This window comes from Haliotis cracherodii, unplaced genomic scaffold (genome assembly GCF_022045235.1).
Source record: "Haliotis cracherodii isolate W230 unplaced genomic scaffold, xgHalCrac1.p SCAF_1, whole genome shotgun sequence".
In the NCBI taxonomy this organism is placed as follows: domain Eukaryota; kingdom Metazoa; phylum Mollusca; class Gastropoda; order Lepetellida; family Haliotidae; genus Haliotis; species Haliotis cracherodii.
This window is the reverse complement of record NW_027266264.1, coordinates 27,460,916-27,521,950: the sequence shown is the minus strand read 5'-3', so window position 1 is coordinate 27,521,950 and position 61,035 is coordinate 27,460,916. Positions and strand designations below refer to the sequence as shown.

Here is a 61,035-nt window from a genome sequence, read left to right as displayed (position 1 = left end):
TATGACTGCGGTCTGTAAATAATCGAGTCTGGACCAGACAAACCAGTGATTGACATCATGAGCATCGATCCACGCAATAGGGATCGATGACATGCATCAACCAAGTCAGCGAGTCTGACCACACGACCCCGTTAGTCGCCTTTTACGACTAGCATAGTCGCCTTTTACGGCAAGCATTGGTTGCTGAAGACCTATTCTACCCCGGATTTTCACGGGTCCCCAGGGTAAGCTTCAGTTGGCTCACACGCGGACCATTGACATCATACACAACTAATCATCACGTTTCTCACATCTCGGCTTTCTCAAAAGTTCCAGGCGCCAAGCCGAGCATGCAAGGGTTGTACATGACATTGTCACGTCTTCTCGCTTGGGCATTAGCTACTACATGGAGGACTACAAAGATAGGTTCTATGTCAGCCGCCCAATTCCCCTTAAACTTACCCACCCGCTAGTTTCTAAAAAGATACATGTACCCCCAAATATCGATCCGACCACTTAACAATTATAGATTTATTATCAATTAAATATTGACCTATTCCTATACAGCGTTGTTTGTCTTTTCTTGACTAGAGTTAAGTGGTAATGAGTATAGCGTCCTACCACAAAACCACTGAAGACAATCGGTAAACCCGTACATGAAGCTATACATCATGAACGGCATTCCGTGAACACTGCAGCATGGAGAGTGAGTGAGTGAGCATGGTTTTACGCCGCATTTAGCAATATTCCAGCAATATAACGGCGGGGGACACCAGAAATGGGCTTCACACATTGAACCCATGTCGGGATTCGAACCCGGGTCTTCGGCGTGACGAGCAAACGCTTTAACCATGAGGCTACCCGCCCGCCCGCAGCATGGAGAGGACAACATTACATTTATATATGTCACAATTTGGTGTTGCGCAGAAACTATTATAAGACGGTGTAAATACAAATCTGTACCAGCCTGGTGAAAACATGCATGCGCCAAGCAGCCCGCGTGCAGATATATAACACCAAGCTTACACTTTGAACGGACGATTACATCACTTGACCCCGAGTGTTAAACTGCGTCAGCCTGTTGAGAAGCGTCCGAGTTAACATGGCGTGGAAAGGAAAGCCAATACATCTACCATGTGTTTCACTGGGGACATTCATGACGGAAAGGTTCGATCAACATGGAGATCGGGTTGCCATGGTGAGTACATTCGACTTTTACTGCAGTCCCCGCACGAGTAATGCGTTGTACTACTTGTGGGACACCTTGGCCCAGATCTGCAGGTCAGCAATGTGTGTTGACCCATTTGGAGTTTGTCGCTAACCTGTTAATGTCAATGTCAGCTTATCTTATGGGTCTTGGTCCATCGGGCTGTCCGACGGTTAGCATTGAAATTGAAATTATATATAGTCTGCATCCTAACCATGCTTTTGTGTGCACAGCCTCTATTATCTCGTGTACTCTATTATGAAAAATACACTAAGGCCATAACTTGACCTCGTTTCGAAAGTGGCTCTTTGTAGCGTGGTGTCAAACGAAACCGGTTCCTATCAAATGAGTTATGGTATCGAATGCATTGGTGCAGGGCATTTGTTATAATTTTGAGTCTTGGTGTCAGGGATGAATTGTACATGTAGGAAGGGTCATTAACTATGTGAAGCTTGTTAAAGTATTGATCATGTAAATAAATTGCTTTTCTTGGCGTGACGTTTTGCTGAGATAACAGAAAGTAATTACACACATATGCAACCGCGATTAAAACTGGGGTAGGGGGTAGTGGGTAGGGGGTAGTGGGTAGGGGGTTGTGGATTTCAGAGTCCAGTTGGTTAGCGATTTTGGTGGTTATGTTACTCATATTTATTAGTGTCTTGTTGTCCTAGAGACAGGCTCGATTCCTAATGCTCCTACGTCACAACTGGCACTACTACGATAATTACAACAATACATATTACATCAGCCACTACAACCTACTACTACTACTACTACTACTACTACTACCACTACTACTACTACTACCACTACTACTACTACCTCTACTACCTACTACTACTTCTACTACTAGTTCTACTACAACTACTACTTCTTCTACTACTACTACCACCACTACCACTACTACTACTACTACTTCTACTACTACTACTACTTCTTCTACTACTGCTACCACCACTACCACTACTACTACAACTACTACTACTACTACTACTTCTACTACTACTACTAGTTCTACTACTACTACTACTTCTACTACTGCACAAGGAACTAATTATCAACATTACTACGGCAACTACTACAACTACCGCTACTACTACTACTACTACTACTACTAGTTCTACTACTACTACTACTTCTTCTACTACTACTACCACCACTACCACCACTACCACTACTACTACTACTACTTCTACTACTACTACTACTTCTACTACTACTACTACTACCACTACTACTACTACCATTACTACTACTACTACTGCTACTACTACCACTACCGCTACTACTACTACTACTACTACCACTACTACTACTACCACTACCACTACCGCTACTACTACTACTACTACTGCTACTACTACTACTACTTCTACTACTACCACTACTACTACTACTACTACTACTACTTCTACTTCTACACAAGGAACTAATTATCAACACTACTACGACAACTACTACTACTACTACTACTACTTCTTCTACTACCACTACTCCTACTACTTCTTCTACTACTACCACTACTACAACAACAACTACTACTTCCACTACTACTACCACTACCACTACTTCTACAACTACTAATACTAATACTACTTCTAATACTTCTTCTACTACTACTAATCCCTCTTCTACTACTACTACTACTACTACTACTACTACTACCACTACAACTACTACTACTTCTACTTCTACTACCACTACCACTACTACTACAACTACAACAACTACTACTACTATTACTACTAATAATACTACTTCTACTACCACTACCACTACAACTACTTCTACTACTACTTCTACTACTACTACTACTTCTTCTACTACTACTACTACTTCTTCTACTACTGCTACTACAACTACTACTACTACAACTAAACTACTACTACTTCTACTACTACTACTACCACTACAACTGCTACTACTACTACTACTACTACTACTACTACTACTACTACTACTACTACTTCTTCTACTAAGTCCAAGTCAAAGTCAAAGACGTTTATTATATCAAAGACCATCGGTCCATATAAAAGTTCAGATAAATACAGTGGGTGAGAATTTACTACTACTACCACTACCACTACTACTACAACTACAACAACTACTACTACCGGTACCACTACTACTACTACACAAGGAACTTATAATCAACATCCAACCAAAACTACTATCACAACTACACAAATTGCTACTAGTTATCGGCTACTACTGCTACTACAGCTACAACTTCTATAACTACCAATACTACCACTGTATATAGGGAGCCAACCTGTCTCCTCATGCACACTATAAAGGACAGCCAGTATACGTATATTCAGAAAGTCTCTGGTCATATTCAAATATAACCTTACTGGAAGGACCGTGCGAACATTTCGATCTCACACAAGTATCAGCACAGACGTACAGTAAGGTGGGATACAAGACTACGATATCTGAAAACATGTAAACAGTGTGTGTTCGAATAAATAAAAGCGATGAAACCCTTTCCATACTGATATGAAATCTCTGCCAAAAGCAGGGTTGATTGTACAATTCCGACCATATCATGGGCATGCTTCCATGAATCACCATCATTCGAAACCAATTTTCAATAGTCAAGGTTTCACGTTTTTCCACTGTTCTGAATCTTTAGAATGGTGTTAGCATGAGTCAAGTTGTAGACATGCTACATTTCAAAGTGTGAAATTTCACAAGAACATTGATAGGTTCTCCTTTGTCAACACAAGTAAAGCTGGTGTCATCGCCTGGCGTGGGGCACGAATTAACTACAAAACACATCAGCTCGGAGTACCTTCTTCATTTCAAAAGGTAGCGTTTTAATGATTAAAAAACGATTTATATCTGACAGTCATGTCTTTTCATTTACACGTGAAATGGTTTGTCATATCTGAATAGCTCCTCAGTTTCCTTGTATGCCTATAACTCACCTAACAGTATGAACGCACATCGAAATACCTGAGGGAGCGGTCGGGTGGTTGTCATACACGTTATTGAGACCCTTGTCATTCTCATGACTTTATGAAATGACACTACTGGTTTTGAAGGCGATATCTGGGTTACCTTGTTCGCAGATGTAACCGCCCGACATCCACACGTTATGGCTATTGGATGTATCCTATTAAAAGCATCATTTTCTGTCGATTGTATTTTGTCATTTTGTGTCCCATACCAAAACCTTGGTGTTCCCATACCTGCTTGAATTAGATATATAGCCCTAAATGAAACCAGTCCAGCAGGTTCTGGATCTCCCATCTCACTAGAGGCTCCTTTTCAATTTCGCCTGACCTTTGACGTCATACTGGACACGTGTCCCTTGTTGTCCCGTTTGCAATGGGGGGCGGTCGGGTAGCCTAGTGGTTAAAGCGTTAGCTCGTCACGCCAAAGACCCGGGTTCGATTCCCGACATGGGTACAATGTGTGAGGCTCATTTCTGGTGCCCCTCCCCACCCCCCCACCCCCCCCCCCCCCCCCCCCCCCACCCCCACCCCCCCGTGACATTTGCTGGAATATTGCTAAAAGCGGCGTAAAACCATACTCACTCACTCACTCACGTTTGCAATGACATCACTCCTCCAGTGTTTAGATGTACATTAGACAGTGTGTTGCGTACCACAGCAGAAGAAAGGTTGATGGCTCGTTTAGTTAGGGTAGAGATGATGCCAGTCTTAGTTCTAAGGGAATGCAATAACCTGTTTAATTGGCTTCATGTCCCATTGGCCTCCACCTATGTGTTCTCTGTCCATCATGTTGTGACAGCATTATCCTTCCGTTGTCATTTCTTACTCATGTTATCCCACTCATGTATGCAACTGTTGTTACTGTTAATCCTCCACCTACTCCATATATTCTGTACACTGTTCCTCATTCAGTATTGCTTGACAACGTTATAAGGATCTATACCGAAACGTCGCAGTTACAGTATTAAAGAAGTTGTTATCCATAAAGTGTGTCTACTTTGTCATCCGTCAACTTCTAAGTAATGCCTATCAAACAAATTTTACAATGTTCTGAAATGTATGTCAATGCCCCGACACACTGGGAAAGATAACTTCTAAGTAATGCCTATCAACCAAGTTTTACAATGTTCTGAAATGTCACTGTCCCTGCATACTGGGAAAGACACAGATGCTCAAGTGCAACCATCAAAATATTAACACTCTTTGCAGGTTAACTCGAACACCGGCAATGTCATGTCGTACAGCCAACTCTCGTCCACAATCCGACGTCTGGCTCGTGGGCTTAGTAACCTCGGATTCAAGAGAGGCGACGTTCTCTGCATCTTCTCCCCGAATGTCATCGAGTATCCAATAGTGTTCTACGCAGTTGCCTCCCTTGGTGGAGTACTACAAGCGACCAACCCACTCTACAATGGAGGTAAGTCGGTCGGTACCACCCGCAAACACAGAAGAGTTCAACTCATAACGCCTACTGCAGCCGAGGTCAGTTAATGAAGAATGTGGAGTTGGTTGGTATATGCGCGGAGATCATGTTACCAACTCACCACGTGACAACGTCGATATGTCCCTCATACACAAGAATCGAAACAAAATATCATAATATTTCAACTGATCATCGATGGTATTAAATGCCTTGGTTCTTGTGAGTTCGGCAAGTTACACATAAAGCTATCATTTAACCAATGAACTTCGCTACCCCTGAAACGTAAACGACTATTCCAATCATGTATATCCGTCGGGGACAACAGTCAGAGGTCAAGGTTCTTTTCTGCGTTCTCCAGTAGTTTAGGATCACTGACACAGGCTTACCAAAGAAATCAACAGAGAGCTACCACACTATGGAATATGAACACACTTAAAATAGAAATAGCCCCACAAATTACAAAGACAAACTCCTTGCATCGTAATGCTGAGATCCGGCACATCTTCAATGGAAACTGAATCATGCAGATGGCTTGCTGTTTGGTATCCCCTCCAGGATCATTGCAAAACGCTAAACGCTCATTCACTATTTAAACTGGTAGACAGCATGTGTTAAATATTCAGGTTGTTAACAGGATGCTCCCTTTGACACGCCAGAAACCTATGATTGTGGGTTCGAATCCCGGTTCGCCCCAGTTATGTTTCTAGGTTTGTCAGCACCATACCCGTGCTCGTGGGTTTCACCGAAGTGGTAAACGTCTGAGACTTTGCTTCCACATTAAGCTGACACGCCACGATATAACTGGAATAATGTTAAAAGCGGCGTTAAATCCAACTCACTCACTCACTCTTAACAGGTCGCATTACTCCATATTGCCTAAGATGCAGCAATTGTGCAAAGTTGCGTCCCTTTGGCTTGCCGGGATCGAGAGATCGTGTGAACATCCTAGTAAGCCCTTATAGTGGTCGTTGGTTTATCAACACATGTGTTCGTCTTGATTATCGGGTCTACGACTTGCACCTCTTTCCTCCCACTTTAAACTGACACGCAGATATTGTTTGGAGCGGCGGCGTTCAATCCAACTCACTCACTCACTCACTCGCATGTGTGTTTCCAGATGAACTCAAACACACCATTGACATCTGTAAAACCAAGTTCCTCCTGACACTGCCGGATATGCTTCCAGTCGTCAAGCAGGCCCAGGCCCAAACCCATGGCGTCCAGGTACGAGTTGGTAGGAGGTCAAATGTTGCTTGACGAGCACACATTAATCTGCAGCACCATGTAACGTGACACTGCATATGGTATGTTTTGATAAGTACACTTCAGGGTTGATGGGGGATGGGGGTGGCCATTTCACTTTGTTAATGTTCATAACAATGCTTCTTGAGAGAGTCAACCGTTACTCAAAAAGTTACCCGACCATAACTTCAGCCATTTACAGAAAAAAACCGCTACGTTTTTAAAGTGTGTTACTACAGGTTCAGGCTCTGCGCATTGATTGATGAGGTGGCGTTAAACAGTAATCACTCACTCACTCGAGGTTTACAACTAGAGCTGTCTTTAACTTGCACATTTCAGAAGCTTATCGTGCTGGGTGAGGCTGAGGGCTGTATCAGCTTCTCCTCCCTCATCACGACGGATATTTCTGATGCACCAATAAGCGACCAAGGCATCGACCCAAAGAACGACGTCACCGCAATACTGTTCTCCAGTGGAACGACCGGAAAACCAAAAGCAGTACAGATATCTCATTATGCGATAACGTCCAACGTACTGCAGATGTTGTAAGTATAGACATATAATGTGTATGTATGTATGTGTGTTTGATTTGTGTGTATTTGTTTCTTTGTAACTCTCTTTCTCCTTCTTTTATTCTCTTTCTCCCTCTTTTATTATCTTTCTCCCTCTTTTATTCTCTCTCTCCCTCTTTTATTATCTTTCTCCCTCTTTTATTCTCTCTCTCTCTCTCTCTCTCTCTCTCTCTCTCTCTCTCTCTCTCTCTCTCTCTCTCTCTCTCTCTCTCTCTGTAGGGGCGGTCGGGTAGCCTAGTGGTTAAAGCGTTCGCTCGACACGCCGAAAACCCGGGTTCGATTCCCGACATGGGTACAATGTGTGAAGCCCATTTATGGTGTCCCCCGCCGTGATATTGCTGGAATATTGCTAAAAGCGGCGTAAAACCATACTCACTCACTCTCTCTCTCTCTCTGTATCTATCTATCTATCTATCTATCTATCTATAGGGAACCGGGATTCCTGACGGAGAAGGACTCCTACGTGTCGTTTCTACCCTTCTTCCATATCTACGGGCTAGGCCCTATCATCTCCGCCGGACTATACAGTGGGGCCAAGAATGTTGTCATGTCCAGATTCGACGCCCATGAGTACTTGCGCAACATACAGGAACACAAGGTCAGACTACTACTTCTACTACTACTACTACTACTACAAATTATTATAATTATAATGTTTTTACCATCACCACCAAGGTAATGGTGCAAGTACAGCAAGAAACGCAAGGGGTATGATAAGTGTACTCAAATTTGCCGTGGTCCTTTCCGTGGTCGTTGCACGGAATCAGACATATGCAGTCTGACTTTACTACCCACAAACGCAAGTGTGAGAGGCGTGACAGCGATAGACGTTCAATGTCAACATCATTGGAACAAGAACCATCATCTGCCAAGAAAACTAAGAGGGTTTTGCATGGAGACCAGATATTATTTTAATTTACTATAAGCCAAAATATTTTTGTCTTAAACATTCATTCCCACTATGTTATTTGTGTGGCAAACAATTTCTTTATTTTCCGTCAGTGTGAAGGATAATATTTTTGAGAGAATTTTCAGGTACAATCCCAAACCCCAAAATGTCAATGGTCGCCCCACAGGCAGTAAGATCATACGCCTCTCTTACTAAAACTAAACCAGGCCTTCTCTCTCTTTAGAAGACTCAAGAATAAGTTTCAGACACCTAGATGTAACATCAAGGAGTGCCGCACGCATGGGATGGACTCCATCGTCTCTCACCCGAACTTGACGGCGAAATATCAACCCGAAGAGAACGCGTCACTCCATCGTTGGAGATCTTGGGTTGGCTCATTTGGACACCATGATTCAGCGTACGTTCCCGTTGATCTCTACGATCTTATCAATGCCTGAAGCCATTGCGATGTTGGTGGCCAATGAGAAGAAGACAGAAGAGGCTCACATCCGGAGAGCTAGCGTGCTGATACATGAAAGGCTTCCGACTGTGATGGACCAGCTCTCCCATTATGTCGGTTACATAAGAGCTCTACGCAGGACGGGCGTCGTACAATCCTATTAAAGGGTGGAACTATTTAAAACTCAGCTTTACCATCTACCTTGGTCGTCCGCATTCCTCTTGGCCAAGGGATTCGGGCTATAGCCAAGGAATTCACGAAAGATACTCAACTCGATCTCCTTAAACAAGAGAGGTAACAACTGCAAGACAATCAGCACCTTAGACAGAAGAGGGCGGTGGGGTAGCCTAGTGGTTAAAGCGTTCGCTAGTCACGCTGAAGACCTGGGTTCGATTCCCCACATGGGCACATGTGTGAAGCCCATGTCTGGTGTCTCCCGCCGTGATATTGCTGGAATATTGCTAAAAGCGTCGTAAAACCATACTCACTCACTTAGACGGAAGACTCAGTACACTTCAGCTCACTCCGACTTGATAAGACTGATCATGTGATATTCCAGGGGTTGGGGGCTGGGATTTTATTAAAAAAATATATTGTCCCCGAAAATCCTTGTAAATAATAATTATGCTTCAGACTTTTACATTGTTGCAAGGTGTTCTTCTTAAACCAATTCAGACTGAAAAATATATAATCTTAATACAAAATCCCAGGCCCCCCTCAGAATATCAAATGGCCGGTCCCTTACGAGAGGCGTTTCAGTACAGACAGGTAAACATTCGTGTTAGGATGCATCGGGGACAGGGCACCAGAAGTTCTAAATCCACCATCACTAGGACTGTTACCTTCATCGCAGGGAAGGACAAGGGAGTGTCCGACTCCTACACCAAGTGACTCAGTAACAGGACTGTACAACTGAGGCCCTCCGGTCCCAGTCGTACCCCTATATCATACACTTGTAGGCGGAAGTCGTGGACTTTTGCAGCCAACTGGATGACTTTGGGAGACCTTAACGCCGCAGCACTTCTTACCGAAGGCTACAGACTTCCATCAACAGCAACGTCTCCAGGTACAACAACTCCACTGTAACGGGACCTCGCTTCCAGTCAAGTTCCGACCTACAAGACACATTGGGGTGCTATTGGACAAGCATGCACCAGAGATGTCTCATACCGGAGGACAGCGGCAAGCATGATTTTCAATGTGAAGACCTTCAAAGCGGAACAGCACCTCGCATCCACATGGTATCGGTCGCTCTGCTTCTTACGATCATTCGTTCGGGGGATTATATGCTCAACCTCGATCTGCAAGATGCGTACCTTCACGAATTCATCGTGAGCATTATGGAAGGTGTTCCCGTTTGTCATTTCTAAACATATCTAAACTAAACATGTCTGTAAGAATATTTAGCATTTTATTATAGGCCCCCCCCTCCCCAAACCCATTTAAGCATCAGCCCATTTGGCGTTTCTTCTCTAGTAGGATGCACGTCACATATTAACCTCACGAAATATTATCGCATGAGGTTCTCCTTTGTGTCTATACACCTCGATATAAGGTGACTGTACTGATCCATTCCACAGGCCACCGTGCTGCACCTGGTGCCACCCATCATGGTTCTGTTGACCACCCTGCCCAGTGTCCGGCAGTATGACCTGAGCAGTGTTCACCGAGTCATTTGTGGAGCTGCGCCTCTGAGCAAAGACATCGAAGCGAAGATTCTTAAGATATTCAACATCAAGCATGTTTCACAAGGTACTATTTAGCATCACAAACTTATTTTAGTAACAGAAGCAAGTACTAATTATGTTGGGTTGCTTTCCAGGGACGTAAGTCATAATATACCATAAAATTCATCCTGTTTGGGGTTTTGGCTGTTGAAAGAAAGGGTTTGAATGTGTGTGAATTATACACATAAAAACTCTTATTAATCTTTCCATCTTTTTATCTTTAGTTATGTTACTGTGTACAACTCATAATCTGGAAATAACGAATTTAAAGTTAATCAATCATAAAATCAAATACATATCAAATCCATGGCGCTCTGTACACACTAATGGCTTGTCTATTGATTATTAAAGGTACTTGATATTTTAAGTTAGTAGTTATTAAAGTAATATGTCCTTTACAATAGCCAAGTATAACTGTCACCACTGGGTGTTACTTCCAGGCTTCGGGATGACGGAATGCCAAGTAACACACTTGTCACTTGATGTGATGCACAGGTTCGGCTCGGTCGGGACTGTCGTTGCGGGAGCCGAGTGTAAGGTAGGGCAGGCATCTTCAAAACAATACACTCCCTCAAAACTAATAGTGAGTTGGTGAATTTGACTCTGGGGTGGGAAGGTGGGGTGGGGATAGTTATTTAATCAGGTGTTATTAATACAGTGAATTGCGGTTATAACGAACTCAAAGGGACCACTGATTGTAGTTCGATATAACTGTAGTTGATTAGAAGCATATTGGGCGTCAATCTAGTTACAGCATAGTGCGTCATCGCAATGTTGGCGGTAGCCAGAAGGGCGTATATTGTGGCGTCTACCTCCTTCAGGGATCTCCAGGGAACGGGTATGGTTCTTACTGACCAGGGGCGGTCGGGTAGCCTAGTGGTTACAGCGTTCGCTCGTCATGCCGAAGACCCGGGTTCGATTCCCGACATGGGTACAATGCGTGAAGCCCATTTCTGGTGTCCCCCGCCGTGATATTGCTGGAATATTGCTAAAAGCGGCGTAAAACCATACTCACTCACACACTCACTCTTACTGACCAAGGAATATAATCCGGGCGTTTGAGGGATTCGAACCAACGATCATCAGATCCTCTCAGCAAAGGTAGGAAACCCTGCACATTGCAATCACTCGAATCAGGAACCGACTATTTGATACTCTGGGGAAGGAAGGGCTGGGATTTTGTATCTAGGTTAGATATTTTTCAGCTACTGCTACAAAACCAGATATATTTTTTATTTAAATCTATAAGCCTGATTTTTTTTTTTTAAAAACACTATTCAACAATGTAATTTTTTGGCAGACCATTTCATTTTTTTCAACAGTCTAAAGCAAAGTTGTTTTTTCAGGTTTTCGATAAATTTATCAAATGGTCGTTCCCTTACTTGACCACCTGGAACTCTCTGGGTAGCTGCAAATTGATTTTTTCCAAACTGGCTGCGTTCCTGTTAATGATCATTGCGTAGTTTCATGGGGATTATCATACTGTAATGGTTCTTCGCGTGATCAGACGCGTGACTAAGGACGACTGTCGTCACGGATCCCCTCGGATATATAAGGTCCCCATATCCTGTGTTTGTAATAAGAGCCGACGTATGAGGATCGGTGTGTAGCAACGTCTGGCCTGGCTGACTGTGTGTCATCGTTCCCCGACGACGTGGATCGTTGCTCATGCTGTCAATCACTGGTTTATCTCGCCGAGAGTCTTTTATTTCCAGACTGTCGGTATAAAGCTGTCATATTGCTGACTATGGCGCGAAACGCCTTTCATCAACATAATATTTCACAGATAGTCGACCTAGAGACCGGAAAGTCCCTCCCCGCAAACAAAGATGGTGAGCTCTATGTGAGAGGGCCAAGCTTGATGAAAGGGTACCTGTCAAACCCTGGTGCCACGAGCGCCATGTATACCGAGGATGGATGGATGAAGACAGGTGCGGATTGATATTAATAATAATAATTCTTGGCGTGAAATGAAATAATATACTATTGCTCTCGCCACTTGAAATAGAACCACGTCATATTAATATGATTATTACGATGATTAGTAATGAAGAATGTGCATGTGTGCTTATACTTGTGAAGTGTGAATAAGCCATTCCGTCGATAAGGAGTATTAGCCACAGTAATGACAAATATTGGAAAGTGTGATTTTCATGATCCTACTCAGCTATATATAGCAGCATGCATATGTGTAGCGTACACTTATTACCGACTCAGCTATATATAGCAGCATGTGTAGCGTACACTTATTACCGACTCGGTTATATATAGCAGCATGTGTAGCGTACACTTATCACCGACTCAGCTATGTATAGCAGCATGCATATGTGTAGCGTACACTTATTACCGACTCAGCTATGTATAGCAGCATGTGTAGCGTACACTTATCACCGACTCAGCTATATATAGCAGCATGTGTAGCGTACACTTATCACCGACTCAGCTATATATAGCAGCATGTGTAGCGTACACTTATTACCGACTCAGCTATGTATAGCAGCATGTGTAGCGTACACTTATTACCGACTCAGCTATATATAGCAGCATGTGTAGCGTACACTTATTACCGACTCAGCTATATATAGCAGCATGTGTAGCGTACACTTATTACCGACTCAGCTATATATAGCAGCATGTGTAGCGTACATTTATTACCGACTCAGCTATATATAGCAGCATGTGTAGCGTACATTTATTACCGACTCAGCTATATATAGCAGCATGTGTAGCGTACACTTATTACCGACTCAGCTATATATAGCAGCATGTGTAGCGTACACTTATTACCGACTCAGCTATATATAGCAGCATGTGTAGCGTACACTTATTACCGACTCAGCTATATATAGCAGCATGTGTAGCGTACACTTATTACCGACTTAGCTATATATAGCAGCATGTGTAGCGTACATTTATTACCGACTCAGCTATGTATAGCAGCATGTGTAGCGTACACTTATTACCAGGGCCCACTTGCTTGCACAAAACGATCTTAGCGCCGAGATGGTCGTAACTCCCATACTTTACATAGCCTTACGATAGTTGTAGCGCTAAGATCGCTTTGTGCATGCGGGCCCTGAACTAAAAGAAACAAGTGGACAAGGTCATCGGTATCACCCTCAATGGCGAATACTTACCATAGATAAATATATGAAACTTGTTGCCATGGAAACTTGAAAAAGTAATTTATCAAAAATCCCAAACTGTCATAACGTACCTGTTGACCACTGTACATATTTAAGTCCTTGCCACGGAAACGAGACACGTGTTTGTTTAAAACTCAAAAACTATCAAAAGTCACCAGTTCACCACTATCTATGTGTTACGCTGTTTTACGATTCTGACGATCTGCTGTAGATACGAGCACAACCCCCATTTTCAGTCAGAGCAGTTGCTATGGAAACTCGAATTATTTATTTTTAAAACACCCCAAACTATCAAAGGGCGCCACTTTACTACTGCACCTGTCTGTGTGCCAAGTTTGGTGAAAATAAATTGTACAGTTTGGTTGATGCATGTCATCGTATTCCAATTGCGTGGGTCGATGCTCATGATATCACTCATTGGATTGTCTGGTCCAGACTCAATTATTTACAGACTCGCTGCATATAGCTGGAATTTGCTAGGCGCGGCGTTAAACAACAAACAAATATATACTTATTCGAAATCCAACTGCCTTTCTCCACAGGTGATATTGGCCATGTTGACGACGAGGGGTTTCTCTTCATTGTTGATCGGCTGAAGGAGCTCATCAAATACAAGGCATTCCAGGTAAACACAGGCTTGGCGGCAGGGTGGTCAAGCTGACCTAGTCAAGCTAGTGTCCAGCAGACCAATATAGAAGAATTGACGTTCACTTTAAATTGTCTTTACATCCGATTGGGAAACATGATCTTCAGGAAGCGTTCGCTAAATCACAAACCCCATCATCAACAATTTGTATTGACGGTGATGTGCATGTTCTTTGAGGAAGGCAAAACAGTATAAATCGTGCACGTGTTTATAATCTAAAGAATTTTTTTCACAGATCAGTACCTGACTCCTCATCACATGGACAATCTAGATATGATGTAAATTTATTACATGTAGGTACGAAGAGTTATACTCATAGATAGTACCGGGAATGTCCTGAGCCTTGGCTGAGCCTGGAGAAAAGACACTTAACCTGCTGGTAAGCCAGGATTAGTTGAGTTGTGACCTGACAACACCCCGTATGACTCTGTATCCAGTCCGCCCACTGTCGCGTACCATTATGAAGAAAGGGGTAGCGGTTGGTCCGCGACAAGTAGTACGATGAATATGGGAGTGCCCTGTCTCGGCCAACAATGGGTTATAGTGGCGAATTTAAAAGCATATTTTAGTACGTACTGATGTGAGGTACCTGATGATTGTGAAAATTGTCACAGCCCATTTCCATGGCTAAACAGTTGAGAAGTATTGAGGGAATTCATTTGCTGTTAAAATCGAATAATATTTTTTACTCCAGAGCCATAATGACAAGTGTCATGGCATTCCCGCTCTACCTTTAACAAACCAAATATGTTTTCCCAAATTGTCACCGCCTACTTAACTCAAAAGTGGTTTGTAAGTTACTTCAACTTGTCCTAGATTACCAGTAGGACAAGTTGTCATTTTCATCTTTCGGTATCCATTTCACTTACCATGAATTCTTTATGTGTCATATGGACACTCAACTTGTCTTTGTTCGTTTGCTTGTTTGTTGTTTAACGCCGCACTCAGCGATATTCCAGCTAATTGACGGCGGTCTGCAAATAATCTTGTCTGGACCAGACAATCCAATTGGGATACGATGACTTGCATCAACCAAGTAAGGGAGCCTGACCACCCGATCCCATCAATCGCCTCTCTATTATTTGCAGACCGCTGTCAATTAGCTGGAATTTGGCGTTAAACAACAAACAACAAATAACAACAACAATATCCTAGTCATGTACTTCCTCGCCAGGTGGCGCCAGCTGAGCTGGAGGATGTTCTGTTGAGTCACCCCGGCGTGGCAGATGTCGGTGTCATCGGTATTCCGGATGTGGAGGCAGGAGAGTTGCCCAAAGCGTTTGTTGTCAGGAAACCAGGGTCAAGGACAACAGAACAAGAATTGCAAGATTTTGTGAAAAGTAGGAAACACTATTTTACACGTATATCATGGGACGGGCGTATTACTATGTTATTGTTGCTTATTGTCTTAACTCCGCACTCAGCAATATTCCGTTATATGACGGTGGCCTGTAAATAATCGAGTCTGGACAAACCAGTGATTGATGCCAAGAGCAAGTCCTATGCCATACGGTTGCGATGACATGCAGTCAACCATGATCTTTTCTTGGGATAAGGTTCGGGATATTTCAATACGCAAACATTCGGCCTCGAAAAGCGGGAAAAATACATTTCCTTAAGCTCTGACAAGATTAAATGTCGTGACTATTGTAAAATCAGGGAATATGTATAAATCCTTAATTATTTTGGGAATATATGCAAGGTCTGATTCACACAGGGTATATTCATAATCCTTAAAATTACCACGTTTTTTAGGCATCTTCTCCGAAACTGCTTCATTCATGGTTGTTAGAAGAATTATTCTCTCAAGTATCAATATAACATTGTTATAGAGTTTATTAAAATGAAAAGGTTTGCATAAACATTATTCACATAACATATGGAATCTGTAATACACCTGGTAATTTAAGGATTATGTATATTCTCTGCGTAAATCAGACATTACGTATATTTCAGGGAGTTGTCATAGTCACTGATTTTTCATATTCCCTGTAACCTATATACAGGTTAACTATATATTCCCTGTAACCTATATACAGGTTAACTATATATTCCCTGTAACCTAGTATATACAGGTTAACTATATATTCCCTGTAACCTATATACAGGTTAACTATATATTCCCTGTAACCTATATACAGGTTAACTATATATTCCCTGTAACCTATATACAGGTTAACTATATATTCCCTGTAACCTATATACAGGTTAACTATATATTCCCTGTGATCTATATACAGGTTAACTATATATTCCCTGTGATCTATATACAGGTTAACTATATATTCCCTGTAACCTATATACAGGTTAACTATATATTCCCTGTAACCTATATACAGGTTAACTATATATTCCCTGTAACCTATATACAGGTTAACTATATATTCCCTGTAACCTATATACAGGTTAACTATATATTCCCTGTAACCTATATACAGGTTAACTATATATTCCCTGTAACCTATATACAGGTTAACTATATATTCCCTGTAACCTATATACAGGTGAACTATATATTCCCTGTAACTTATATACAGGTGAACTATATATTCCCTGTAACCTATATACAGGTTAACTATATATTCCCTGTAACCTATATACAGGTTAACTATATATTCCCTGTAACCTATATACAGGTTAACTATATATTCCCTGTAACCTATATACAGGTTAACTATATATTCCCTGTAACCTATAAACAGGTTAACTATATATTCCCTGTAACCTATATACAGGTTAACTATATATTCCCTGTAACCTATATACAGGTTAACTATATATTCCCTGTAACCTATAAACAGGTTAACTATATATTCCCTGTGACCTATAAACAGGTTAACTATATATTCCCTGTGACCTATATACAGGTTAACTATATATTCCATGTAATCTATATACAGGTTAACTATATATTCCCTGCAACCTATATACAGGTTAACTATATATTCCCTGAAACCTATATACAGGTGAACTATATATTCCCTGTAACCTATATACAGGTTAACTATATATTCCCTGTAACCTATATACAGGTTAACTATATATTCCCTGTAACCTATATACAGGTTAACTATATATTCCCTGTAACCTATATACAGGTGAACTATATATTCCCTGTAACCTATATACAGGTTAACTATATATTCCCTGTAACCTATATACAGGTTAACCATATATTCCCTGTAACCTATATACAGGTTAACTATATATTCCCTGTAACCTATATACAGGTTAACTATATATTCCCTGTAACCTATATACAGGTTAACTTTATATTCCCTGTAACCTATATACAGGTTAACTATATATTCCCTGTAACCTATATACAGGTTAACTATATATTCCCTGTAACATATATACAGGTTAACTATATATTCCCTGTAACCTATATACAGGTTAACTTTATATTCCCTGTAACCTATATACAGGTTAACTACTGCCATAAACTTAATTACCTTCGCTTTGCTGTTACACCAAATAAAGAAACAACAATAAACAAATGTGGAAAATTTAAACCCTTGACATACGTGGCTTTGGCTGATCAATGTGAAAATGAGAATACAGCGTTTCAGTCATGAATCAATGTAACACCAAACCCGAGAGTGTCTCATTCAGTGCCTTCCCTCCTTGCAGGTAAAGTATCGGGAACCAAGAGACTCCGGGGAGGAGTGACCTTTCTTAAAGAGATTCCAAAGAGCGCCAGCGGCAAGATCCTCAGAAGAATGCTGCGGGACATGGAGAAAAACACTGGGTCAAAGTTGTAGGAGGAGCCTTAGGGCACAGAGAAAATGGGAAGTTAAACAAGAAAACTATAAACAATAACATTAATATACAGATATACTTAACGTATCTATTGTTAATGTATATATTTATTAATTCTTTAAGAATCATTCCCACAGAACGACAGATATTAACACTGGGATCACAAAATTAATATTTCATGGACATATTTGAAATTGTTTAAGTAAATAGTGTACGGCTTAGCGTGGTCATGTTGCCTTGTCTTGTCCATTCTGTCAATCAGCGCTTCTACAATAAGGATAATAATAATAATTGTTAAAATTTATTTTTAAGAATATATGCGTAATACCACAGGGCGACCGACGCTGGAGCTGAGTATGAAAATCGAGTGCACACTGATCCATTATTTTGTGTGGCAATTTATACACAATAAAAGATCCTTAAAAAATCACTTAAATATGTTTGTTTTACTATGTTTACAAGAAGCCAGCTTTGAATGTCATTCGTGACCAATCGTGTTATTCCGAGACAAGCCGAATAGCGACTCGTGCCCCTCTCGTGGCCATATTTGCAACCGGGTTCCGTCTTAGCGCAAACGGGCATACCTAAAACAATTGTCAACTCGTTGCCCAATGGTTCAAATATATTTCTCCATATATCATTTATATTTCAGATGCTATTAAAAGCACATCAGGACATACGAAATTATACAGTATGATTGAACACATTTAACTGTGTCTTGGCTATATTTTTAGATGCAAGACATATGTAAAAACAGAAATTATTTCTGAGGGATTCTTTGACGAAGAACTTGAAATCATACGCGCATTCTGATTGGTTTGTCGTATTTTCGCACATAACATTCATCAATAGGGGGACGAGTCTCCTTGCAGGTTACGAAAAGGGGCGAGTGGTGACGAATGCTTTAAATGTGTCATATGTTTTATGGACCGCCTCCATGGTCTTGTGGAAGAGTGTTTTTCCGGAGAGCGGAAGGTCGGGGGTTTGATCCCCGCCCGCGACGTAACAGTGAAAAGTTTCTACTCGTTATTACCCTGCCTTGCGCTCGGCATTAAAGGGCTAAAACAAGAACTGGTGCATGAACGCATCTATATAAGTACATCAATCTTGAACGTGACGTTGAACCCCATTTCACCTACATGTGGGGCACGCACCAGTCGTACATGGCGCAGAAATTGGCTTCACAGAGTTGCGTCCCTCAGGATCCTATGACCGTAGGTTCGAATCCCTGATTATTGTTCATAGTATTTCAGCGCCATACTCGCTATCGCGAATGTCACCAAAGAGACTTGTATCTCAGGGATAAATATTTCATTACTTTTGAATACTGACTTCGAAGAAATGACTTGAACACAATATTCCTTTGTATTTTGTCTCAATGTTTTCATTGTTGTAGGACATTCCGTTTGGGTTGGATGGTTTGTTGTTTAACGCCGCACTTTGCAATATTCCAGCTAATTGACGCCGGTCTGTAAATAATCGAGTCTGGACCAGACAATCCAGTGATTGACACCATGAGCATCGATCCACGCAGTTGGGATACGTTTAATAATGTGAATATAGCTATGAAATGTTCACACGATGGCACTGTATACATGTAGAAAACAAATTTCATGGCCAACTTCGTTGATAAATTTTGTATTTCTGGGTAAGGAATCCTAATTACGTCCTTCATAAACTGCGCACGTTAGTAGATGTTGATCAGTTAACTGTTTGTTGCTTAACACTGAACTCATCACTATACCAAATATATGAAGGAGGTCTGTAAATAATCGAGTCAATACCAGACAATCCAGCGAATGACACGAGCATCGACGGACATGTAATCAACAAAGTCACCGAGCCTGACCACTTGATCTTTTAGTCTTCTCTTCTTTGCAATCTTATATTTATATATTACTGATTTAGAAGGATTGGTGGGGTGGTGCATTTGTATGGAATATGTCTTGTGTAGGATTACTCGCACACTACATAAACTGTCTTTACAAGGAAAGTGGCATTGAGGGGTAATCTACTAATCCTTCATACAAAGCGAGTCCTTGATCTGAAAAGGAATATACGACAATCATGAAATTATTTCTACAATCCAGTGATTGATATCATGAACATCGATCCACGCAATTGGGATACGATGACATGCATCAACCAAGTCAGCGAGCCTGACCACCCGATCCCATTTGTCGCCTCTTACGGCAAGTATGGGTTGCTGAAGACCTATTCTACCCCATATCTACACGGATCGAAAACAATTGGTAAACCCGTACATCAAGTTACATGACAAACGAAACCACCAAATAAGTTATGGTAACGGATCGATTGGCTGAAAACACGTGCGGTATTATGGCCATTTAAAGCATGTAATGATGAAAACAATGCATTCCACAGTTTTCTAAAACCAAGGATGTGGGACATAATCTCAATGTCGGTGTTGATTTTGTTGATGGTTCTGTACTGCTGCACGGTACAGAAATGAGAGTCAACCAAGCGAAGTGCCATATCAAATCGGCCCAGACTCAGTGTTTCAAGGAGAGGCTTTCTGAACGACCACTGCATCGAGTTTATGCGCAGTGTGTTGAGAAAATCAGCAATCCTGCAGAGTCCTTCACATGGATGAAGTCAGCTGGCCTGAAAAGTGAAACAGAAGGCTTTCTGTTTGCTGATCAGGACCAGTCACTTCCAACTCGATGTATGATTTTGCATCAAAATGTGAATATGAAATTTAGATTATGTCATGAATTTCATGAGACTGTCCAACACATTGTGAGTGGATACCCAGCTTTGGCACAGACAGAGTATCTACAGCGACATGATGGTGTAGCTCGATCATTTTATTACCGTCTTCGCCATGCTTACGGTTTTGACACCCATGGTACGACCCGGAATATGTAGAGGGCGTCATGGAAAATGATAAATAGAAATTCGTAGGCATAGGCCCGTTTTCAGTCTCAGACGTATCCAGGTCAATAACCCTGATCTTGTCCTTTTTTCATAAATCCAATGAAATCATTTATATCATTGAAGTTTCTGTCCCTTTTGACACTAATATGATTGACACGATTCAGGAAAAACATTGCAAATATGCGGACCTAGCTTTCGAAATGTCACGCTTGTATCCCAAGTACCAAGTTGTCCGACTCCCCATTGTTCTCGGTGCCTTAGGTTTGGTACCTCAAAATCTGTAGACTGACATTGGGTTTGCTACCAGGAATACAGCCCTTATGACAATCTGGGTAATGCAGAAGGCTGCAGTGTTGGGGAGTCTTCATAGTCTCCGAAATGTGTGCGCTGCGTGTAGAGGGGGAAAGGGCCCTGAGTTGATGATGAGCCTAACCAGGCTGACTGTTCCTGGATCACCCAAATCCTCTTTGCTGCATTTTTTATTTTAATCTGTACATTATAATAAAACCTCATCCTAACGGGTGACTATTCACTGGTTGGTGAACAGAGGCACATTTCGAACAAAGTCACTTGCCCAGGGAGACACCACATGGGGATCGAGTGGTCAAGTTGTGATTCATTGGTGTGCTTGGTCCAGACTCAATTATCTACATATCTCCGCTATACAACTGGAATATTGATAAGTGTGTCGCCCTTTTAATGCCCAATGAAGTTTTATTATAGGTTATATTTACTTATATAGTATAGTGGTATTCCAATTGCATAGATCATGATGTCAAGCACTGCATTGTCTGGTCAACATTATCTACACGCGACCGTCATATACCTGGAATAGTGCTGCGTTAAACAACAAAGAACGATAGAAAGAAAGTATAAACTATAGAAAACATGTGGGGTCCCTCCTGTATCCAATTAAACATTAGCACATTTTGAGTTGAACACAGTTGCTTCTGCCTTTGGTCATATCATTAAATATGTCGCACGAGGTTCTCCTTTGCGTCTATACACCTCGATATAAGGCGACTGTATTGATCCATTCCACAGGCCACCGTGCATCACCTGGTGCCACCCGTCATGGTTCTGTTGACCACCCTGCCCACTGTCCGGCAGTATGACCTGAGCAGTGTTCACCGAGACATTGAAGCGAAGATTCTAAAGATATTCAACATCAAGTATGTCACACAAGGTACTACTAGTATTTAGCATAAAAAACATTTTGAAGCAAGTACTGATGAGGGCAGATTTGGACTTTGTATGCATGAACTATACACACAAAACAGCATGTTGTGTCAGTGTTCCCTGTTATTTGTGTTTGTACCGGTTATGCGTAGGATCAAACACGTCAGAGTTTTTTTTCGAGATATAAAACCCGAATCCAAGGGATTAAACCGAGGATAAGTGTTTTATTTAATATATAAACTGAAAAAGAAAGTTAGCGTAAAACAACATGGATCAATATTTTTATGTTTCAAACATATTTTCCATGAACCTAAGGAAACGGGTGTAAAATATCTGTTGCTGGCGTACAGTACTTGAAAAAGACATTCTGAAAAGTGTGGTGATTTATCAACGCGTACGCCTCTGGAGCCTTGTGCTACAATCACTGGGCTACAGATACATAGGTTGCGTGTTCCATCATCGGGTTTTTAAAAAAATATTAGTCATTTCAATTTACATTGCATTACATTCTGCTCCAAAAAGAAAATATATTTCTTGCGAAAAATATATTTCAATATAAACGGAAGTTGTATTTAAAAAGTCCACGGGCATATTATACTCTTCAAAAAAAGAAACGCAATACGGATATTTTTGGCCATAAAAGCAAAAGTAGCGGACCAAAAAGTGCAAAATGAAATGCAGCAGCACTGTGAACCGGTATTAAAGTGCAGGGTTTTTGATTGCCTGGCATCTGCATCAATCGAACAGTGACAGTTCAACAACATGCCAAGATTAACAGAAGTGTAAAGAAACAACGTCATAGGCCGCTTGCAGGCAGGAGAATCCCGATCAGCTGTTGCCAGGGGTTTCAATGAAGCACCCAGCACCATCAAAAGGCCATGGGATCGGTTTCAACAGCATGGGTCAACACGTGATCGGCCAAGAGTAACCACCCCCGCCCAAGATCGCTTCATCCGACTGCTCCATCTACGCCACCTCAACCACACCCCAAATAACCCGACTGCGCAGAATCTCCGACCAGACCGTACGAAACCGTCCTGTTCGACGCGTCATATTGAGTCGGCAACATTGTCAACTACGACTTCATTGGTGTCGTCAACACAAGGTATGGCCTCAACTGCGATGGAGAGATGTCTGGTTCAGCGACGGATCAAGATTTCTCCCCCGTCGAGGTGGAAGAGCACTGGTCTACAGATGTCGGGGAGAACGTTACGCCGGTAACTGCCTACAGGAAGTTGACAGGTTTGGCAGGGGTAGCGTTATGATGGCTAACTCTCATCATGGCAGGACAGGTTTGGTCCATATCCCAGGGCAATCTTACGGCTCACGATACATCAACGAAATTCTCCTACCACACGTCCTCCCAATTGGAGCCAACGGCAACGGTGCATTCCAGCAGGACAACGCTCGACCGCATACAACGCGGATCACAAGAGCCCGTCTACACAACAATGTTGATGTTCTCCCCTGGCCCTCCAGATCCCCGGATTTGAACCCCGATAAAGCACCTGTGGGATAAATTGAAAAGACGGCTACGACGAGGTCAACCACAACCCCAGACGTTGCAGCAGTTGGCTTTTGCGTTGCAGGCGGTGTTGGCTACCATTCCCCAGGATGTGATTCGCATACTCGTCCCTTTCATGGACAGGAGATGTCAGGCCACTATCGCTTCCAACGGGGGACACACGCGTTATTGATGGTAGCTGCCCTTCAGCTTGGACTTTTCCTATGTACCGATAACTGAGATGACTACAATCACCAAGTGTTCTCTCCACACACATCACTTGATGAGATGCACAGACTCGACGCAGACATCTTCAACACAATACACGTACATTCAAAACTACCAGTGAGTTGGTGAATTTGACTCCGTGCGGGTGGGCAGTACGGGAGCCTTTTAGGGTCATTTGTTTTTTGGTGTGTTTTTTCTTGAAATGTCAAGTTACTGACTTAAAATTTCAAGATTCTAGGTTGAAATTTCACGATACATACTATTTTGAAAGTTGTAATTTCATGTTAATATCTTGAAATTTCAACTTATCATTTAGAAATTTCAAGATCATTATCTTGAAATTTCAATTTAGCATCTTGAAATTTCACCTTAGCATCTTGAAATTTCAACTTAGTGTCTTGAAATTAAAGAAAAACAAATGGCCCTAAAAAGCTTCCGTAGGGAAGGAACGTGCGTGGCAATGTCTGGCCTAGCTGATTGGGTGCCATCGTCCCCCGACCGCGCGGATCGTTGCTCGTGCTGTAAATCACTGGTTTATCTCGCCGAGAGTCGATTATTTCCAGGCTGTCGGCATATAGAGTTGTGATATTACTGACTATGACGCAAAACAGCTTTCACACACCTGTTATTTCACAGATAGCCGACCTAGAGACCGGAAAGTCCCTCCCCGCAAACAAAGATGGTGAGGTCTATGTGAGAGGACCAAGCTTAATGAAAGGGTACCTGTCAAACCCTGGTGCCACGAGCGCCATGTATACCGAGGATGGATGGATAAAGACAGGTGCGGAATAATAATAATAATCATAATCATAATCATAATAGATGATATTTTTAAGAACGACACTTTCATGATGGAAACAAACCATCATATCATCAATCAAAATTACATGTTCTTGGTTTGAAATTAAATAATATAGTACGTCTTTAGTCCAGGTCAAATACATGTACATTACGGTCGAGATTAAGCATTTCCTACATATAGTAGGCCTCCATACTTCATACTTCTCTCCACACTTCATGGGGTAGGTAGCCTTGTGGTTAAAGCGTTCCCTCGTCGTCCGGGTTCGAGTCCCTACATGGGTGCTATCTGTGAAGCCAATTTCTGGTGCGTCCCGTTCCCCATTTCGTGTTATTGCAGGAATATTGTTAAAAGCGGCGTAAAACAACACTCACGTATTCACTGTAACTGGAACACCACTCACTCACTCACTCACTCACTCACTCAAGGGTATAAAATAAGTCATTTTTGGAAATACAGGTTCATGCATTTTACAGTTTGCCTGATGTAACACAGGACATGTACATGTAATGTATACATCCCTTCGTCTTGTTTGTTTGTTTACTTATTCGAAATCCAACTGCCTTTCTCCACAGGTGATATTGGCCATGTTGACGACGACGGGTTTCTCTTTATTGTTGATCGGCTGAAGGAGCTCATCAAATACAAGGCATTCCAGGTAAACACTGGCTTGGCGGCAGGTTGGTCAAGCTGACCTAATCCAGCAAGTCTCCAGCAGACCAATATAGAAGAATTGACGTTCACTTAAAATTGTCTTTGCATCCGAGTGTGAAGCAGGATCTACAGGAAGCGTTCATTAAATCACAAACACCATCATCAACAATTTGTATTGACGGTGATGTGTATGTTCTTTGAGGACGACAAACGCGTAAAAAACAGTATACATTGTTCTTGTGTTCATAAGCTGAAGGATTCGTGAAGATCCGTGTTAGAATAGGTTTTCAGCTATCCATGCTTGCCGTAAAAGGTGACTGTTCTTGTCGTAAGAGGCGACTAACGGGATCGGGTGGTCAGGTCCGCTGACTTGGTTGATGCATATCATGATGCTCATGAAGTCAATCACTGGATTGTCTGGTTCAGACTCTATTATTTACAGACCGCCGTAATATAGCTGGAATATGGTTCAGTGCGGCGCTAAACAACAAACAAACAAATCATAAGCTAAGGAATTTGTTTCACGGACCAGTACCTGGTTCCTCATCACTCATCACTCATCACCAGATATTATGTACGAAGAGTTATAGTACCGGGCGAGACCTGAGCCTGTGCTAAATGTACCCTGGAGAGTTTGAACCTAGGCTCAAATTAATCTTGAGTGACATTTAAAGGGATTGATTTGAGCCTGCTACACCCGTGATGGATAAAACCCAATTGACCCAGGACAGGTTTTCAATTTCAACTGCGTTTGTCCTGAAATTGTGTTAGGTGCAAACTGTAATTGTTTATGACGAAAATATGGCTTGAACCAAGTCCCGTCTCCTGCGGCATGTGTCACAACAAGGAAGGCGTTCTCTGTATATGTACACAGGTATGTCGAATTCCCATTCATCCTTCCAGTCATGTACTTCCTCGCGTCAGCTGAGCTGGAGGATGTTCTGTTGAGTCACCCCGGCGTGGCAGATGTCGGTGTCATCGGTATCCCGGATGTGGAGGCAGGAGAGTTGCCCAAAGCGTTTGTTGTCAGGAAACCAGGGTCAAGGACAACAGAACAAGAATTGCAAGATTTTGTGAAAAGTAGGAAACACTATTTTACACGTATATCATGGGACGGGCGTATTACTATTTTTTGTTCATTAGTTGCTTATTGTCTTAACTCCGCACTCAGCAATATTCCGTTATATGACGGTGGCCTGTGAATAATCGAGTCTGGATAAACCAGTGATTGATGCCAAGAGCAAGTCCCATGCCATAGGGATGCGATGACATGCAGTCAACCATGACTATATTTTCTTGGGATAAGGCTAGTGAATAATAATAAGCAAACACACGGCCTCGAAAACTGGAAAAAAAATTTGTTTAAGCTCAGACAAGTATTCAATGTCTGGCATTTAAACAGTTTGAAAGTTTGTGAACAGTTGACTTAAATATGTTATATATTGAAGAAAACATGTATATACAGGTTAAATACTGAGATAGATTTAATTATTTTTTTTATCTTTCTTATGCTGTTACACCGTTTAAAAAACAAATTGATTAAATGTTGAAAATTTAAACCCTTGACATACGTGGCTTTGACTGATCAATGTGAAAATGAGAATACAGCGTTTCAGTCATGAATCAATGTAACACGGAAGCCGAGAGTGTCTCATTCAGTGCCTTCCCTCCTTGCAGATAAAGTATCAGGAACCAAGAGACTCCGGGGAGGAGTGACCTTTCTTGAAGAGATTCCAAAGAGCGCCAGCGGCAAGATCCTCAGGCCAGACATGGAGAAAAGCACTGGGTCAAAGTTGTAAAACAGGAGCCTAAGGGCACAGAAAAAATGGGAAGTTAAACAAGTAAACCATAAACACATTAATATTACAATACTGATGTACAGACATACTTAACGTCTCTTATTTTAATGTATTTATTAATCCACTAAAACAATGGGAACATTTTAAGAATACATACTCAGAACGACAGATATTATAATTGGGACCACATGATTAAACTGATATGAACTGTTTGAAATTGTGTATACTCAGTAAGTAAATTGTATACTGCTGAACGTGGTCGTATTGCTTTGTCTTGTCCATTTTGTCAATCAGCACTTCTACAATAATGGTATTGATAGTCATTATTGATAAACAAACGCCTCCGTTGTCTAGTGGTAGAACGTCCGCCCGGAGAGCGGAAGGTCCGGGGTTCGATCCCAGGCCGCGTCATACCGAAAGATGGTAGTAGTTGTTGTGACCCCTGCCTGGTGCTCGACATTACGGGGCATGGAATTTTATACACAATAAAAGATCTTTATTTTCATTGTTTTTACTTTGTTTGCATGAAGCCAGCTATGAGGTGAGGTGAAAATGGGTTGAACGTCGCGTCCAAGATTATTGCACTTATATAGCAACGTGCATGCAGGTGTGGGTATATGTGTGGCTGCTTTTGCTGGTCCGGACTGATGCCGATTTATAGTGCTAGCTCACTGAGATACCAAGCCGCAGTTTAACATGAATACCCCACTCAGACACAGAAAACTGACTCCGAGCCGACCAGTCCTTGTTTCAGCCCCTTAATGCCGAGCGCCAGGCAGTGTAACAACAAGTACCATCTTTTAATGTCTTTTGGTATGACGCGACCGGGGATCGAACCCTGGATTTCTGACAAAGGCTGTTGTCTTGCCGTGCGAGGTCGGGCGTTGTCTTCTTGGAAAATGACCGCTTGTTGCATAATGGGAAGTATGTGTGGACTGAGGAATCTCATCCGTGTAACCTTGTGCCGTTAAATTCCTCAGAATTTGCATCAAGTCTGTTCCACCAGTGTAGGAGATTTCCGCCCACATCATTACACTACCATCGCCAAATCTGTCTGTTTCCTGTTTGCAGTTTCGTGTATAACGTTCCCCACGAGGCCTACAAACACGACGTCTACCATCCGCACGGCGAAGCATAAAACGTGACTCGTCACTTAACCTAACTTGTCTCCATCGCAGTTGTGGCTATACTCTGTGACCTTGACACCATTGACGTCCCAGCCGACGATGCAGGTCCGTCAAAATGACACCTCGAACTGGTCGTCTAACGCGATAACCTTCACTGTCTGAGCTGATATCCAACGCAATCCTTGTATTGCCGTAGTTGTAGAGAATGCCGCTGTGCTTCTTTGGCGTAAGTGACGTACTCTGTGCTGTCGTAGTGATACGTGGTCGACCGGATCTGGGAAGATCATGTGTTGTCCCGTGTGTCTGATAACGGTCCCTGAGTCTTGTAATGGTGCTTTGAGCTTCTTGGAAAATCTTTGCTTCAGTTGAAGATGATTCTCTTGTTTGCAGCCGGCCAATGGCGTTGTTGCTTGGGCTTCTTTCGCTCGTGGCATGGTATCGCTGTTCACTTGCTGTAAGGCTGTGATGGCATGCACATGAAAACATAACATTTTTATTGACTAACAAGTGATGTTTCATGTCATGTTGGTTTGTTTCGTCGCCAGGCTCTCACGAGGTTGTGATTTTGCTAAATTTCACTAAATTTCTACAATATCTCATACTTTCCACACAAATCAATCTCATTCCATGCAGAAATGGCCAATTCATTTTTGGTATTAATTTTGTATGAATGTCGTGATTTACGACTTTACTACTTTTCGGTTTCTTTTTACACATGAAATGGGAGAACGGAACTGTCGAACAATGTAAACCAGATGACTCCGCCGTGCTACCGTATTAATCTGTGGGCAAAACAGGTTACAGTGACTAAGTATTAAGGATGTCTCTTGGAATGATTCTGTGTCCACTGCCTATCTCGAAATGGCGTGTATCGGGAGTTCTTTAACGACATGCTTAACGCCAATCTATCGCAAACATGAAGCGATGGAACGCAGAATCAAAGGCTGAACGTTGAATTAAGGACGATACATATAAAGACGAAAACAAAAGATTAATAATTATTACTTCCCATTTCACGACATCTCGCTAATTGGTGACGACATCTCGCCTATGACTATGACACGACAAAAGTGAATGACCCACCTGGATGAATTTAAGTGAACCTCCATGCTAAAACTGAAATAATATAAAGGCGGCATTCAAAAGATTCGTTTCAGGTCTTGTACATTGGTCGCTAGGAGATGTTGCCAATCGTGTTCTGATTTCTGTGTGTGGAATCTTAGAGAATGGGGAATGCCCTATACAATGCAATTAAAAGAATCAGTAATGGCATCGCTTTGTTTATAAAAAAAACACCCTTAGCCCTTAGGATCCGTTTGTCTTAGTTTCGAAAGCCAGACTGGTCTCGATTATGAACCTTGGCGGAGGCGAGATCGGATTAAAATTCTACCTCCTTCAGCTGATGGCTGATATGTCTCCTCCACACGCCCCCGCGGTGTTGCAAGGAACGTTACAGTCCCAGGAGCCACGGAGCCGCTGGTAGAGCCGCCTGCGGTGTTTCTTCTGGAGTGAGTGAGTGAGTATGGTTGTACGCCGCTTTTAGCAATATTCCAGCAACATCACGTTTTGGTTGGTTGGTTTGTTGTTTAACGCCGCACTCAGCAATATTCCAGCTATATGACGGCGGAGTCTGGACCAGACAATCCAGTGATTGATATCATGAGCATCGATCCATGCAATTGGGATCGATGACATGCATCAACCAAGTCAGCGAGCCTGACCACCCGATCACGTTAGTCGCCTTTTACGACAAGCATAGTCGCCTTTTACGGCAATTATGGGTTGCTGAAGACCTATTCTACACCGCATCTTCACGGGTCTACAAGAAGCTCCACAGGCGGCTGCACCAGCTAATCTAGCACCACGGGCGTATCAGTGCTTCACGGGGAATAATGCGACAAACAAATTGAAAGTATGTTTAAAATATTTATTGAATACATATGGTAAATACATAAAAGGTACACATATTTTATACATACATTGTACAGTGATGTTTCATTAAAAATATAAAAAAAACAATCTCTCAGAGAAATCTCACATCATTAACCAGAGGTTAGAGTCTTGTACATCTTTCGTAATAGTTTCTGGATTTCTTCAAGTACATTGTCTGTGCATGCTCATCCTCCACGAATCCATTTGAAAGGTTTCGGTTGACAGAAAGCTGTGCCACCTGGAATCTGTAGAAATAGTACTAATTACATGCATATTCAATATTTCATTTGTCTGTATCAAACAATTTGAAGACAAAACTATGAATTATAGTAGGGACACTAGTAATAATAAGAAACGGCGCCTATTTGTTGTAATCTTCAGAAAAATTTTACTGGAACATTGTACAGAGATATATATCCCCAGTTTTACGGGTCAGACTAGGTCCTCCTCCGCCCATACGTGTTAGATCCGATGGGTCGGATGGTTGCAATGTGGGAACCAGTTGATAATAGGTCATTGTGCACCCACGGGAAAGATGGGCATGGCAACTCGGTTAATTACAGGCCGCCGCTATAGGGCAGTGTGCCGTTGTACAAAGCGATCGTAGCGCTAAGGTGATGTTTTGTACAACGACACCCTGGAATATTGCTGAGGGCGGCGTTAAACAACACACACACACACACACACACACACACACACACACACACACACACACACACAGCAACAACAACGAAAAACAAAATACAAATACACATTTAATCAGATATGCTGCCTGAAGCAAACATTATATCTTCTTCAGAGAAACGTTCTCATATGTACAAAGAACACTTTCCCAAATAGTTTGAAACGAGTAGATGTTGAAGTGGCACTTACCAAACATCTACACTCGTAGAACATGAGGGGGTCATCGTCCGACTGGATGAGGTTGGAGGTGCTAAGAAGGAGGGGGGTCCGTAACGCTCGGTTGGTGGCGGTGCCCACTCCCCTCAGGACAGGGTATCGGCAGTTGGGGCCTGGCGAGAGGAAAGGCAAGAGGTCAATGCTGAGACAAAACTGAACGTTTCTATCCACAAGATTGTGTGACTTCAACTTTACAATAGTAAACTTCCCTTAATGTTGGGCAAAATTCCAGCAGCTCCACATTCTTTTAGGTACAATCAAGTATATTGTTTCTACGAAGACTTCAAAGAGCGTCATATGACTCTTGGTCAAAAGATATTTCATCGGGGCTACAACATTTAAGGCCACAGTAAAGCTTTGAAAACGGTTTATGGTAGACATGAAGTGGTTGTTTCCTAATTGATGCATTCCCTGTTTTGACTAGTATCATATGTTCCCGTGTTCCAGGTGTACGATTGACTTGCCTTTGCATGTGTTTGTGACGGATGCCACCGGTGGCACAGAATACCCTAACTTTAATAGTTTTGTCGCTTTTATTTAAATGATGATGTCAAAGCGTGGTACGAAAGGGTTAACATAAGCCCCTAGGTAGCTGTGCTTGTCTTCAGAACGACAACATGGATCTTGTGGTCTGGTGGACTTTGATGAATGTGTGTGATCGTGTCCACATGTCGGACGTTGCTCCTCATATCACTGGTTTGTCCAGTCTTGAGTGCGGTGTCAAAAACCCGTATGTTTAACAGAAAAGCATCGCCTATCATTAACCATTGATGAAGCGCTAGGATATCGCGCCGCCAATGTCCCTTATCGTAAACTACGGAGCAATAAAATGTCAAAAGGACCAAACATTCACATTTCTAGTAACAAAAATACTTGAGTGAGAGTGAGTTGGGTCTAACGCCGCTTTAAACAGTTTTTCAGTTATATGACGGCGTGTCAGTTTAATGTGGGAGGAAAACCCGAAGTGATGCAGGTCTCAGACGTTTTCTCTCTGGTAAAACCCTCGGGCACGGGTATGATGCTGACAAACCTAGAAACATAATCGGGGGGAACTGGATTCGAACCCACTATCATAGGTTTTTGGCGTGCCCAAAATATGCTTGAAAAATCATAACATGAATAAAAACGTCGTGCTTACCTCTAAGGCATCTTCGACAACACTCCCCTCTGATTTGAACACTGTCCACACACACAGGCGGGGTGCAGATCTTCGTTGTACAAGTGGGGTGGTCAGTGTCTACCTCACACAAGCACTGACCACAAGGGTCCCCGGGAGGGAAGGGGTAGGACTGACCGATCTGGTAAACAGTGCCCCCAGCCGGACACCCAAGCTCTTCACAGCAGCAACCATCAGCAGACCACTGTACGGAGAACATCAAGCATTAGAACTCTTCATTCCTAATGTCGTTGTAAACATAATTAGGTATATCAACACATACAAGTATGTTTGTTTAAAACACTATGACGAATGCATGCTCAAGGGGCACTGGATCGAACAGTTTATTGAGAGTGTTTTGAAAATTTTGACAATGTATTAAACATATTTCAAACATCGAATGCGGCAAAAGCATCATCCTCTCTAGCACTTCTTTCAACTATTCATTTTAAATTAATGTAATGAAATTAAAATTCGTTTAAAGGCACGAAAGCTTGATTCGGATTTTCAATATATGAAGTAAACATGATCAATGCTTCTTCGTGGATATTTAAAGATTAACATACGTGCTGTTTTGTTAATTATTAAACCTGAATAGGAAAACCAGCATGGTGTAACAGTCACAACGGTAATTACCTTTGAACATGTTTTGTTGTGGTACGGTTTGTAAGGGATGGCGCATTTGGGGGTCTCGCAGACACTCCCCCGGGTTGGGTGGCAGTAGCACTTCATACACCTGTCCTGCCACTGTTGGCCGGCCTTCACTGCTCGGTGGCTGCCGTCGAGGCAGATGCGAGAGACGATGAAGTTTTCTTTGCCACCTGATGCTGGAACGACAGCCGCCGGTACCACCTCCCCAACAACAAAAGTAAAAAAGACCATACAAATTATCGACATAGTTGAAGTCATGGTGAAGCCCCCTGATGTCTGGCTCTGTGTCCTCTTCTGGTCAATCGTTTTCTCAGAGTTTCCTTTTTCACACCTTTTTCTTTCAAATAGTGTGCTGGTTCTTTTTTCAACCGATCTTTTATAGGCCAGGACAGCGATGTGTTTTTTTGACAGCGGGCGGATCATGACGTGTGAGTGACGAGGTTTTATATGTTCATACGCATGTATTACTACATATCCATCCCTTATACCGGTCGCCCCGGGCATACATAATGTAGAACAGATCACTTCTTGTCTTCAAAACAGAGAAACAGTTTGTTTTATATGGCCTAGACTGACCCGTCATTCTTGGATTTGATGTCATGAATTTCAAGGTTGGCTATGGATGCATCATGAAAAAACAAGACCGTGATCCGATTGCTTCAGGGAGCGGTCAGTTACTGTGGCGTTAATCGCCGGCACGAACACGATCTGCAATGATACTTAATGTCTTTACAATACATACAGCTGGTGTGTGTGTGTGTGTGTGTGTGTGTGTGTGTGTGTGTGTGTGTGTGGAGGGGGGGGGTATAAGGTTTATTCGAACGAAAATCACGATTTAAACGAAATATGTTTCACCAAGCTATTGTGATGTCGATGCAACTTCGATGTGACGTCACATGACCTACTTCCCACGACATCGCTAAGGAAATACTACAAATATGTTTTTCAACGTGTTTTATGCGTCACTTATATCAAACACGTTTTTTTTATGTAAACAAGTGTATAAAAAATGAAACAGTGACCCCTAGACTAGTGAAAAGCTGTACACCATGTTTTGTTTCTGAATATTGTAGCACAGAATGGGAAACTGAGTGGCATTGTTTTAGAACGTGTTTTTACACTATAATGATTGGAAGACAAGACAATAAATTTTAGGACCCCCCAAAGAGGTCATATAGAACCATATCAGTCAACCGAAAGTGAACCGAAACTTTATGTTAATACATACTGAGAGTATACCGAAAGAAAGTATACCGAGTTGCTTTTTATGTAATTGAAAGAAGTCTTGTTAAATTTGATTGTGTCTATTTAACCATCCCACATTCCTGCAACGGTTTGTAAAAAGTAAAAAGTCTGTGGCTGGGTAATTTTGTGAAAAAAATGTATTGGTTCATTGAAGACTGGGGTTAGAAATACATTTGCAACCACATCACCCCTACCATGTTATAAATGTTCACCGTGTTAATTTGTGCCGAAAGAAGCAAATCTATTTATTACCAAATAGAATAAATCTAAGATACCCATCAACAGTTATGTATTGTAAGATATTTATTTTTTAAATATTCTATTACTTTAAATTCAATGCAAGTATTCTTTGAGGGCTGACTAAGTGCCAGTAATGTTTATTTTCTCAATATAATATCGCTATCTTGATATATTTTTAATTGAAAATCAAGCATATGTCGGCTATCATCAAATAAACACCAAAATGTACATATGTTTGTCAGATGTCATCAAATACACACCAGTTTGCCGTTGTACAAAGCAATCTTCGCGCTTAGGTGATCGGACTCCCGTACCTTAACATAGACTAACGACAGTCGAAGCGCTAAGGTTGTTTTGTACAACGGCACCTAGATGTATACATGTTTGTCAGACACGAGATACAAGAGATACACGAATATACACGAGAGTAATAAATGTTTGTCAGATGTCATCAAATATACAATCACCAAATCTACTCATGTTTGTTTGATATACAAACATATACACAAGATGTATATGTGTTTGTCAGATGTGAAAAAACAAAGAACAAATGTTTGTCAGATATCAAATATACACCAAATCTACACGTTTGTCAGATATCATCAAATATTCACCAAATGTAAACATGTTTGTCAGATATCCTAAAATATACACAAGATGTTTATGTGTTTGTTAGATGTGAAAAAACAAAGAACAAATGTTTGTCAGATATCAAATATACACCAAATCTACACGTTTGTCAGATATCATCAAATATTCACCAAATGTAAACATGTTTGTCAGATATCCTAAAATATGCACAAGATGTTTATGTGTTTGTTAGATGTGAAAAAACAAAGAACAAATGTTCGTCAGATATCAAATATACACCAAATCTACACGTTTAAGATATCATCAAATATTCACCAAATGTAAACATGTTCGTCAGATGTCCTAAAATATACACCAAATGTATACATGTTTGTCAGATATCAAGAAATATACGCCAAAGGTACACATGTTTGTCAGATATATACAAATATACACCAAATGTATAAATGCTTGTCAGATATCAAGAAATATACGCCTTACATGTAGGTACACAAGTTTGTCAGATATATACAAATATACACCAAATGTATAAATGTTTGTCAGATGTCAAGAAATATACGCCAAAGGTGCACGTGTTCGTCAGATATATACAAATATACACCAAATGTATACATGTTTGTCAGATGTCAAGAAATATACGCCAAAGGTACACAAGTTTGTCAGATATATACAAATATACACCAAATGTATACATGTTTGTCAGATGTCAAGAAATATACGCCAAAGGTACACGTGTTTGTCAGATGTCAACAAATATACACCAAATGTATACATGTTTGTCAGATGTCAAGAAATATACGCCAAAGGTACACATGTTTGTCAGATATATACAAATATACACCAAATGTATACATGTTTGTCAGATGTCAAGAAATATACACATATACTGACATAAAATTCTAACACCATTCACCGCAGTAAACACCTGCATTGTGCACCGACATGTAGTATAGCATGTAGATCTTCTTTCAGGGACACTTGCGTGTATATGGATATGACCCGTGAAGACCCGGGGTGGAATAGGTCTTCAGCAACCCACGCTTGCCGTAAAAGGCGACTATGTTTGTCGTAATAGGCGACTAACGGGATCGGGTGGTGAGGCTCGCTGACATGGTTGATGCACGTCGATCATCGTATCCCAATTGTGTGGGTCTATGCTCATGCTGTCATTCACTGGATTGTCTGGTCAAGACTCGATTATTTACAGACCGCCGTCAAATAGCTGGAATATCGCTGAGTGTGGCGTTAACCAACCAACAAACATACAAACAAAGCATATGTATATACGTACAGAAATATGTGTACACATACTTCCTATATAAGGCAAGGGACCGACCATTTAATGTCCTGTGTATGCTCAAATAAACATCCTTTCCTATCCACGTTTTATTAATCGGGACATTTGTAAATCAGGACGACTTCCCCAGAATGGCACAGACCATTAAGTCAGCTTCCACGGTATATTACAGATGCATACTACTAGAAGCAAGTGTCTTGACCGCTCTATTAAATATTTTTAGTTTGTATATCAATGTCATCATAACGACAACATATAAATGAACAGCAACAATTAACATAGAAAACAGGCAAGGCTGACAGACACCTGTCAGAGCCATATTGTCGAAGTACATGACACTATCACCATATATGTGTTTACCGGATGATGCCTTGCTTAATTCTTAAAATATTCGGGCGGGACCAATGTCAAACATCGCTGTCCCAACCTGTTCCTTCTCACTGGACACACTGTAGATGCCACGGCGCAGATCTGGTGCACCTGCCTATCTCATGACAGCAACACTTAAAAAAGTACTGTTTTGGTCCGTACCGGTATTCAAGATGTTAAAAAATAATAGGTCAGACAGGTGTCTTCCAGAACACACAAACGTTTCAAAAGAATTTTATGCTGAAGTAAGATGAAACGAAAATGTTTCAAAAGAACTTTATGCTGAAGTAAGATGAAAGGAGGACGGCTGCTTGTATGCTTCAAGTTGTATGCTTCTAGAATTACTAGAACAGAAGCAGAAGCCTGGGTTCTTAAGGAATTCAGAGCTATTAAACTGGTACATATGTATGCTTGTAAAAGATTCCTTGTCGTAAAACAGTGTACAGAGAGTGTTATGGTATATAGCGAGTGTGGGTGTGTACCACGTTACATATTTAAATATGTTAGAATTCCTAAGTATTGGTTCCAGATTCCTAAAATTTGTAGATTACCAAGAAAATGTTATAATATGATGTGATTGCATGATAAACATGGAATTCGAAATTGGGTAAATGATGCAAAATCGATCCAAGATTCGTCCCAGTTTTCATATGTAAGTATATATATATAATATATATATATCGTATATGCACACCCCAGTCAACAAAAAATGTTGTCGATTATATCAGCAACTGGTAATTCTACCCTGAAAACTCCATCAATGTTCATTCTCCATGCAATGTTACTTATAATATGAATTGTTACTTATATTTGCAACCACTCCCGAAAAATGATTTTTAGTGTGGACCCGTTATTCAGTATGGAATAAATCCATCCATCCATCCATTCATAGGTCTATTTAATAACTAGAATTGTCTTTTCCCATATTTTCAGGTATTTAGAAAAAAGCGTTTGTCACAGATGGTCTTGGTGGAGTTGAATTCAGATCAGCGGCAGGACACCCTAGTGGCTAGAGCGTTGGTTCATCACGCCGAAGGCCCGGGTTCGATTCCTTTCAAAAACATGATGTTCTATTCTACAATTTGTCTGATTTAGTTCAATCGAGCAATAGCCGTCAATGAAATAGTGTGTTCCTTGGACTCCAGGCACTGTATATGCATACACCCGGAAGGGTATGCTTTGCTACACTGGCTCTGATAACAACTGATTCATGTTGTCCTGATCTAGTGCTTTTCTTTCTTACACATCGATTGAATGACTGATTCACGAGACATTCAGCATCCCACGTTGTTATCATGTTCTTCAGCTGATTACCAGCAGATCCTACGGTTTACATGTAGAGCGAAGTGCCGTTTAAGACCATTGACCATGTTCTTGACAGATGCCTTCGGGTACGTCAGCATACATACATGTAAACACTACTCAACCAAGTTAATCGGGACGATCAAGGAACAGTGGCGTCCGTAGTACGAGGTTTTAGTGGTTATGACAGTACATTCATCAGAAACACATCACGTCTATGTCCTAAACACGCATGTAACCAACGCCATGTTTTCAAGCATGACCAATTTGCACCGTTATTGACTTACATACGTGTACAGTAGTAGGTGCATAAACACGTTTGTGCCTATATCTTACTATGAGAGCCGCGGCATGACCTTCAAACCGTTTTATATGTGGATTTTCTATAACATGAATATAGTTTAATACCTGTTTATCCTTAACGTCCTGGTCCGAAATGGTACGTGCACACACGGCGTCAGCTTTACCCGTCGCTGTCGAAGGTGATCTGTCTTAAGTTTACGATCTCGTACGCCAACGTCAATAGTCTGAAGCTTCGTTGGACCTTACCTGGCACCGGGAAGATTATCCCAAGTCATTCATTGTCCGACTTAAGTCAAACGTCACATACACAACAACAACGAATTATGTCCCAACCGGTCTCTGTCCCGCCTCAATACTCTGATTTCGGTTGACAGGTTGATTCAGTTAAACGCTTAAATATTGTTTACTGCCGCAATTGGCAATATTCCAGGTGTACCATGGCATCCTGAAAATGATGGACCATGCGAGCCAGTGACTGAAACCGGGGGCACGGGTGGCCGAGTCGTCTAAGGCTCCGCGATTCGCTGTGCAGAGTTGCGTCCCTTGGGCACGCCAGAAACCTATGATTGTGGTTTCGAATCCCGGTTCGCCCCAATTATGTTTCTAGGTTTGTCAGCACCATGCCCGTGCTCGTGGGTTTCACCGAAGTGGTAAACGTCTGAGACCTTTATCACTTCGGGCTTTCCTCCCACATTAAGCTGACACCCCGTGATATATAACTGTAATACTGTTAAAAGCGGCGTTAAACCCAACTCACTCACTCACTCTTACGACAAGCATAGGTTAATTGGGAACAATACAATCTATGAATCCCCACAGGGACGCTTCAAGTGAGGGTTGGAGAGGTTGTTTGGGTATGGTTTGTTTGGTTGTGGTTTAACGCCCCACTCGTCATATTGAGAGACCGCCTCCATGGTCTAGTGGTAGAGCGTCCGCCCGGAGAGTGGAAGGTTGGATCCCCGACCGCGTCATACCAAAATACGTTAAAATGGTACTTGTTGTTACCCTGTCTGGCACTCGGCATTAAGGGGCTGAAAAATGGACTGGTCGGCTCGGAGTCAGTATACTGTGTCTGAGTGGGGTATTCATGTTAAACTGCGGCACGGTATCCCAGTGTTCTAGCACTATAAATCTGCATCAGTCCGGACTAGTACAAGCAGGCACACACACACACACGTGCATGCAAGTCGCTATATAAGTGCAATAATCTTGGACGCGACGTTAAACCTCATTTCACCTCACCTCACCTCATATTGGGTATGGCGGCGGTGGATGGGGTACTTGGTGAAATTGTCATTAATTCATCATCCGTATTGAATAACGTATCAATGAATTTATTTGTAAATAAATGGCACTGCATCCATCTCTGATTAATTCCTCGCACTGTAATCATTTTTCTTGATCAGGTTGACCGTCACCGTGGTGCAGAGGATAGAGCGTCTGCCCGGAGTGCGGAAGGGGGATGGCTCGATTCCCTGTCGCGTCATACCAAAAGACGTTAAAAGGTGATACATGTTACCTTGAGGCGCGACCCGTGAAGATCCGGGATAGAATTGGACTTCAGCAACCCATGCTTGCCGTAAAAGGCGACTGTGCTTGTCGTAAAAGGCGACTAACGGGATCGGGTGGTCAGGCTCGCTGACTTGGTTGATGCAGGTCATCGATCCAAATTGCGTGGATCGATGATCGTGATATCAATCACTGGATTGTCTGGTCCAGACTCGATTATTTACAGACCGCCGTCATATAGCTGGAATATTGCTGAGTGCGGCGTAAAACAACAAACCAACCAAACCAACCAACCTTGAGGCGCTCGGCATGAAGGGGATAAAACAACGACTGTTTAAGCTCGAAATCGCTTTACTTTGTCTTAGTGGGCTAAGCTCTAGACATTAACCGACATTAGTTCTGACTATATATCAAGCAGCCAATCTAGCATACACACGCTTGCACGCTTGCACGCTTGCACGCTCGCACGCTCGCACGCACGCACGCACGCACACACGCATACACGTATGAACGTCGCTGTATAAGTGTAAAAATAAGTGTATTATTTTAAAAGCCTACAATGTTCCTAGTTCAGTACGGTGTCACACCATAAATGCTATACCGTTGTGTGTAAATACCACTACCTTATTTGATAACTGGATTTCACTCAAAACTCAAGGCGGTCTTAGTTGCCTAAGGGTATGCAGTATGTCTATTCACAATACAACATTGTAACGGTTAATGGCCTTTCGCGGACCATTTACGCCAATGTCTGTGTCCCATAATTCACATTTGTAGTGTAATATATATGTTGTGGTTCTCATTTGTGAATGACATGAACAAGCAACGACAAGAGGGATGAAACATAAAAGAATAACAAATGTTTAGCTCATATTTTTTAGCTGTCATCACCTGTTTAACATTCAGCAACAATTAGGGTTATAACCAGTGTTGTCATTTGTAAGCCTGTAATATGTATTATTCATCTCAACATAGACACAAATCCTTTTTCTAACGGTCTTTGTTTATGTGACATATTGTGACCTGTTAAAGCACCAACGACCTGAAAATCGGCATTTGACAACATTCGATGAATATGTTACAAACTTACAGGCAAAAGCAAGTAAACACTTTAGAATGATATCAATAATTACAAAAGATATAAAAAATGTTACTTGTCAGGAAACAGTCGCCGAAGCACTGCAAACGTACGGCCAAAACATAACTGTGATGCCCGAATATAATGCATCACCATCGAATATACTTCTTGTCAGTGCATCCTTTCTAATGTCATAAGGGCGGTCGGGTAGCCTAGTGGTTACAGCGTTCGCTCGTCACGCCGTAGACCCGGGTTCGATTCCCGACATGGGTACAATGTGTGAAGCCCATTTCTGGTGTCCCCCGCCATGATATTGCTGGAATATTGTTAAAAACGGCGTAAAACCATACTCACTTACTCACTCTAATGCCATAATGTGGAGGGGGGTAGTCTACTGGTTAAAGCGTTCGCTTGTGGCGCTGAAGGCTCGGGTTTGTTTTCCAACATTTGTAATATGGGTTAAGCCCATTCTCGGTGTCCCTCGCCGTGATATTGCTGAAATATTGTACAAGAGAATTAAATTTTATTCAAATTTCATGGAAAAACACATTTGCTTACAATCAACAGCGTTATAACAACGTTATGGATTAGCTGTGGGCATGTTACTTTGCAACATAACGTTGAGTAAGAACGTTGCATTATAACCATTATCTATTGTACCATATATGTATATGTATTTGCGTAAACAAGAAACTATTGTAAGATCATTATTTACTTTTAAAATCTAGTCCTTGGGGATTTCACCGAAGTGGTAAACGTCTGATACCTGCATCACTTCCGGCTTTCCTCCCACATTAACTTGACACGCCGTGATATAACTGTATTAATGTTAAAAGCGGCGTTAAACCCAACTCACTCACTCACTCACTAGTCCTGGTCATGAACATATACTTTTCAAGCATAAAACATATATTTAGACGTTATATTTTATTCATTGGTTGACGGATCCGGATGTCTACTAAAATCAAAATTTACCATATAAATCTTTTGTATTCCCGCCTATTTCACCGTGCGGAATAATTTATAATTATTTTTTTTGTTAACAAGCGTTTATCACCTGATGTTCCTTTCAGCGTGTTCTCCATGAAATTTATTCAAGTGGGTCACGAAAAGCCATTGACCTCCTTATTTTTATATCACTGGGTCAGCCTGGCCATAGACTGTCACAAGGACACTAAAGCTGCCCACCCAACCCCGCGGCCAGCACACTGGTCACTTGTCCTCCAGCAGGTGCCCTTGTCCCTGTACATGCGTCACATGACCTACTCTAGCCACGAAACACATGTACTTTTCCACGTTTATGTTCTGCATTAACATACCCGTGTCACGAAAAGCGGGTTTCCACGTAGTATGGGCGTCTTCTGATACAGCTTGGAAAGTAATTTCTTTTAATATCTCACTCATGTACTTGGTCATTCAGTTGGGAAACATTTAAATAGTATGTTAATTGAATGAAAAATACCGTTTAATTTGAATGAAAAGGAGGTCGACTTAAAGAACGTGTGTTTTAATAAACGCAGATTTTAAAAAGAAACTATGACTGTGCTTGTCGTGTCTCATGGTTACACGTCCGTCGCTTCAGTAGGTTTATTCCAATGATGGGCACTCCGCTCTGCTCGTTGTCTACTACGATAAAATTACATCCCGCTCTGCTCGTTGTCTACTACGATTAGAATACATCCCGCCATGATCGTTGTCTACTACGATTAGAATACATCCCGCCATGATCGTTGTCTACTACGATAAAATTACATCCCGCTCTGATCGTTGTCTAATACGATAAGAATACATCCCACTCTGATCGTTGTCTTCTACGATTAGAATACATCCCACTCTGATCGTTGTCTACTACGATAAGAATACATCCCACTCTGATCGTTGTCTATTACGATAAGAATACATCCCGCTCTGGTCGTTGTCTACTACGATTAGAATACATCCCGCTCTGATCGTTGTCTACTACGATAAGAATACATCCCGCTATGATCGTTGTCTACTACGATTAGAATACATCCCGCTCTGATCGTTGTCTACTACGATTAGAATACATCCCGCTCTGATCGTTGTCTACTACTATTAGAATACATCCCGCTCTGATCGTTGTCTACTACGATTAGAATATATCCCGCTCTGATCGTTGTCTTCTACGATTAGAATACATCCCGCTCTGATCGTTGTCTACTACGATAAGAATACATCCCACTCTGATTGTTGTCTACTACGATAAGAATACATCCCGCTCTGATCGTTGTCTACTACGATTAGAATACATCCCGCTCTGATCGTTGTCTACTACGATTAGAATACATCCCGCTCTGATCGTTGTCTACTACTATTAGAATACATCCCGCTCTGATCGTTGTCTACTACGATTAGAATATATCCCGCTCTGATCGTTGTCTTCTACGATTAGAATACATCCCGCTCTGATCGTTGTCTACTACGATAAGAATACATCCCACTCTGATTGTTGTCTACTACGATAAGAATACATCCCACTCTGTTCGTTGTCTACTGCGTTATCTACTGTGATAAAAATAACGCTCCGCTCTAATCGTTGTCTACTACGATAAAAAAAACACACTCCGGCATGAACTTTGTCTACTGCGATAAAAAAAAACATCCCGACATGATCGTTGTCTATGACGATGAGAAAAACATCCCACCATGATCGAACGAAGCCTATTGGGATTGAAAATTTAAAAAATCCTAATTAATTATTTATGTATGAGTTCAGCTCTGCTGGCTGTAAGATGTGACAAGCAGTCTACTGACCATTGAGGTTACAGTGCAACACAAGTGGGATTGAGACTACTTGACGTTTCTCTGCATGAACACATAACAAATCAGAAGGTTTCTACAAATGTTGTGGATTTCTATTTGGAGATTAAATATTCAGACAAGTTATGATACGGATACTGATTGTGACCCTCTCGCTGCCGATCTGATCCTTTTTGGATTTCATATTTTAGTTAAAGATAAAAGGTTTAACCTCAGCTTCAGATATACAGATGACTTCACTTCTTTCATCACATCCACGATGAATGAATATCTTCCACTCATCGGTTCACCAGTGTTCAGAAATCAATGTAACAACTCAGAAATCACATTCAGTGTCGTGTGTTGAGCTGTACATAGGAATTGATGGCAACCTCTGTACCAAGCCGTATGACAAGAAATTATTTCGATTTTTCAATCGTGAATTTCCATTTCATGCCCAGCTGCATACCATCAGCTTCAGCTTATGGCTTCTACATTTCTCAGTGGTTAAGGTGCTGTAGAGGATGTATATTTTGTTCACATTTTATGGAAAAACACATTTTGCTTACGCATAAGCATCAAAGGGCTGGTTAAGTCATCCCCGAAAAGCTTATGGTCGACATTTAGAGGTATTTGACAAGTGGCTTGTCAACATGAAGCGCTATGCCTTCCCATACTTAAGTTTTATGTCCTTTACAGAGGGTATTCACACCTCCTTACTCTCTGGCATTTACTTTAATGGATCGGATGGGAAGGCTATTTGCTATTTTCCCTTTTACGCCTAATGAATACCTTTTGGGCAGATATTCTGAATCATTGTCCATGGTCTTGACGTTTTGAATTTAGTTTTAGAATAAGCATCAAATACTATCGTCATTAAATGTTGTTCATCATGGTATTTTTCTTTCAGTGTTGCTTGTTTGAGGCCGCGTCTTCTCTAAGAAAGGGATGCAAGAAGGCATCATACTCACTGATGGCCTTCTGTTAATATTAAAAGACACTGATATGTTATACGATAGAAGTAAAACTAATTTCCGTTCTGCGAGGTTAACTTCGTGAATATAAACTTGAATGACAGATAATATAAACTGTTATACGATAGAAGTAAAACTAATTTCCGTTCTGCGAGGTTAACTTCGTGAATTTAAACTTGAATGACAGATAATATAAACTGCCCTGTCGTTGACAGTGTCATAAAATGGAACAAACAAGAAATGGTTTTTCGATCGTGATGTATTTTATGCGGGTATCAAATTTGCGTTTTTGGTTTTAAGTTTGCAGCATTTAATCGACTGTTTTTAGCCTTGTAAAGTTTTGATAACGTTCGTAAATACTTGGTCAAATCTTGCTTTCGAGAGAATGTTTTTCTTTGGCCCGGCAGATTATATGTCCGAGACTGGTTGTGTTATCCCACGCTTAAACTGGAACTGTCCTGCCATGTACTGTCCGCCATTAGCAAGAGTCAACTGAATCAATTACGCAGAATGACCTGCATTTGTTTACATCATGACAAAAAAATGATGATTATGATTGATCGTGATGGACGTTGACAGGTACGGCATGGTAACACGTGCGTCACGACGACAGTGACATCGTGAGCCGTAGCCAGGGGCGACAGTTTTAAAGGACCAGATCCAGACTCTGATTATCCCCATTCGGGTCGAGAATCGAAGAGAACCGCGTAGAAGATGTCTCATGCACGGTGTGTGTGTGTGTGTGTGTGTGTGTGTGTGTGTGTGTGTGTGTGTGTGTGTGTGTGTGTGTGTGTGTGACTCATTGTCTGTGTAAAAATGTAGTAAATAACTACATAAGTCACATCAGAACGCACAATTGTTAGCCATACATTTTTATTGTTACATAAATATTTTTATTCCTGCTTGAGCCGATACTATAATCGGATATCCAGTCTCCCCTGGCGTCAAAATTAAACTCTATTTTACAAGCACTTTAGCATTAGATTTAATTCCCGAAGACAGTTTGATAGAAAGGAATTCAAAGAAACGAGTTGTTTTTAAATTCCATTTACAACGCATTTTATTTCTATTGTCCAGGGAATGAGGTTACGGTTTAATGACGCTCTCAAATGTCGTATATGTGACTTAAGGTAGAGACACATATCTAATCGATCTGTATTTAGTCAGAAAAACATAGCAGTGTACATGTATAACTTTTGTCTGCATAATGTACATGCATCTTTATCAATATAATTGTCATCCCAAAATCGGACGAGCACATATTCGGCTTCACTCCAAATCTATTGACCGATAAAATAATGCTTTGGACATTGTAAACAATACAAACAGTGGCTGATAATACTGACAATTATTTGTCAATGTATGTGTAAATCATTATTTGTTCCAGTTCAATTTTTTCCTTTAAAGTTTCAGTTTTAAGATTGATTGAAGAATGAGGTGGTATTATTAACAAAATGAAAATATGAATAGAAACTATTCTGTGAAAAACAACACATGCGTGTATACAAACTAAACGAGATAACATACCGTATGAATAATAACATATCTATCTACTAAACATGTTGAACTAACTATAAGAGGCAAAATAGAGGTGAGGTCTATAGGAATGGATCTCTGAATATCCGTTCTAATGTACGGCATTATCGGAAATATCGCTTTATCGCTTTCTCGCTTCATCGCTCTATCTCTTTCTCTCATGACTAACCATAGCCATATGAAAGACTCTGGTGTTCTTTAACTTCTTTTGAGTGAGTGAGTATGGTTTTACGCCGCTATTAGCAATATCCAGCAATACCACGGCGGGGGGGACACCACAAATGGGCTTCACACATTGTACCCATGTCTGGAATCAAACCTGGGTTTTCGGTCTGACGAGCGAACGCTTTAACCACTAGGCTACGGGACAGCCCCTAACTTCTGTTGAAAAGTATGTACTGTAAATCTTGAAATTAACGTTAGAGTTAATTATTAATACAAACAATGAGAGTTGACTTATTTAATTAAAGTTTGCGCTTAATTCTCAGTGTCCTCACTGCGGAAATACCAGCTTGAATATAGGACGAATCAACGATCCATTTCCACATTACTGTGCATTGAGAACAATATGTCATTCAAACACTAGAAATTACATAATTGACATCCGGTAGTGTTATCATTGCTTGACCGAGGACTTCCAGTTTGGTGACATCTACTCTACAAACAGAATAAACATTGATATAACCTAAGTGTTGATTTTTGGAAAACACTATTTGAGGAAGTACACTACTCAGGGCTAATAGGCGCTAATATTTGCCGATTGTTTTGATAACTGGGCCTGGGGGCCGGGATCCCATAAAACTCCTAAATAAGGCCATAAATCAATCAATTACTTTTTAGGCAGAAATCCATGGATTCTTATAAAATCACCCTCCACTGTACAGTAACATTATGTTTACGTACATAGTAAGAAAAGTTCAACATTCCCCTCCCAGTTAAAGCAGATAGCACATGCAGCCTCTATAGTGGTCAAGAGGGGATGTTGCTTTTCAGCGAGAAAACGAGAAAGCGATAAAGCGATAGAGCGATAGAGCGACAGAGCGACAGAGCGAGAAAGCGATAACACGATAAAGCGATAGAGCCCTCAATATGTATAACTTGAAATGTGACTGGAAAAATCTCAGCTCTCTTTTAGGATCAAAACCCACCTCGGACTCCCCCCAATGAGGTCAGGTTTGGCAATTCATTAATGTTGTTTTACGTAATATACTTTTTATTGTATAGAAACACATGCGACCTCTATAGTGGCCAAGAGGGAAAAGATACGCGATAACGCGATAGAGCGAGAAAGCGATGCCCCTCTCCGCCACCATACCTTAGAGGATGTATATTTTATTCAAAGTTTATGGAAAAACACATTTCACTTACACATAAGCACATTAAAGGCCTGGTTAAGTCATCCATGAAAATCTTATGGTCGACATTTAGTGGTATTTGACACGTCGCTTGTCAACATGATGCGCTATGCCTTCCCATACTTAAAGGGGCACTGATCTAAAGCAATTCCCTCGGGACTGGTTGTTGCCTTTGTTATTGTTTTATCCCGTGAGTACCCGGATGATATAGCAGAAACCTAGACTAGTTCGCAACCTGTACTGCGCAATTCGTAAGCGCAATTGTCACTTATATTGATAGTATTAGGGCTTATGGTCACATTGATCAGCAAAATGCAATACAGTTTTGGAAATAATAAGGAAATGTAGGTATCATTGTGGGTAGCATCGGTAATGGTGACGAAGTGTTGATAAGTCACTTGCTTGGTAAACACAAAGTAATTAATTCTCTTGAGCAATGCTTATTTTATCCTGTTTATATTTTTACAGTCGAAGTGTGCAAAATATCACTTAGGAAATTTATTAAACGCCTGAATATTCAGTTACTTTACAAATTGACTGAAAAATATGGGCTCCCACGTGCATATTACATAACACACATTTCACCTCACTTCACTTCAAACCTGGATTTAGATTGAATAATTACCCCAGACACAATAAATGCGAAATGGGAAGCTTCCACAGGTATTCGGAGTGGTGCTGCCACTAATTATACCTGTAATTAATTCATTAACTGAGCATCAAGTGAATGACGACAAATACACAGGTGTAGGGTTATACCAGAAAATGGATGACAACAAGGGAGTAGTAGTCGTATTATCGACGCAATCCGAAATCCGAAATGCTTTCACTGCATTGATACTTTTCTTTAAACTATAACAATGACGACAACCGATGAGCTCCGCCGTTCTTTTTGTCTGTTTGTTTAGGCTGAAGAAATTAATTAACATGCGCCCTTTGTCGAAATCTTTATAGGTCGCGGTTAACCAATCAGTGTTCAAAAATGGGTAAAACAAATATTGCCTCCAAAGTTTATTTTGCTGTCCTTGCAGACGGTAGCCCAGTCTCTTGTCACGCTCAGTTGCGTTGCAATAAAACAAAAAAAATAACAAAGGCAACAACCAGCCCCCGGGTATTGCTGGAGATTAGTGCCCCTGTAATTAAGTTAACTGCCTTTTCAGGGAGTATTCACACCTCCTTAATCACTGGCATTTCCTTTAATGGATCGAACTTCAACCAAGCGAAGGACTCTGCAGGTTTGCTGATGTTCTCACCACACTGCACGATGCGGTGGTCGTTCCGATAGCTTCTCCTTGAAAAACTGGCACTTTGTTTGGTTGATACACACTTCTGCACCGTCCAGCATTACAGTCCCATCAACAATGAAATTGTGATTATGTCCTAATTGGTAGTGAGTGAACAGTGTTCCAGTTATATCACGGCATGTCAGCTTAATATGGGAGGAAAGCCCGAAGTGATGCAGATCTTTGACGTTTACCACTTCGGTGAAACCCACGAGCACGAGTATGATGCTGACAAACCTAGAAACATAATCGGGGCGAACCGGGATTCGAACCCACGATCATAGGTGTCTGGCGTGCCCAAGGCCACCCGTGCTGGGCCACCCGTGCTGGGCCAGCCGCCCCTCCAAAAACATTATAATAATTTGTCGTAGTAGTAGTAGTAGTAGTAGTAGTAGTAGTAGTAGTAGTAGTAGTAGAAGCATACAGCAACAGAACACGTTAAACATAATTAAATAACTCAAAGCCTTGTGGATATGTCACCCACACACGATGTGAGCATGATGTTCATAGATGTACACACACGAACCATACTGTGCTCGCATGTCTTGCCCTACCGGAAGTTCCGTTCAGGTCGAGATCCTTGTACAGCGGATCCAGGTAAAGACTCCGACATTCAAAGTACCGGAGTAATTCCCAATTTGTGGTTGAGGGCATTTTCAAAATGTGACAAATCTGTATGTTAAATTTGTAGAGGTAACTTTTAATATATACTTCACTCGATGAGAGAAACATGATATTTCACTCGACACATGGACTATCCTTTCTAGGAGGAGCCCTAGAATACAGACGTGCAGAAGTACGGAAGCTCATTAAACAACTTAAACTTTCAAGAAAGAAAAGAAATCGATATGATCTTAATTGGCTTCCGTAGGCTTCCGTACAGCAGCTTTAATTTATTTAGCATGGAAGTTTAGCATGTTTCGACACCACAAAGGAAATTTGTTCCAAATATCATAGAAGTCTTCTGACGTCTCAGTGAGGATACCATACATACACCATAATACTCTATTCTTGAGTGAGTAAATATTGCTAAACCCGCATCAACAAGCTTGCAGTTATTCGGGGCGAGTCCTACTCTCGACCAAGCAGGATGTGACCATGTGTGCAAAGCCAATCCGACGTTGGTTAGATACAAAGATGAATTGACTTTCACTGTCTCTGCCGCTTAGAACTTTTTTGACCAGCCCTCGTATGTACGGAAGCTTTGATCGCCATTTGCTTTCTTCATTTTTCCTTCTTAAAATTTCATGGTGCTATCTTGACATTTCAAGATACTAAGTGTACCTTACTCTGAGAGGCGCCGATATTCGCTGTGCAGAGTTGCGTGCCTTGGGCACGCCAGAAATCTATGATTATGGATTCGAATCCCGGTTCGCCCCGATTATGTTTCTAGGTTTGTCAGCACCATGCCCGTACTCGTGGGTTTCACCGAAGTGGTAAACCTAAGACCTGCATCACTTCGGGCTTTCCTCCCACATTAAGCTGCGTTAAACCCAACTCACTCGAATAAGAGAAATGTCGCATCACACATATAGCGATTTAGTCAGAGATATTCAATCTTGTATATGGAACATTTATGGCTTCTTAAATAAATACAAATGATGAATACAGTGGCAGAACTTTCAGAACTTACGTATGCACTTCCATTACATCTGGTGGCCCAGTCGTCTAAGGCGCCGCGATTCGCTGTGCAGAGTTGCGTCCCTTAGGCACGCCAGAAACCTATGATTGTGGGTTCGAATCCCGGTTCGCCCTATTATGTTTCTAGGTTTGTCAGCACCATACCCGTGCTCGTGGGTTTCACCGAAGTGGTAAACGTCTGAGACCTGCATCACTTCGGGCTTTCCTCCCACATTAAGCTGACACGCCGTGATATAACTGGAATACTGTTAAAAGCGGCGTTAAACCAAACTCACTCACACTTTGCTATCCATGAGGGCATTCAAATAATGTCACAATGTAACACTACGATCGCCGAGGGATTGAGGGCTTCCTACATAATAACACCCTAACTGTAGTTGTTGTTTTTTTAAAACATCATAATATGTGACGAACTTAGACATACTCGAAAATCAATTTAAAATACATAAATAATAAATAATTTACAGAAATAACGAGAATCAATTGCAGGATTTATACACTTTTAAATAAAATCGAGTGTTTTATGCAATACATTGTACACCTCGCAAACAACCTACCTACACACAAAAACGCGTGTCCGTTCACGTTTAAGAACACTTTCACGTTTGGCACTTCAAACGAGCAATATCGACGAGAAACGATGTTTGTCGAATATGATCACATAGGCGGACATTTAACTGCCGCTTCATCTAGTGTCGACACTGTGCGAAGAGTCAAGTAACATTCAATCACTCACTCACACTCACACAATGTGTGATCTATATAGAGTCATAATAGTCAGCTCATTCAATGCACACATTGTTATCTACAATATGTATCAGGACTTTTTGTCAGTGGGTAGGTTTTGTCCCACTTCACCGTGTCAGTGTCACCTGGTGTCATTCAGTCATCAAGATTTGGAACCATCGTGTTTCGTGTTCTCATTCTGCACATTGGGTATAACTGGCACTATCGGATTGGGTTAGCAGAATGTCTAGTACGCATTAAAGTCGGCCTTTGTAACTTTATACATTGAAACCTCCTTATTCCAGACGATACCGTTTTAGCAAACTAGTCCGGATTAACGAGTTTCCATATTAGCGTGGGTAATCAGGAAGGTTCCTTCAAGCATACGTTCCCAACATAAGTTATGCGGAAGATGGGGTTAAAGGAGTGGGGTTGTTCGGGCTGACGACGTAACGTTGAATTTTACTCTCGCGCGAAAATATCGAAAACTGAAAATCATATGCCATCTTCAGTTAAACATAAGGTTCATCTACAGGATGAAGGCACACAAACGACCTTCGGCTGTTGCATGAACCTGTCGGTCACACATATGCTCATCTCGCCAACGACGGACAAACAGAAACAATCCTTATACAACGTCTCTAAATGTTTCTTTGTGAGAGAGGAAACCCGAATTATTGCGAAGGGTAAGCACCAATGATGGTTTATAAAGTATAATTAAAAGAAGGCAAATCAACCATTTCTACATTTACGCTGTACCCTGACATTTATCTTCTCTATGTAAAGTTCAACGAATAACGCAGGCTCTCCCAAGGCGAAATTCTTTCTTGTTTTGGAAGTCATGGGTATTATTTAGCTTTCTCAATTTACGAACTGCGGACATCTATGTAGCCGAAAATGAAATGAAAACGACATTTAGTTATGCGATTTTACATAAAAATGCAAATAATTCGTTTATACACTGTGGTCGTATACATAACCATACGTGTATGTTTTACTGAAACTGGTAACTGCTCAACCGTTCAGAAATGAGACTTTAAAGGGAACAGCTTAATCCGTGTAAACCTGTCCTTCTACAGGCAGAACTTGAAAGCATTTCTTGTTTTATGGCCTTAAGAGTGGTAACCCCAGAAGGGGTCACATAACTGGTGAATATTATCATTCAAAGCATACGTGTTTGCGTGTCGATGTTTTTATTGATGATTGATTACAATGATGAATTCCTCTGATCCCTACAGGTGTTCAGAACAACAAATACATGTGTCTCTCATTTCCTTTTTAACACGGTCGCAAATTCTACACTGACGAAATGTTTTGACACCTTCTTTGATGACACCAGATGTTCCAGAAACGGTTGGGCATGTCCTGTCTTACCGAAAGTACCATGGCCAGTTGTTAACGAAGATCGAGGTGGAGTTGACGTCAATGTCATTTCAATATTGTAACGCCGTTTTTAACAGTATTCCAGTTATATCACGGCATGACAGCTTGATGGGGGAAGAAAGTCCGAAGTGACAAAGGTATTATGCGTTTCAATTAAGATCTATTTATTGTCTTTGGTGGTAATTTATACAGAAATAAAGATTTTTTTCGAAATAAAAAGGGGGGGGGTGCGCATCCCCGCACGCACACACACACACACACACACACACACACACACACACACACACACACACACACACACACACACACACACACACACACACACACACACACACACACACACACCTTCCTTCCTCTGTATCCGCCCATGCACCCAACAGCCCCCAGTGACCATTTCCTGTTCCGGCAAATGAAATCTGCCCTACGTGGAAGACGCTTCCAGGATGACGACGACACAAAGGCTGTCACAGAGGCCTGGTTATAGGTCCTGCGGATTTCTATAAAAGTGGTTTTATAAGCTTGAAGGACAAAGGGAATAAGTGTATTTAGGTGGATGGAGATTGAATTGAAAAATAAAAGTGCAAAACATATTCTGCGACTTGGTTTTATATTCAAGTTGCAAAACATATCGAACGCCCCTCGTACAATGAGGTTTGTATTTTTTAATCTCCAATTTCCGTACCATACATTCCAGTCGGGGCAATCATTGCGTCAAATGCTGATAACATACACTGAAGAGGCAAGTTGGCATTACCTGCTCTCTTTAATAATGCAAACATAGCTTCTGTTGCACATTTGTATTGCTATTATGAATACCCAAACAAGTTTCTTTGTGAAGTATTCCCTGTGGTTGCTGTGAACAACAAATGTAAGAACAAAGAGTACATCGAAATAACAACATCTCCCATGTGACATTGGGCATGTTTGGCGACTGGAGATGTCCAATGTTCTATATGGAGGCGTGTTCAGTCTATAAGTGTTCAGTAATCATAATGGGAATACCATAATCGACGTAATAAGAGCCCAGGGCGCTCTCAAAATTAGAAATAGGGGGCTCTTATTAGAATATTATTTTGGTTGAAAAAAAACAGAGTTGAAAGATAAATTTCGTGGATTATGCTGACAGCCTGAACTGTTTATATACGACAGATATATTTTCCAGAATTTAATTGCCCATAATTAAGGGTGCATATAACACACGAGTGCGTTATATACGCGAATAAATAAGTCTTGTGTACATTGGTCAATCGGAAGGGGTGCTAATGGGGATTGTTCACTAGCCAATATATTAGCAAATATCGCCGTGGGCGCTTATTAGAGCGGGGCGCTTATTACGTCGAATACGGTAGTAATAATGGGAGTGCACCGCGGGTATGGCGCTAACACACCCAGAAACGTAATTAAAGCCAACCGGGATTCGACCCCGCTATCATAGGCAAGGACGTCAACATGCAGAGTGACGCCTTAGACGCTTGGGCCACCCGTGGTCCAAATGCCATTTTGTCATTGTACCCAATTAAAACCTTATTGATCGATATACCAAATGTTTTTGTGTGGTTGTGTCATGTTTATACACATCACACTAAAATATTAACTTCATGAATTTCACGTTTATGTTCATGATTCTTTGACAGTTATCTTCTCTGTTTTGTCATGACTATTACTACTTTAACTCTAGTTCATAGTAACCGTAGAACAGTATTCTCAATGTATTTGTGTTACAGGTTCTATTTTATCATTGCTTCGAATTCGCCATTTCGGTGTAGGGCTTCTTGCTCAATGTACCATTATGAGGACGTGGATATTCTGCTAAACTAGGAATGCTTAACGCCACCTTCAGTAGTTTTTCTAGCAATATCCCACGACTCCCAAGAAGACTTCTGACATTGTGGTCAGTCGGACACTCCTCTTGACGAGTGTACTCCCTGAGGTGAGGTGAGGTGAAATTGGGTTTAACGTCGCATCCAAGATTATTGCACTTATATAGCGACGTGCATGCACGTGTGTGTGTGTGTGTTGTGTGTGGCTGTTTGTACTAGTCCGGACTGATGCCGATTTATAGTGCTAGCTCACTGAGATACCATGCCGCAGTTTAACATGAATACCCCACTCAGACACAGTATACTGACTCCGAGCCGACCAGTCCTTGTTTTAACCACTTAATGCCGAGCGCCAGACAGGGTAACAACAAGTACCATCTTTTAACGTCTTTTGGTATGACGCGGCTGGGGACCGAACCCCGAACCGTCCGCTCTTCGGGCGGACGCTCTACCACTAGACCACGGAGGCAGTTTTGTACTCCCTGACAACATGGCTACTTTATTGCAGGGTATTAAGAATATTTGCGAAAGATTAAGATAATATTTGTCATTATCCTGTACTGTAGGTCAGACACATCCACTCTGTGACATTACCCGTATCTCGGGTTTCTGTTCTGCATCTATATACATTTACTCCGAGTGAGTGAGTGAGTGAATAGGTTCTGTGTTACGGCGTTTTTAGCAATATTCCAGCAATATTACGGCGGATGACAACATAACTGCTCTTCACACATGTTCCCCACCTAGCCCTCGGCTGTTGTTACCGGAAGCTGAAGAGCTTCAATGTGGTTCGCAATATTATAGGCACCAGTGTGCTAATTCCTTGAATTAACTCCTTGAAACATCCCTGCTAACTTACCACATCAAACGAATATTACCGGAACCCCAAAGGTCCGCTTCGTGAGGATACCACGTTACAGTGAGCTACAGTGCCGAGGACGACTGCTTTTTTATGAATCTTTTGTTATTCTTTGAGTGTGTGGATACATACAGATGGAGACATATAGAGAATCTCACCCGAGTGTCTTTTGAGTGTTGATATATTTGATATAAGAAGACACAAGGGTGAGATTTTATTTATCATCAAACATCATTCTTCCAACTTTTTCAGTTTGTAGAAAGTAATAAATCAGTAGCAGAGCCGTTAGTGATGTCATTTGTTTGTGACGTCATGTAACACTGACGTCATAATAATCCATTATGTAGATATCGCTTGATCTCACCAAAACGATATCTCCTGTGGGAGCCTGTGGAAGATACATGTTTGTCTGCCATGTGTGACATAAGGTGATAAGACAGTATATATTTTTTAGATGGGAAGCAGTACAAAACATGTTGGAGAGGTGCAGGTGTAACACTGTTTGTCGAGTCCGTAACCAATGGTGATGACACCTGGTGTCACACTGATGGGATGTTACGATTTGTCTTGCACGTAGCCCCATCCACAACAGTCAAGGCCGTCGGGGGTAACAAGTGGCCCACTTGGCGTAAATGAAGACTGACATACATTATGTGTGGAGGGGCCGCTAAGCTCATTCATTTATTCTTGCAGCAAGGTAATAAACATCCAGCTTCCTTTGTCTGAAATGACACCATGGAAGATAAAAAGCGCTTGAGTAACACGAGTGTCTTAAAAGCCACATGGTGTGAATATTTGAAACCTCAAGGAAATAGAGTGAGTGAGTGAGTGCTGTTTACTCACATCCGTATTCGAGAAATACTACAGCGATATGCCAATATTGGAGACTGGGCCAGGCAGACCGGTTGATGATAGTAAGAGCAGCAATTGATACACTGTGTCACGGAACGAAGACACAGGTCACACAGGCAACCATTCGATCTCATTAATTGGCTCTTGCCACATACATATGGGGCTCCGAGTTCCTATCTGCCCCTGTAACCAAACTGGAGAAAACAACACACACACACACACACACACACACACACACACACACACACACACACACACACACACACACACACACACACACACACACACACACACACACACACACACACACACACACACACACACACACAATATTACAATGATAGCTGAGATAATCATAGTAATGCACTTCAGATGTCTCTCCATATGTGTAGTTACACATCAACTGTGATAACGTCTCAGCGATGGGGGCAGTCGGGTAGCCTAGTGCTTCAAATCATGAACAACACAATGTTGCAGCCCATGCTTCAAATCACAGACAACACCTTGCTGCAACCCATTCTTCAAATCGTGAACAACGCCATACTGCAGCACATGCTTCAAATCACAGAAAAGGCAATGTTACAGCCCATTCTTCAAATCGTGAACAATGTTGCAGCCCTTTCATATAATCATAATTCCTATTCACAACACCTTGCTGCAACCCATGCTTCAAATCATGAACAACACCTTGCTGCAGCCCATGCTTCAAACCATGAACAACACCTTGCTGCAGCCCATGCTTCAAATGATGAACAACACCTTGCTTCAACCCATGTTTATAATCATGAACAACACCATGTTGCAGCCTATGCTGCATGGGATTTCATCGAAAAAAAGTAATTGTCCCAGAAGATGTTGACAGCCGCAAAGTATACCTTGTTGCAAACTAGCTTTTCTTTTAAAATTACTCATAATTTTAATTAAAACATATCTGTTTCTTCAGCTGTCGTTCAACAATCGTCTGTTCCAGTCGTATCCCATAATAACACTTAAGCATGCATAAACGCAATCATATGTCCATTTGATAATAATGACGCCATTGATGGGTTTTTTTAACCGTAATAATATTTTATCATAGACTCCCGATTGGACTCACGTTCCTCGTTTGTGTTTAATAAACAACCTCCGACAACATCCACGTTCTTGAACAAGCACTTGTCGAGAACGAAGTGACTACTTCACGTCCATTTTGATGTAAGCTTTTATTTACAAAAAGAGTTTTTACTTTTTATACAGCAATTATATCACTTACTTATTCGCCCTTCAAAGAATAACACGCCCGATCATACCTTTAAACACATTATGACCTTGCCACACATCATGTAAACAACAACAAATATTCAAAGGTTGCATAATATGGACCAAAAACAACACGTGCACATATGGTTGTTTTGCTTGAAAAATATGTAAAGACAAGAAAACTGCGTGTGCACCCCCTGTCACGAAGTAGGACCTTTATTCTTAAGGAACAGATACATCAAAGAGACGTTACATCACTACTGCATCATGTGCTCGAAACATAGTTCCAGCGATGAAATGGGACGACTTTTTAAGGGAGTCGAAATGAAATCCACTCACAGAGGTCCAAAAATGTAAAGGCATATCTTTAGTATAGTTGTTAGCATGATGTCTTCCTTGTAGGCATATTGAATTGGTGTAATCTGTCATTTTTGCGATGCGATGTAAACCCGCAGGCCGAAAATAATTCTTCTCGTTTTTTACCCTACAATTGCCCGAAGATATCTTTATGTAATCGTAGTAGTTTCTTGTCATTTCAAATTAATGACATTTTTCTTCCCAAAATACGACATAGGGGGCTTAAAGCGTTAAGGTAGGTTCAGGGGAATAATTAAACAATTGCAACAACTGCATCGTTCCTCCTCTGCCGTTTGTGATGGAGGCAAGTACATGTACGTACCTTTTCACAATTCGGATTTGCCCGTGTCTGTTTTCTGCACCAGATAAAGATACATGGACTCACAATTTTATAGAAAGATTTCGATACATGTACATGTTTACATATTAAATTAGCACCTGGTGTCAACACTGATTTTCAGTGTTCCATTCATATACATTTCGCAATTAGTTTGCCATTTACGCCAAATGGAATCCGTTTCGGCGGATAATCAAGATGGTTATTCTCTTGCATTGACGTTATATATTCATGTATACGCAATAAAATTTTAGGTCCGATCAATGGACACATTTACATATCCAAACCTGATCATACTCACACATTTACATATTGCGAGTGATTGAGGTTATTGAGTTCCATGGACACATGATCAATAACATATTCAGACGCAATTACAAAGAGACATTTACAAATTCAGGCCCAGTGTAATGACATTGGTACATACACTAATTTACATGCTAATAGTTACCATTTTATACTTCAGTACCCGCTTACATGTAGTCATTCTAGAGCATTCCCTGTTACATGTACATACTAGTATTATTACCTGGTTACACTACTGCCTAAAAGTTCATTCCCCTAACACGCGTTGAGAACGCGTGTAACACGCATGTGACACGGGTGCTCAACGGGTTGCACACGGGGTGAGCACCCGTTGGACACGGGTGTGCAACGGGTGTGCGTCGCGTGTGCAACCCGTTGCACACGCGTGTGCCACGCGTGTAACACGGGACCGGGTTCCAGTTGAAGTTGACAAATTTATCAAATGAATAGTGAGATAAAACAAAACAGTGAGATGTGAAATTTGAGTTAATGAGCGGCCATTGAGCTGTGCTCACCAGACCGTAAATACAAGGTCGGCCCATCTTAATTAGTGTTCGGTTGCTAGACTTTTATGGCATGAACCATTCCACTAGGGTCCAGTCTAGCCATTGTGGCTAGCCGACAGTAGAACAGTAGTGAATTTAGATGCGAGTTTATTGCTAGGGGAACCCCCGTGTTGACACGATTGTCGCGGGTTGGTAAATGTTCGCCATTAATAAAATGATTGTTTGTGGATTGCGAACATATTCAATTGCCCACACGAGTCATTCCATTTGATTGCAAATATAACGTTTTTCGTTCGCCAAATTTATGCTTTAGACAGTACAATAATGATATAGCCGTCACCACTACTAATGTCTCATTACTTCACGTAGGAATATGTCCCCTTTCCCCACACCCCACTTTCTGTGTTGTATTTTGAAAGAATAAATAAAAGAAGGTTTTGTGTGGGACACTTTTATACTAATTATAAGAGGATGTTGTAAATGAATATGAACAGCCATGCTGTCTGACAGTTTATAGAATTTGAGATCTTCACAATCACCGGGTGTGACCATGTTGACAGAATCTCGTTAGGGTTTGTGATTTTTACATTTGCCCAATGACCATGGTGAGTATTGCTGGGGATACCAAACGTAACAGTTTATTATTAGAGGTTGTGAGTACCTATACCACGTAGATAGGATATCTTTAGGATTTTAATCCTTCTTTGAGAGGCATTTAGAAGTTGGAGTACTACGTTAGGAGAAGATTTATGGGTGACTTTAATCCTTTCTTTCTCTGTGGGTAATCCTTTCATGTTGATTGGAGGAAGTCACTCAACCAGGTCATGACAGGTCGTGAGTTTACTCACTAACTACTGTGAGCGTTTTTGGCATGACATCTTTTCTTGTATAAACATAGAAACGATGCTCACTCACTCACTGTTAATCTTCTGCAGTTTGCTGGCAAAGTGGGGATAAACCTCAGTGTCAAAGACGATCAAATTTAGTTCGAATCCTTGTTTATATGTGACATCTCCCAAATGGGGACATTTTCATAAACTTGGCAAGTGATGATGAATTTTAATATTAATATTATTATAGTTTATGAAATTGTTAATAAAACTTTAATAAAATTGTGCTTCACTCTCACGAAAAATATATTGTCTGTGAGTAAATTTATATGTCACGTTACATCGGCATTTTTCAGTGATATTGGGACTACATGAAACATGGCTGGTTTTACATTTCGGATACAGGTGCTTGACTGACTGAGTAGTTCATGATCAATAAGATATGTTTAAATATGTCAAGTTTGCAACAATAGATGAATAAGTTGATACATTTGGACCGCAGTTGCCGATTAACAACTTAAGACATAGAGACAGGGAGGAGATATATAACCAAACCTATGATCCTGTTGAGACAGTTGACAGTTAGAACGTTGGATTAAATGACAGTAACTAATTTGAACATTCCCCAGTTATATCATAAAATACATCATAACTCATAACAGTCCGAGAGACAGCTTCCAGACTTATACTAGTATTGAAGGGACAATAGCTTTTGACAGTTTAAAAGTAAACTCACCTTAAGGTGCTTGGCAAGTCAAAACTTACCTCCCTGTATATGTTTTTTTAGGTTTGACAGCAACTATGCTTGTAGATTTCATAGATAGACATGATTGGTTAGCTAGATGTTATTACAATAAGCGAAAATGTCTTAAAAGTCCACAGTTTGTTTAAAAGTACAAAAAGTGTGTTATAGATCTATCAACGTTTTCTTTTATTGAACATAATATTTGCACTATATTGCTGTAAGCTGTAAATAATCTAGCCTCCCCATGTACGTAACTTACATATATTTATGTATGACCAGAACAGCAAATAAAGTTCTGGTAGATAGGTACCTCGGAGATTTAACGTGCGCTTTCCGACTTTAGCCTATCTCGCACACGGGGAAGCACTTATACTATTAGGGTAAAAAAGCGTAATGATTAAATAAAGAAGTGCAAACACCCCCCCCCCCCCCCAAAAAAAAAAAAATTTAGTTTAGTCCTTGTAGTAGTCTCTTGGTCAGCTTCTCATCCTGGGGGTCGGGATTCTGGTAGAGACTCTTGGCAAGGAGGGCGGCGGTATTGGCGACGAAGTGGTTTGAGGTCGGTACGCCACTACTCTGGAAGAAGTGGTACAAGTCTGTGTAGTTTGTGATGTCTTACTCGATGTCCTGTCCCCCCTTCTTGTGCACCATGACGAAAGGGACTCCTTGTTTGGCGTAGAGATATTCCTTTGGGGTGTTGATCTGGTCAACCTTGAGATCCGGCCGGGGCTTGTAGTGGTTGATCGGAATGT

General features: G+C 41.2%; 2 protein-coding genes across 2 annotated transcripts; both read left to right on the top strand.

Moving 5' to 3' along the window:
- Positions 1 to 868: 868 nt before the first annotated feature.
- LOC139462575 (uncharacterized) lies at positions 869 to 18,417 on the top strand. The gene is made up of 11 exons (XM_071244415.1): positions 869 to 1,177; positions 5,356 to 5,563; positions 6,687 to 6,793; positions 7,151 to 7,356; positions 7,813 to 7,981; positions 10,313 to 10,484; positions 10,900 to 10,997; positions 12,246 to 12,390; positions 14,148 to 14,230; positions 15,426 to 15,591; positions 17,885 to 18,417. Exons 1-11 carry the CDS (start codon positions 1,082 to 1,084, stop codon positions 18,013 to 18,015), a joined length of 1,581 nt encoding a protein of 526 aa, XP_071100516.1. The 5' UTR covers positions 869 to 1,081; the 3' UTR covers positions 18,016 to 18,417.
- Positions 18,418 to 21,985: 3,568 nt separating this feature from the next.
- On the top strand, positions 21,986 to 27,074 carry LOC139455059 (uncharacterized). The gene is made up of 6 exons (XM_071236641.1): positions 21,986 to 22,083; positions 23,196 to 23,307; positions 24,459 to 24,603; positions 25,197 to 25,301; positions 26,179 to 26,355; positions 26,953 to 27,074. The coding sequence occupies exons 1-6, from the start codon at positions 21,986 to 21,988 to the stop codon at positions 27,072 to 27,074; spliced, it is 759 nt and encodes a 252-aa protein (XP_071092742.1).
- The last annotated feature ends 33,961 nt before the right edge of the window (positions 27,075 to 61,035 follow it).

Coding starts and splice junctions, on each gene's coding strand:
- LOC139455059 (XM_071236641.1), top strand. CDS start 21,986: ATGGTTCTGTTGACCACCCTGCCCACTGTCCGGCAGTATGACCTGAGC. Junction 23,308..24,458: donor TCGGGGAGAACGTTACGCCG/GTAACTGCCTAC, acceptor GTTATTTCACAG/ATAGCCGACCTAGAGACCGG. Junction 25,302..26,178: donor AAACACTGGCTTGGCGGCAG/GTTGGTCAAGCT, acceptor TCATCCTTCCAG/TCATGTACTTCCTCGCGTCA.
- LOC139462575 (XM_071244415.1), top strand. CDS start 1,082: ATGGCGTGGAAAGGAAAGCCAATACATCTACCATGTGTTTCACTGGGG. Junction 7,982..10,312: donor GCAACATACAGGAACACAAG/GTCAGACTACTA, acceptor TCCATTCCACAG/GCCACCGTGCTGCACCTGGT. Junction 14,231..15,425: donor TCAAATACAAGGCATTCCAG/GTAAACACAGGC, acceptor CTTCCTCGCCAG/GTGGCGCCAGCTGAGCTGGA.